The sequence below is a fragment of the Anolis carolinensis genome, chromosome 4 (genome assembly GCF_035594765.1).
Source record: "Anolis carolinensis isolate JA03-04 chromosome 4, rAnoCar3.1.pri, whole genome shotgun sequence".
In the NCBI taxonomy this organism is placed as follows: Eukaryota; Metazoa; Chordata; class Lepidosauria; order Squamata; family Dactyloidae; genus Anolis; species Anolis carolinensis.
The window spans coordinates 74,913,653-74,985,741 of NC_085844.1; the positions used below are offsets into that span (position 1 = coordinate 74,913,653).

A 72,089-nucleotide genomic window follows, 5' to 3' on the forward strand; every position below is an offset into this window, starting at 1 on the left:
CGTGTCCGACTCTGGGGGTTGGTGTTCATCTCCATTTCTAAGCCAAAGAGCCATAGACACCTCCAAGGTCATGTGGCTGGCATGACTGCATGGAACGCCGTTACCTTCCCGCCAGAGCGGTACCTATTGATCTACTCACATTGGCATGTTTTTGAACTGCTAGGTTGGCAGAAGCTGGAGCTAACACCGGGCGCTCACTCCGCTCCCCGGATTTGAACCTGGGACCTTTCGGTCTGCAAGTTCAGCAGCTCAGCACTTTAACACACTGAGCCACCAGAGGCTCCTTACTTATGAAGATGTATAATCTTGGTCTATATGCGTATAATCATAAACCGTGACTACTATGAAACCTTCATTTCCTGCTACCTATACTAAAATGTTCTTGGCCAGTATTTCCTAAAGCTGTTACCATTCAGTAATCTAGCTCATTGTGAGCACTCAGTAGAATTATTTCAAAAAGACAACCACACCAGATCTTAATAATTTTATTGTATCCACTAAAAAAGAGAGAGACAGACATTGGGCGCACGTCGTCAAAGAATACAAAGTTCACATTTCATTTTTTTACAGTTTTGTTTTAGAGTCATAGGCTAAAGAGTTAAGGTTAACTGTATCTTTTTGAGATAAAGACAACTTATACTTTTATTGAAAGAACAAATTTGTAGGTAAGCATTTACATAGCTATACTCTGGTTAAGGATAAGCTTTCTCTATTATCTAGAAAAAATAGAAGTGTAACATCTGATAATTTCTTTTAAGGTCAGGCAGCTGGGTTTAAGGAAGAATATTTTATATTTAAAAATAGACATGGTCTAACAGTGACTTTTCCAGTAATAGACCTATTACAGTAAATGGGGCAAGAATTAGGAGAGAGATGCCTTGTAGGGATATGCAGGGCCAGCCCTACCATCAGGCAGACTGAGGAAACCACCGCAGGTAGCAGATGCTGGTGGCAATGCCCTAACTTCCCCTGTCTTGGAGGGCAGAATAGTATGTATCTTATGTTCGGTCTTATGCTCATCAACTGTCCTGATTCAGCAAGGACCATTTATTTAATCTTCTGCAATCCCACTTTCTTAAATAGGTTTAAAAAGCCCAAGTTTCTCTCTCATCCTCCCACTTTCCCCATCATCTTTGGCTTACTTAAATTGTTGTAAACTGAGCTCAAAGTGCAAAAATAGTTTGTACTCAACACAACCGGAGGGAGATAATGCTTGCTGCTTTGTTGATTGGCCACAATCTGATATAAATAATTCCCAATCCAGAAATGTGTGGAAGATGATGAGGGCAGATCTGTGTGTGCATTTCTTTCCATTTGCTCCCATAATGGCCATGAACAGAGCAGTCGCTTGTCTGAGCCTAGGAGTGTTATGTACACTTCAATCAAGTCTGTACACACATCACAGTACACACGTGGCACAGGACAGGGTCCTTATCTTTACTAATACAAACATATTCCTTTGTGACAAAACAAAATCTAAAAAGAATTTGTGATTGGAACTGCAGCAGAGTTAATCTGATTTTAATTTCCTTCCAAAAATACACCACCATAATAAATTGGCACTTTTAAAATAGTACTGCCCACTATTTAAAAAAATAGAACCTCAGAAGTAAAATGGAAAATAAGGTTGTGTGGGCCAAAGGATTAAGTGTGAAGCTCACAACAGGTGATTTTTCATTACAGCCTAATACAGAGAAGATCATTTAGTGGTTATTACGGGACTAATATGCTCAGGGTGCTACAGGAATGTATGGAATTCTATTACTTAAAATCTAAAGGAAGTTTTGCACATATTCTCTCACTCTCCTCCTTTTTATGATGACAAGATAAGCTGGAGATAACTCATAACATGACTAAATTGATGATCTATCATTTAGATTTAACTAAACAGACGGCAATAAGAAAGCACTGGTTGTAATTGAATAAGGGTTTATGAGCATGAGGGAAAATCTTGTTCAGCTGGTGGTCTATTTTATTTTCCACCACACTCGCTTTTTGTTGATGAACTTGACACTGGCTTTTTAGTTTACAATGGAGTCTTCCTTAGTGGCAGGACACACAGTTGAAGTAGAAGTTTCAAAGATGTAAATTGCTACTCACATCCCTTTGTAGGGTTTGGCTACCAATACAATTATGTTTTGTATCAGAGCATGAATCATATTGTCTACAGTAAAAATATATAAATATGACACTGATCTGAAAACAATAAATTATCCCAGTTTACATATAATTTTAATTCAGAGCTCCATCAATACTCCGACTTTCATTTATAAGCAACATGCTGGTAACCAATAATTCTCACTGTGAATATGAATGGGAAAACAAACCACATGGCTTCAATTTGTGGTTTATTTATAATGGTATATGAATCAAAGACCCTGTTATGCTTCTCTCCCAATAAGCCAAATGTGTAAGCAAAGAACTAGGTATGGTTTATGACTCTACTTTATCAGGGGAAGAGAAAGGTTTTTGGATCATACCTTCCAGAGAGGTACTGTTTGGATATTTTTTTTCCAATCAAAGGACAAGCCAAACAGGAGTGATCAAGCAGCATACAAAACCACGCTGACTCATTCACAATAATTGGAAATAGAATTCTGATTACTATAACTAGTGAATTTGGCTAATGTTTGACACTAAAGCAGGGTGTGGGGAGATTTGCCCTGTGTTTTGCAAAGTCTTGTGGTTCAAAAGAGATCGATGGACTTTTAAACACACACGCACACACCTGATACTGGAATGCTCTATGCAAACCACTAATGGCTGAGCCTTCACCTTCTTGTCTTTACTATGCTCACATCAGGTTTCCCCCTAATCTGCTTCTTTTTTCCTACTGATGCTGCACTGCAAACACAGACTTGTTTGCTAGCCAAAGCCAAACGTGACAAAATTCACAAGATGGGAGAAAACATCAGGTTTCAGATAACGGCTGGACATTTTGAATTTTGGACAATGTAACAGGTATCTTGGATTCTCCCGGTGCTGGGGCTTTTGTGACTGGGTGTGCATGGGCTTTTATGTCAGCTATTCTCTCTTTAAATTTTTGCTGCAGATACTTTTCTTCTTTGGAGTAGCTTTTCGCGAATGCGGACATGAGCAAGCAGGCTGCCGTCATGGTTCCTCCAATGCAAAATAATACTGCTCCTGCCAACTTGCATACCTCGAGGGCTCTGTTAAACTGAACAGCACGTGTATCCACCACCACAAAATCTTCAACTCCGAGGGCTTCAATTTTAGGGGATACTATGAAACCTGCTGCAAGAACGATGATTCCTGTAAGCATAAACACTGTTCCTGAGATGAGTCCGACCTAGAAAACAAAAACAGTTTAGAAAAATCAGCTAAGCTGAATGTGATGGGTTTTGTGTGATTGCTTCAGTTTGAGCTACTAAATATATCTGACATGTCACAGACATCTGTCATCGCTCCTGTGGAACATGCCATGCTTGAGGTCCCCTGAGGCTGCTGTCATGTAGAATTTGAGGAGACAGATGATATCTGCAACATTAACCAAATCAATAAGCAGCGGAGGAACACAGTGGCAAGGAAGAGTCTGCAGAAATGTGCAAATATAGAAAGTGTGCATAGATACTTTTGATTTTCCAAATTCCCATTGATTCAATGGGCTTAACCCATCTGGAGCTAGCAATGGGGCTAGGCCAGGCATGGACAAACTTCAGCCTTGGGGTCACATTGTGGAAAGGGCTGGGCCAGGAGGGTCGGCCTGGGCGGGAGGTTGGGAATGTACTGGGTGGAATGGGCCTGGGATGGGGAGGGCCTGGAAAAGGGCAGGGCCAGAGGGATGGGGTAGGGCCTGGGTCATCCTCAGGTTGTCCTCCTGGCATAAGGATGGGGCTGCTCACCATATCCTTATGCCAGGAGCAAAACAAGACACATGGCGACTACCCTGATTCTCCTTCTCGATCATCCTCCCTTGATCTTTCAGATGTCCTCTCGGCATTATGCTGGGAGGAGGAAGAGACAGGTGATGGCCAAGAGCACTCTGGAGGGCTCTCAGCTGCTACATGCCATCCTTACACTGTCCTTATGCTGGGAGGAGGGTGAGACATGTGATGGCTGAGAGCACTCCAGAGGGCTCTCAGATACTGTGTAAGGATGCGGGCCACCACATCCTTATTCTGTGAGGACAGGGAAAATGAGGAGGGCCTGGGGTAAGCACTCAGGGGCCACATCCGGCCCCTGGGCCTTAGGTTGCCCATGCCTGCGCTAAGCCATAGATCTTCATGCTTCAAGGAGAAGAAGACATACAGTAGAGTCTCACTTATCCAAGCTTCACTTATTCAAGGTTCTGTATTATCCGAGGCAGTCTGCCTTTTAGCAGTCATTGTTTTTGTAGTAAATCTTGCAATGTTTTGGTGTTAAATTGGTAAATACAGTAATTACTACATAACATTACTGTGCATTGAACTGCTTTTTCTTGTAAAACATGATGTTTTGGTGCTTAATTTGTAAAATCATAATGTAATTTTATGTTTAATAGGCTTTTTTTCTTAATTCCTTCTTATTATCCAAGATTTTCGCTTATCCAAGGTTCTGCCATCCCATTTATCTTGGATAAGTGGGACTATTGTAATAAGAAAAAGAATAACAGTCAATTTCTGCTCATTAATATATTCAAGATGAAATTGTAACAAATCCAGCACTGGAAGAGATACTTTTAAAAACCTACAACTTATGAAATTTCCCAGCTAGCATGGCCTATTGTAGTATAAAAACCAGGAACTTTTCCAAGCTCTGAACAACTCAGTGTAATTCAAGACCATTGATTGCAGTTTTGGTTTTGTGCGTGTACCACAAAAACAGCATATAAAACAGCAGTGGTGAACCTTTGTTTTTCCAATGTTTTGGGCTTAACATTTCAGGCACACTAGCTAGCATCACAAATGATAAGGAATTGTAGTCTGAATCACCTGGAGAGACAAAGGTATGTCATCTATTTTTGGATACAAAGGCACAGAAAGGTCTGATCTTGCCAACATATTTATGGGAGTCTGTGGAGTCAACTCTAGTTTGACTATCTCTGTCAGTATTCGATAATAGTCAAAGGGCATTTAGGCACAGTCTGTCTCCCAGGCCACTGACTGGCTGTGATACATTTTTCAATGGATGATGAAAGGCTATTATGGGGTCTGATAGGAATGTCAAGGGGTTGGAAGCACTACAGGTGAAAAAAAAATCCTCATCCTTGTACTATAGCCATACTCAATACAAGCGGACTTGTCTTTGCTGTTTTTATAATTATAATAGTACCAAGGAAGGCAAAGTAAGTTGCTTGGAGTGTTGTGTGTGACCTTCCAAATAAATCAAGCTAGAATTCAGTCAATGGCCATTTCATAGGAAAATCTGATAAATGATACAATAGTCTTTAATGGTAGCCTGTTATTGTTTATCAATTGCCTTCTGGCTTGGATCCTTCTAGATGTGTTGGACTACAGCTCCTATCAACTCTAGACATGAGGCAAAATGGCCATGATAACTTAGATTAATGGGATTTGCCATCTTGACAGCTCTAGGGAAGATTGATGCACATGAATAGAGAGAAAATCTAAATCTTGATTTTTTTAGGTTTTTAAAATATGGTTCTCCCTTTGGGTTATTTTTCAGTCAAGATGAGGTAAGATGTAGAAGGGCCCTTTGGGTTAATTCATTCTGAAAAATCAGCATTATAATTAGATAATTTATAATTAGATTTGCTTGGAAAATCCGGGCCTTTTTCTTTGAAACTTTCTAACATTCAAAGTGTTTGAAGGTGTTTGGACTATAATTCCCAAAATTAAAAAGTGTTCAAGCTCACTGGGGAAATTTTAGGAGTTATAGTAAAACAACAAAACAAAAAGAAAGTACAGTAGAGTCTCACTTATCCAAGACTCGCTTATCCAATGTTCTGGATTATCCAATGCATTTTTGTAGTCAATGTTTTCAATATATCATGATATTTTGGTGCTAAATTTGTAAATACAGTAATTACAACATAACATTACTGCGTATTGAACTACTTTTTCGGTCAAATTTGTTGTATAACATGATGTTTTGGTGCTTAATTTGTAAAATCATAACCTAATTTGATGTTTAATAGGCTTTTCCTTAATCCCTCCTTATTATCCAAGATATTCACTTATTCAAGGTTCTGCTGGCCCATTTAGCTTGGATAAGTGAGACTCATCTGCGGAATACAGTGTTCCCTTCCTACTTTGCGGTTCGCTTTTCGCTCCCTCACTGCTTCACGGTTTTTTTCTGGTGCATGTGCAAAAGGTGCCAGTTTTCCTTTTGCATATGTGCTCTCCCTCTCGTCGGTGTCCATCCAGCCCACTCTGGATGCCAACAATAGGGACGCACATGCGCAAAAGGGAAACTGGCAGGCGCCGGAGGGGAAGCCACCAAGAAGAAGCGCAGGAAGAAGGCTAGCAAAGGGGAGAAAGGCCACCTAACTACTAATATAATGTGTAAATATTAAAATAAATATAGCACCCCTACTGTGGATTTTCACTTATTGTGGGTGGTCCTGGAATGTAAAAAGGTAAAGGTAGGTAAAGGTTTCCCCTGACGTTAAGTCCAGCCATGTCTGACTCTGGGGGTTGGTGCTCATCTCCATTTCTAAGCCGAAGAGCCCACGTTGTCCGAAGACACCTCCAAGGTCATATGGCTGGCATGACTGCATGGAGCGCTGTTACCTTCCCACCGGAGCGGTACCTATTGACCTACTCACATTGGCATGTTTTCGAACTGCTAGGTTGGCAGAAGCTGGAGCTAACAGTGGGTGCTCACTCTGCTCCTGGGATTTGAACCTTGGACCTTTTGGTCTGCAAGTTCAGCAGCTCAGCGCTTTGACAACTTTGCCACCAGGGCTCCTAACGTAAACCCCGCAATAAGTGAGGGAACACTGTACCCTATTTCAATTACAGTAAATGCTGTGCAGATCTGCAAAGCTTCTGAACATCACAGAAGGAGTTTACCTAGGATCCAAAACTTCCCCTTCTGCTAACTATCTAGCAAATGGAAAACCCAAACTTATATGTAGTTGAAAATGCAGGACAATGATAAATTATCTGTACCTTCCAGAATGCAGAGCTCCACCTGTTGGGTGACTTCTGGATCTGAAAATCATCCTCATACTCCCAGATGGATGCTGTGCAGTCCTCATAAAACTGATGCAGGTAAGACCGAACACCGTAGCGCTGGTAACCACTCTCCGGGGTCCCCTGTGGCCCTGGCTTGGATGCCGAGATGTCCGCATAAGCACTCATCTTTCTTCCCTGCAATGAGAGATGTGATAATGGGGATCCATCAGACTCTGATATCATTTTCAAAAGCAGAGGCAATTTATAAGAGAATTACCTTCATGATGTGCTGCATGCAGAGCCACAGTCCAAACATTAACCTTTCCAAGCAACAGACATGGCTTGCCTTAGACTTATCTAAGTCTTATATAGTCATAGTTTTTTATATTTATCAAGACCTGGCTCTGTGGGGATTTTTGGGAGTTGTAGCCGAAAGGGGAGTTTTGCCAAGGTCTGATTATTACAAATTCTGTCAATCAATCAGTTAATGAGTTTACATATATTACATCAGGTAGCATTTAGAAGCACTGCAATGCTAGTTAAATTTTATTATGCCCCAGAGCTATTGTAAATGGTTGTTTCTGCTCCATGACTTGACTGTTTCCCCTCTTAAGTATTTTGGCAAGTTTATGTGAATAGGAACTTATGAGTAAGGACGGCACCAGCAAAAAATAAATGTACCTTACAACCTAAGAATAGACCCCCATTTCTGTTTATAGACCTCATTGATTCATTCTGATGCAAAGCAAGGTTTCTGCTCTATAATTTGTTTCTAAATTTAATTTTTGTTATAGTGAGTTTAGCTTTTAAGTCACTTTCCCATTAAGCGATTCAAACAACTGCCAACAAACCCCCAGCTCTGCCTATCTTTCAGCATCAACCTTCCACTTTGAATTATATAGAAATCTGTAGGACATCACATAAAAATGGCAGGCACAGACAACTGCTAGTTTTATCACTATGACAACAGCCACCAAATCCTTCAGATTACATTCACCTAAGGTTTGGGGTTAAGATGCATTATTCGTTTCTCCTACCTGCGGTGAGTGGTATTTTTCCTATTGGCTTAGGAATGTCAATGCTTTCTAAAAATTTGTTTCTCTGCTGTCTGGTCCTCTTATGTTTTTCTCATTTCACATGCAATGCAGAAATACCAGCAGTCTGGATTCAGAACCACCCCCTTCCAGTGTATAACAATTTACAGATGAAAAATAAAGAATGCTTTATAGAGGCACCTTTAAAATATAATAACTATTCTTCCATTTTCAGGTGTTGGATGACAGCTTATCCTCCCTTAAGAACCCGCCCAGACCCTAAGATCTTCCAGGGAGGCCCTTCTTTCATTTTCACCTCCATCTCAAGCATGGTTGGTGGGGATGAGAGAGAGGGTCTTCTCAGTAGTGGCTCCCCGACTCTGGAACTTGCTCCCCAGGGAGATTAGATTGGCTCCTTCGTTGTCCACCTTCCGCTGGAGTCTAAAAACATGGATGTTCTGGTGAGCTTTTGAGTGAAGAGGCCACCAGCCATGTATCTTGCTTTCAAACTGTGTTGTACTTTAAGATTGACCCCCATTTTATAGGTTTTAGTGTTTTAATGCGATCAGTTCCTTGTCCTCCCCTGCCAGTCTCTATTTTACTCATGGACTTTACTCAGAGTTTTGAACTAATCACCCTCTGTACATAGCAATTGATGTCTTGGTTTTAATAATTACTATGTTATATTGTTTTATAACTATGTAATTATATTGTGTTTAAAATTTATGGACTATTTTCTTATGTAAGCCGCCTGAGTCCCTTCGGTGAGATGGAGGCGGAGTACAACAATAAAATTGTTGTTGTTGTTGTTGTTGTTGTTGTTGTTGTTGTTATTATTATTATTATTATTATTATTGTATGACACAGCAAACAAGATAGATAGATATATCCATTTTGCTGCTCTCCTTCAATATCTGTCCACCAGATTGCCCCACCACTCTATAACCCTGTTCTCTGTGGTTTTTACTCCTACTTCCTTTCTCACCCCGAGTTTTAACCTAGTGTTCATGTGGCCCGCCCTTGGTTTTATTGTTCTACTGTTCTTTTGATTTTGTTTACTGTAGTGTATATTTTCTTTTATTGTATTGTTTAATGCGTTATGATTTGTTGTTTTATATTGTATTGTTCTGGGCATGGCCCCATGTAAGCCACCCCGAGTCCCCGTTGGGGAGATGGTGGCGGGGTATAAATAAAATTTATTATTTATTATTATTATTATATGCTAGATTTCGTATCACAAAATCACAAGTCGAACACTTCCCAAGTGTCTAGGACTGTGTGATGTATTTTCGGATGATGCGTGCAGATCCCAGTAGGGTGGCCTTTTGCAGTTGGCAGATTGTAATTTTGTCAATGTCTATTGTTTCCAAATGCTGGCTGAGATCTTTTGGCACGGCACCCAGTGTACCTATCACCACCGGGACCATCTGCACTGGTTTCTGCCAGAGTCTTTAAAGTTCAATCTTGAGGTCCTGATAGCGACTGAGTTTTTCCTGTTGTTTTTCGTCAATGCGACTGTCACCTAGGATGGCAACATCAATGATCCAAACCTTTTTCTTTTCCACAACTGTGATGTCTGGTGTGTTGTGTTCCAGAACTTTGTCAGTCTGGATTCGGAAGTCCCACAGTGTCTTTGCGTGCTCATTTTCCAATACTTTTGCAGGTTTGTGATCCCACCAGTTCTTTACTTCTGGGAGGTGGTACTTGAGGCATAAGTTCCAATGAATCATTTGGGCCACATAGTTGTGCCTCTGTTTGTAGTCTGTGTGATTTTCTTGCAGCAGCTGAGGATATGATCAATGGTTTCGTCAGCCTCCTTGCAGAGTCTGCATTTTGGGTCATCAGCTGATTTTTCAATCTTGGCCTTAATTGCATTTGTTCTGATGGCTTGCTCCTGGGCTGCAAGGATCAGGCCTTCTGTCTCCTTCTTCAGGGTCCCATTCAAGAGCCAGAGCCAGGTCTTCTCCTTATCAGCTTTTCTTTCAATTTTGTCAAGGAACTTTCCGTGCAGTGTTTTGTTGTGTTGTTGTTGTTGTTGTTGTTGTTGTTGTTGTTGTTATTATTCTGCATTACCAATACGGTTTAAAATTGTAAAGAGTTATGTTTTTCAAACTACAGCTCCCAGATTCCAGCAATCAGCATGGCACTGGACATACTGGCTGGGATATGTACTTTGGGCTGGGATCATATATTGAGCAGTTGTAATGCTCGGCCTTCACAGGTCTATGCTCACCGCTCTGCCCCAGCAATTGTTAAATGCCAAGTAGGGTTCCTCCTGGCCCACTTACTGGTGGGAGTGGGCCAGGTGTGAGAGTACACACATCCTCCTTTTCCTCCCTTTGAGAGCCCAGACCAACTGCATCTTCATCATTTAAATTCGCTCCCACTTCCTCCCTTCCCAGGATCTGCCATTGCATCTGCCACCCTCCCCGAGTCCTGGCAGCTTCCTGGCACAAGGAATGTTTTAGATTTTTTTCCTGTGTCAGGAGCGACTTGAGAGACTGCAAGTCACTTCTGGTGTGAGAGAATTTGCAAGGACATTTCCCAGGGATTCCCGGATGTTTGATGTTTTACTATCCTTATGAGGGACTTCTCTCATGTCCCCACATGGGGAGCTGGAGCTGACACAGGGAGCTTACTTGCTCTTCCCGGATTTGAACCAGCAACCTTCAGGTCAGCAACCCAACTTTCAGATCAGCAGTCTTGTCGGCACAAGGGTTTAACCGACTGCGCCACCGGGGACTCCTATATTTTAGATCAGTGGTTCTCAACCTGGAGTCCCCAGATGTTTTTGGCTTTCAACTCTCAGAAATCCTAACAGCTGGTAAACTGGCTGGGATTTCTGGGAATTGTAGGCCAAAATAATCAGGAACCCCAGGTTGAGAACCACTGGTTTAGTTGGAACACAAAGTTAGAGAATCGCTTTCTGAACCATATTCAAAAAGAAACACCATGCACATGCAAGACACATGTGCCTATGTGTATGCCCCAAATATCATGCTGTCCCTGGTTTCCAAGAGCTTCCCCTCAGACTTTGCTATGGCTGTTTCATTACAGTGGAAGCCTTTTGCTCTCTTTTCTTCACTGTCAATAGCTAAAGCAGCTAATTATGAAAATTATGAAATCAATGAATTGAAAGTGGGTAGAATGTCGATCACTGAAGAGGAGAACTTGGAAAAATTATGCAAACACACAAATACACAATGCTCAGAATCCGCAAGCCAGCTGGGAGCCAGGGATGACATGTGCTTTCTTCCTTTTCTACTGTGTAGAACTGTATTGTGAATCAAAACTCAAACCTGCAGCAGCAAATTTAAAAATGGAAGCACAGTCGATACAATTCATAATTACAATTCATCATTGCAATTATTACAAGTTGATAGGAGATAAAACAGCAGACCTGCTCTGCTGGACTAACTCTCAATGGCACTGCAACTGTGAGCCAATTGCAAATCTTCCACTTGAGAGAAAAAGTATTATCTTTACCATCTGAAGGACAGTTGGAACATACTTGCAAGACAAAGCTATTTCCACTGAGGGAACAAGGAATTAATTCCAATTCCACATTGTCTTTCTTCCAATGTAATATCTAGCTTGTTCCCCTTCCTTTCTTCTTGGGGTTTTTAGACTTGCTAGATTATAGATTGTTTAATTCAATTTCCTCTCTGCCCAAAGAGGTGATGAAACCAATGCTGTTGGAGATAACAGCGTCATCTGTTTGGTACTGCATTCATTCCTAATTGAATGCTTGAAGAGATTACCAGTGCGGCAGAAGGGAGTTCAGTAACCATCACCATCAGTGAACAGCATCACACATTCTACCTATAAGGGATGAGGGGCATTTCTTGGAGGTTGCTGAAGCATGGCGTGCCTCACATACGATTGTGGAAGGGGCTATTGGTAAGGTAAAGGTAAAGGTTTCCCTTGACATTAAGTCTAGTCATGTCTGACTCTGCGGGGTGGAATCTCCATTTCTAAGCCGAAGAGCCGGGATTGTCCAAAGACACCTTCAAGGTCATGTGGCCGGCATGACTGCATGGAGCACCATTACCATCCCGCCAGAGTGGTACCTATTGATCTATTCACATTTGCATGTTTTGGAACTGCTAGATTGGCAGAAGTTGGGGCTAACAGTGGGAGCTCACCCCGCTCCCCAGATTCAAACTGCCAACCTTTCGGCAGCTCAGCAGTTTAACCCGCTGCGCCACAGGGGGATCTGTTATAAATTGATGACATCTTCAGTTGCTCATATGGGGTGATTCTGTCCATTCTGCAACAGAGATCAACTGGTTTGAAAGTGGTCAATGTCCCAAGCAGCAGTAGGCAGGTTTCAAAAGCCAAACAGTGTTTGCCAAAAAGGCTCTGAGTGTTTGGCTATTGCTCATGATCTGTGTCTATTTTTTTTCTTTTTCCTGAACAAGGCAGATTGTAGTAACAGAAGTATGCAAGCAGAAGATATACAGTCTGTTGGATGAAATACATTGGGATTTTTGCATGCCAACACTTTTGTGTGGTGCCCAGACTAACCAGAACATGAATGTAACAGCTCATTTTTGTATCCAGGTTGCTCTTATGGCATTGATGAATATACAGTGATTTTTAAATTCAGCTTTAAAATACCAGACCTATAATGCAATGTGTTTACAAGTGAGAACACTCTGTGAAAATATTCATGGCCTAGATCAATCTAAAAGTATTACAACTTCACACTATAGAGAATGGGATGACTCAGAAGCACCACTAATGCAAACCCAAGAAATGCTGAACCAAGACCCAGAACCTGAACCAAACTCATAGACTATCTTTTAGAAATCTCTTGAGCCAAAAACTCAAAGGTCACCAGAAAAAGCTTCATTAGAAAAACCAGTCCCATTTACACTAGAGCTCAAATGTCCCCAGGGATTGGCTGAGAAGACATTGAAAATTGGGCTCAAGGCCAGATGGCTACTCTTCCATGCCCTTCAAATGGAAGAAGGGCCTGAAAGGGAGTTCAAACCAAGAAGGAAAAAGCCTCTACTAAAATCCAGATTTTGGCCTGTTCATGCACTCATAGAGCAACAAGAAAGGGTGTAATGAAACCACATCCATTAGATGTGTGTCAGATAGCTCCTCAACCTCACATCAAAATGCATAACATGAAGATTCACAGAAACCTGGAATCCTGCACAATGTAAACGGCTGCCTAGGATATTTTCACACTAGCAATTAGGAAATACTTTGCACCCCAGAATGGAGAACAGGATGAGCTCAAACCCTTCTCCTGAGGATTAGATTTGGGAGGCTGAGCCCTCTGAAACTATCAGGAAAAATTGGACCACCAAGACTCCCATGTAGATGAGTCCACTCAGAAACTCTCAGGTAGAAGCAGAGTGTTTCAAAAAGATAGACCCAATTTGAAATCACTATAGCTCTCCAACCACAAACTGCCCTTTTACCTCCTCAAAGGGTGAGGCTTAAAGTTTCAAATGATTACTGCTAGATCTCTCTCCGAGCACACAAACAGCCCCTAGCCTCAGCTATTTGCAAAATGATGACCATGCAGCACAAAGCCTAATAAGACATTCTCCCATTTGCTGAGTTATTTTTTAGATTTGTTTCTGGCTCAAAATAGTTAATAAGACTTGATAACTCATTAAACCGCTTGTAACTTTTTGTGTGATTGTAACATGTTGTTATTGTGAAATATATTACTTTGAAATTGGGTCCATCATTTTGAAACACCTTCATATTAAATGATCACTATTTTGTTCTTGCTTTCATGAAACTCAGTTGGGTGATTGTGAAGATGATGATGATGGTGGTGATGATGATGGCTTTAATTCAGTATGTTGTGCTCTCATTACTTTGTAAAACAAATCTATCTGCAAAATTAATAATGACTTCACTGTCAGTATTGAGCTGTCTCTACCTTAAAGACAGTTCCAGAAGTCCCTGGAAGACACCGTACACTATTCCATCTTTTCACCTCCTTATTAGGTTTTCTGTACTATGGAAAAACACTGTTGTGGTGGTGGGGAGGAAGCTTAGGAGTGGAGAATGTTGCTGTTTGGTGTCTTAGTAAAACTACTGAATGAGACAGGATAAGGGTGAGATAAAAATGTAGTCTGGATTTGTCATAATTGCATGCTCAGAACTCTCCAAAATCTTGCAACTGTAGCCAGATGCTGCCTGTCTGTCTAAGCTAACCTCAGATGTCTATCAAGCCCCATACCCTTCTGCTTGAAGTCAGGGCAACACATAATGTTTTTAAGAAATCTAAGGAAATGAGGCATAATGCTACCAGGACAAGGGTGTTTATTGAATCATTAAGGGCACCCCAATTATGCAACAACTTTGCCAATAATGTTTGTCCTGTGGCCTTTTTAATGTCAAGTGAAGCCTTGCCTGTTTAGGTAAAGGTAAAGGTTTTCTCCAGACATTGTCTAGTCATGTCCGACTCTGGGGGTTGGTGCTCATCTCCATTTCTAAATCAAAGAACTGGCATTGTCCATAGACCCCTCCTAGGTCATGTGGCCGGCATGACTGCATGGAGCACCGTTACCTTCCTGTCGGAGCGGTATCTATTGATCTACTCACATTTGCATGTTTTTGAACTGCTAAGTTGGCGGAAGCTGGGGCTAACAACGGGAGTTCACTCCGCTCCCCGGGTTCGAACCACCGACCTTTAGGTCAGCAAGTTCAGCAGCTCAGCAGCTTAACCCACTGTGCTACCAGGAGCTCCCGGTGTTTATTCAGATCTTTTTAAATGCCATATATCAGTGGCTCTCAACCTGTGGATCTCCAGATGTTTTGGCTTTCAACTCCCAAAAATCCAAACAGCTGGTAAACTGGCTGGGATATCTGGGAGTTGTAGGCCAAAACATGAGGGGACTCACAGGTTGAGAGCCACTGCCATATGTAGTTTTGGCCTCTCAGATTTACAATCTGCGGTTATGATTCAGTGGTTGCTATGTGAGGGCTAAATTACTTACTTACATTTCTGATTTTATGACTCTATATTACATTTTGGTTTTGTGTATCAATGGTAAGACATGCAGAGAAGTTTTCTGGTAGGGGGTAGCACACAAATAGAAACAAACAAAGAGCATGGAATCAACACTTTGAAACTGAAAGTCGATTTTCTCTGAAAATTGATTAGTTGGGATAAGGGTTTCATTCACATTTTGTAAATTGTAACAAAAGTTCACATATGGAATACATCACTCTTTGTCAATGAGTCTATTTAAGGTTATTACCTTAAAATCCCATTCCCCTACTATCAGTAGCAACTATTTTTACAAAATAAATATCACACAAATGTTATTATTTGCTTGTATCTTCTTTATTAAAGAATGCAGTACAGATTTCAAAGCTCTTTTCAATGGAAACATCAGATTGGACTTTAATGTTAAGGTTTTATTTGCATAGAAAATTATTACTATTCCTGAACTTTTCACAGCAGTTCAGCTAGATTTGTATCATGAGTATAGTCATGAGGAAACAAAGAAAATGTACAGTCAGATCTCTGAAACATGCAGCTGCATAGTAGGTAATCCCTTAGCAACTTCTGTTGCCATGGGGAAGGTTGCCTTGCATGGTTTTTGAACATTATTATACTCCAATGGCACCTCGCAGCTGTGATCGGATTTGTGAATAGATGTATTAAATGTTCAGAATGGTGCCACAGAGAAGATTGAATGAAACTTTAATTCATTTAATGGTATTTTCATCAGCAATCGAGTCAATGTACTTTTGTGCTATGAACATTAAACTAAACAGAAGAAAAATAGAAGAGATCCTGGTCTCAGTCAGTTTAGGGACATATGAAAACTAAATAATTTTCATAGGATGCTTTTCTAATATCATGCATAATGCTTTTTCAGATCTAGGATTTTGGAGATATGAGTGTGTGTCTAGTGTGGTTATATTGCCAAACAAGGGGTACATCTAGATTGCTAAATTAATGCAGTGTCACATCACTTTAGTTGCTATGGCACAATGCCATGGAGTCATGGCAGGAGCTGTGGTGGTGCAATGGGTTGAACCCTTGTGCCGGCTGGACTGCTGACCTGAAGGTCAGGTTCCTGACCTGAAGATTTCCGGTTCCAATCCGTAAGATGGGATGAGCTCCCGTCTATTAGCTCTAGCTTGTGGGGACATGGGAGAAGCCTCCCAGCAGGATGGTAACACATCTTTGCATCCCATGGGCAATGTCTCTGTAGATGGCCAATTCTCTTACACCAGAAGCAACTTGCAGTATGTTCTCAAGTCACTTCTGACACAATAAAAAATGGAATCATGGCAGTTGTAGTTTTACAAGGTCTTGAGTCTTCTTTCTCTGCCAAAGAATTCTGGTGCCCCACCAAACAACAACTCCCAAGATTCCATAGCATTAAGCCAAAGTTCAAAAGGTGTCAAACTGCATTAATTCTACAATGTAGATCCACTCTAGAATTATAGCAACCTGTGTTTAAATGATCACTCATTTGAGTGATCTTGGGCTACCAAGCCTTACTTCTGGTAGGATGACCCTGAAGACGGGAGAAGAGACTTATACACATATTCAGCACCTTGAGCTCCTTGGAGAAATACATGATCTAAATGAAACCAGCCAACCAACTAGAATACACACTCAACTGATACACTTCAGTAGCTTGCAGCCTTTTATTCTAAGTAGAACAACGCATCTTTTGTTTGTAGCCTCAGCATAATAAAACAATACTGTTAAGTAAAGTTTAATGAATTTTGGATAAGATGTTCAGGACACACCGGAGCTGTTTTCTAAATAGATGATGATCTCTTACAATCATTTTATTCCAGTAAGATTGGGACAGGCAAGTGATCACTGATGTATCAGCCCAATGTTTAAAAGTTTATGGCTTTTGAGCTTACTACCAGCCTTGTTCATGAATACCTTTTGTTGTACTAATGTCTGCAGCTTTTCTAAAGAAGTCTCATATGCATGTTTTCTGATTATGACTGAGAAAAAGGTTATACTAAAATAATGTTTAGATTTACTCCCTGAGAGATCCATTAATTCTTATTTTATTCTAGTTTTGCATAATGTGGATACTATAATCACTTGTTCCCTTTACATGTTTATGCTGAAAAGAAGTGTGAAACTCATAATGTTAAACCACATGGCTACAACGGGCATGACAGTAACAGTAGTACCACAATCCAGGGGTTCAGATTCAAAGACATGGTGCTATTAGTCTGGAATATCAGTATACATTCACTCCATGCATCCGAGAAAGAACTTACACCTACAATGTAAAATTAATGCAGTTTGGCACCACTTTAACTGCTATGGCTCAAGGCTATGGAATCATGGGAGTTGTAGTTTGGTGAGGCATCAACACTCTTTGGCATGGAAGGCTAAAGACTTTGTAAAATGACAACTCCTGTGATTTCGTAACATTGAGCCGTGGCAGTTAAAGTAGTGTCAAACTGCATTAATTCTACAGTGTAAGTGCATGCTTAGTCTATGAAATCTCATGCTACCAATTTTGTTCTAGCAGTTAATTTCTAAGGCTACAGGATCCTTTTGCATACCACAATTCCCCCTTCCCTATCAAAAGGCTACTGTTGCTATGTCCACTACTGATTTAGAGTCATAGAATCATAGAGTTGAAAGAGACCCCAAAGGCATCTAGTCTAACCCCCTGCAATGTAGGAACACACAATCAAAGCACCTCCAACAGATGGCCATCCTGCCTCTGCTTAAAAATCTAGAATCATGGAATCGTAGAGTTGGAAGAGACCTCATGGGCCATCCAGTCCAACCCCCTGCAAGAAGCAGGAAAATCTCATTCAAAGCTCCTGACAGATGGCCATCCAGCCTCTGCTTAAAAGCCTCCAAAGAAGGAGCCACCACCACAGTCCGGGGCAGAGAGTTCCACTGCTGAACAGCTCTCACAGTGAGAAAGTTCTTCCTGATGTTCAAGTGGAATCTCCTTTCCTGTAGTTTGAAGGCATTGTTCCACTTCCTAGTCTCCAGGGCAGCAGAAAACAAGCTTGCTCCCTCCTCCCTATGACTTCCCCTCACATATTTGTATATGGCTATCATGTCTCCTCTCAGCCTTCTCTTCTGCAGGCTACACATGACCAGCTCTTTAAGCCGCTCCTCATAGGGTTTGTTCTCCAGACCCTTGATCATTTTAGTCGCCCTCCTCTGGATGCTTTCCAGCTTGTCAACATCTTCCCTCAACAGAATGAAGCTCCACATCCCTGCAAAATGGCATTGCCGAACAGCTCTTATTGTTTTGAATAAACTCATCTGAAGAGATGAGTTCTATATGCAAAAATGCCATATGGGTTGCATAAATGGAGAGATATATTTTTCTTAAGGGTTTTTTTAAAAACAAATAATGATAAGTTGTTTTTTCACCACTGGAAAGAACATGAACAGGATTTCCAAAAATGCATTTTTCCTGTTCAGACAGGTATCTTGATTAATATTCATGAGTTTGAGCGTTCCTCTGGATTTTAGTGTAACAGCAAGAAAAAGAGCTTGTCAACCAAAGTAAAACCAGCCCGAATCATAATGTGCATAGTACTCCAAGCCTATCCTGAAGCACTCTCTCATACTTTGTAGGAGCCTCTGTTCATATCTAATCTCATTACTAATTTCAAATAACCTTTTGTTTTACTGCAGCTTCAAAAATTCCAGAACAAGTATGGAAAAGAATTATAATATTTTCGAGCTCTGCTAATTGCCATTGGCAGCACCACATTCTAAATAGAGTTTGCCATCCCCATGGAAGTACCATTGGGGTATAGTCACATTTTTCTGGCATGATATGTTTTCCTGCTGGAAAATATGATTTTGAAGCACATCTAGATTCCCCTGCAGCTCTTAAGGATGTATGTGTGTGTGTGTGTGTATATGTATATCTATCTATCTATCTATCTATCTATCTATCTATCTATCTATCTATCTCCAGATATTGGTCCAAACAAGGCCTTAGTAGCTCATTGCCACTGATGCACATCATCTGTCTGCACATTTAGTTGAATGACAATAAGAGAGCTTAAAACCTCACATGCTCAGCTGTCAAGTGGAAGAATCTAAGCCCATGCCACAAATGCAATGCCATCCAATTGTATAACATGCACAGTTCTGTTAGGTAACATATCACTTTAACAGGCCAGCATGAGTTGATAATGGGGAAATATGTTCCTCTCCAACCCTGTTATGCTCCTTTAGAAAAGAGTGTCTAGAATTTAATTGCTGAATATGCCCTTGAAGGAATAGTGAAACTATAGCCTTTAAATTATAAGCAGAAGCCTTTCTAATTTTCTACAAAGGTTATCCAAACTCCTTCTTTTAAAAACAAGCCTTGAGTACATTTTAAGCAATTGAATACAGCTAGCCCTCCATATCCATAGTTCCCACTATTCACAGATTTATTTTTTTAAAAAAATAATCCTTCAAAGCAAAGTTTGATTTATATAAGGGATATTATTATTATATGTCATTACATATAATGGTACTTGAGATCCATGGATTTTGGTATCCACATATTTTGATAGCCACAGGGTTTTTGGAACAACCTCAGTGGATACCAAGGGCCTGCTATATACTTTTTCAAAAAAGTGCCAAGGTCTAAATTTCTTTCTGGGACTTTTCTGCTGAAGGAGAGTCTGCAGATACTGTGGATTATTCTGAAAAGACAAATAAATGGATCCAAGAGCAAGTAATGGCAGAGCCCTCACTAGAAGCCAGCATTGCTATACAGAGCAGTGGTTCCCAACCTGTGGTCCATGGACCACCAGTGATCCCCAAGAACTAAAATATGGTCTGCAGCCTCACTGTTACTACACCATTGCAACAAGAGCAACTGGTCTTGCGAAACCCTCTTATAGTGCCGAGGCAACGGGGATGTCGGAAGGGGAGAGCCTGACTATCCATCAACAACAAGCCTCCTGACTGCTGCTTCTCCTCCCCCCTCCCTCCCCATGAGCAGAGCCATTCCATGTGGCACCTGGAAGCAGGGGTGCCTTGGTATCTTCATTTTTAGGCCTGTTGCTAGGATTATTTGGGGCACTGGTTTAGAAAATTGCACTGGATAGACCACATCAGCTCTAGATTATGGGCTGTGGTGCAGGCTGGTGAGCAGCCAGCTGCAATAAATCACTCTGACCAAGAGTGATAAATCACTCTGACCAAGAGGTCATGAGTTCGAGGCCAGCCCATGGCGGGGTGAGCACCCAACAATAAAAAATAAAAAATAACCCCTGCTCATTGCTGACCTAGCAACCTGAAAGATAGTTGCATCTATCAAGTAGGAAATTAAGGTACCACTTATAAAGTGGGGAGGCTAATTTAACTAATTTACGACTCCATAAAAATCATCCAGCCGCTACTGGAATGAGGAAGTGCCATCACAGTGGATGATGAAGCAGCTGCTCCCCCTGTGGCCAGAATCGAACATCCCCTCAGGAGAAGGTTAAATTGCCTCTGCGTCTGTTTCTTTGTTCTATGTCTATATGGCATTGAATGTTTGTCACATGTTTGTCACATGTATATGTATATACATGTGATCTGCCCCGAGTCCCCTTTGGGGTGAGAAGGGCGGAATATAAACACTGTAAATAAATAAATAAATGTGGTTTTCTGTGGGCGAGCAGATGGCAACTAATGGCATATGTTCTGAATCAGAAACTAGAGCTCACGTGGTCTATCCATTGCAATTTTCTGAATCAGCACCCCAAATAACTAAAACGAATTTAAAGTTGACCAAAAACTGATTTGTAATCCTTTTGGTATTAATGTTGGAGAGTGGCCCCTGGTCAAGTGGTTCCTGGTCAGAAAAAGGCTGGGAACCACTGATATAGAGGCTATTATACTTGGGACTTATCATGAGACAAAACGGTGCATTAGAAATGACTATAATGCTTGGGATGTGGAAGGAAGTAGAAAAAGAGGACACCTTCACAGGTCGGTTGATTCCATCAAAAAAGCCCTGACCCTGAGTTTGCAAGACCTGAGCAGGCAACTGATTTCTGGGACTCTCAGATGTCTGGGTTGTTGTATGTTTTCCGGGCTGTATGGCCATGTTCCAGAAGTATTCTCTCCTGACATTTTGCCCACATCTATGGCAGGCAACTTCTGAGGATGCCTGCCATAGATGTGGGCGAAATGTCAGGAGAGAATACTTCTGGAACATGGCCATACAGCCCGGAAAACATACAACACCCCTGTGATCCCGGCTACGAAAGCCTTCGACAACACATCTCAGATGTCTGTTATTGGGAGGGTTACCATACATTGAAGCCTATTGAAAGATTTAAAAAGGTAAAGGTTTCCCCTGACGTTAAGTCCAGTCATGTCTGACTCTGGGGGTTGGTGCTCATCTCCATTTCTAAGCCGAAGAGCCGGCGTTGTCCGTAGACACCTCCAAGGTCATGTGGCTGGCATGACTGCATGGAGCACCGTTACCTTCCCGCTGGAACGATACCTATTGATCTACTCACATTAGCATGTTTTTGAACTGCTAGGTTGGCAGAAGCTGGAGATAATAGCGGGCGCTCACTCCACTCTCAGGATTTGAACCTGGGACCTTTCAGTCTGCAAGTTCAGCAGCTCAGTGCTTTATCACACTTCGCCATTGGGGCTCCAGCTGAAAGGTAGCTAACAACAATAACTTGTCTGGTGGGAAATCATGGGATGGGAGGGAATGGGGTTTGGAAGACAAGGGCTGCGATAACCCATGATCTCCATGACCCTGGAGGAGAAGAAAGGAAGGAGACTGGGAATGGGATTTCTATTGCTGGCCTCTACTTGCAGGAGGTCGCTCTCCAAGGTGCTGAACGCCAGAGCCGGCAGCGTCCAAAGACTCGCGCTCTCTGCCCCATAAACTCATTTCTCTTTCTCTGTTAGTGTTTGAAAATCATGTTTGAAGAGCAGCACAATCTTTTCTACCGTTTTCCCTTCTGAAAAGAACTATCTGCCTTCCCCTCCACGCCTAGAGAAAGAAGGAGACGCCAGATCTGCTTCCTATGGAAACTAGTTCCAATGACAGAGACGTCTCTCTTTCTCCTTCTATTCATTATTCTTTTCGGCAGGACTGTAATTGAGGAAGGACTACTTGGTTACCTGATCCCAATTCGCCGCCTCTTCCTCTTCCTCTTCCCCTTCTTCCTCCTCCTTCTCCTCCTCCTCTGCCTGGCCGGGTGAGCAAATGCAGCCGGGTTAGCTGCAGATCTCTCGCTCGGTGCCCATCTCCGCTCTGAGCGGCTCCAGCCTCAGACGCCACGTATTATTTACCAACCGTGCCTGCGCACTGAGAGCCACGGAGCCGCTGGGCTCTGCAAAGGAAGGCGGGGGTTGAGGAGGAGCCTCCAAGGCTTCATTGTCCATCTGCTCTCCTTGCCCAGGCCTGGCTTGAGGGACGGGGAGGAAGGCAGCACTGGGAAAGAGACCTGGGAACCCCCCTGCCCACCCTGTCTTTTGTTTTTGGCCTGTTAGTTTCAGCCAAAGCATAGATAAGGAGAACTTGGCACCACCAGTCCTTGCACACAGTAGCAAAGGGCACCTCTGACCAGGGCCATAGCCAGAAAAAAAAATGGGCGGGGGGATTTGAAACTTTTAAAATTGAACCATAAAGAGCAGTTCCATATGTTACGGACTGATTATGATAAATGGAAACTCTTACATGTGTCAGAGATTGCCCGCAGAACAATAACATGCCACTCGGGTTCGCAGAACAAAAATATTAACTGATTCCAAGAGATCAAAAACAGTAGTACAGTAGAGTCTCACTTAATAAAGGTAAAGGTTTCCCCTGACGTTAACTCCAGTCATGTCTGACTCTGGGGGTTGGTGCTCATCTCCATTTCTAAGCCAAAGAGCCGGCGTTGTCCGTAGACACCTCCAAGGTCATATGGCCGGCATGACTGCATGGACCGCCGTTACCTTCCCGCCAGAGCGGTGCCTATTGATCTACTCACATTGGCATGTTTTCAAACTGCTAGGTTGGCAGAAGCTGGAGCTAATAGCGGGCGTTCACTCCGCTCCCGGGATTTGAACCTGCAACCTTTTGGTCTGCAAGTTCAGCAGCTCAGTGCTTTAACACACTTCACCACCGGGGCTCTTAGAGTCTCACTTCTCCAACATAAATGGGCCGGTACAACGTTGGATAATACATAACTTTATTACGGTCCATGGACCCACAGCTGTTAAGTGAATAACATACAAGAGTTTACAGAATGTTGGATAAGTGAATATGTTGGATAATAACAAGGGATTAAGGAAAAGCCTATTAAACATCAAATTAGGTTATGATTTTACAAATTAAGCAGCAAAACATCATGTCATTGACAGAAAAAGTAGTTCAATACACAGTAATGCTATGTAGTAATTACTGCATTTATGACTTCAGCACCAAAATATCACAATGTATTGAAAACATTGACTACAAAAACATTGACTACTAAAAGGCAGACTGCGTTGGATAATCCAGAACATTGGATAAGTGAATGTTGGATAAGTGAGACTCTACTGTATTTACAATCGTCCCTCTGATCACTTACAGAAGTCCACAGTCATAAATGTATTTATTTATTCATTTATTTACAGTATTTATATTCCGCCCTTCTCACCCCGAAGGGGACTCAGGGTGGATCACAATGTACATATACAAAGTAAACATTCAGTGCCATATGACATACAGACAAAGACAGAGACGAAGGCACAGAGGCAATTCAACATTTTCCAGCTTCTGGCTTCATGAGGGTATGCTTGATTCCGGCCACAGGGGGAGCTGCTGCTTCATCATCCACTGTGACACCGAATCCTTGATGGATACTTCCTCATTCCTTTCCGCACACTGTTGGACGATTTTTATAATGTTGTAAATTAGTTAAATTAGCCTCCTGCATAGGCGGTTCCTAAATTCCCTACTTGACAGATGCAACTATCTTTTGAGTTGCTTAGGTCAACAATGAGCTAGGCTATTTTTAATGGTCAGGCACTCAATCCAACATGGGCTGGCTTCGAACTCATGACCTCTTGTTCAGTAGTGATTTATTGCAGCTGGCTACTAACCAGCTGCGCCACAGCCTGGCCTTTCTCAGTCCGGCCTTTCTCAGAAATGGTCCTTTCTCAGTCCACTAATCTGCTTCAGAGAAGAATACAGTCCTGGATCTTCTCCCTCTTTACTCAGCAGCAAACAGGCCTTAAAATAGCAAGACCTCTCTCTGAGTACACTGGTCTCTTCACAACAGTACTCCGAAAGCACTGAAACTTATCCAAACTGGTTCTACAGCAGCAGAACAGAAACAGTATCAAATCAATCCCCGGATTTTTGCAGGCTTCAGCCAATCGGCTTCATGCACTTCATTTTCCAGTTAACACATACATAGCAGAGTGCCTTTGCAAACCATGACACCATAATGCAAAAATAATTTAGAAATCAGGTTTCATTCATAAACTTCAGTGGACACTCAAGACAGATAAACTTCAATGGATACTCATGGGGATTTGGTTAACCAGTTAAAATTCATGAGTAAACCAGGTTTCTTTTTAAATCTGAAAAATTTTGGGAGGGGGGGGAAGGTTGAACCCCTAACCCCCCCCCCCCCCTGGCTACAGTCCTGCCTCTGGCCATCGTCGGCAAGGTGCCTAGTAGAGTGGTCCCAGACCCCTGTAAGGATCAAAATCTCTGGATGCTCAAGTCACATTATCTTGTGGGCCCTTTGGATCTGCTGCAGCTTGGTATAAGACACTCTCCTGCACAAATTGTTGATGTTCATTGTTCAAATCCCATAAAGGGTTTGCTTGTGTAAAGAGCTGTGTTTAAGTAGCCCAATATAGTTTCTTGCTGCCACCTAACACACAGCACGCAAAACTGTTAGAACAGAACTAATCTTTAACTACAGGCAAATAGTTTGTGTTAGCACCAGATGTGCAGGTTTGCAGAAATTGGTTGATATTTATCTGTCAGTCAGGATTTGTAAAACTCATCCATACCAGAGAGGAAGCAGGTCATCTTGAACAGCTGCGTACCTGATCGTAAAACAATGTTATGGCTCAAGAAATCTGTTCCCTCTGTGCGTTAAGCTTGTCTGTTAAATCAGAGTTGCTGGGTTTTTTAAAAAAATTATGTAGTGTGAAACAGTTGAGTGTGTATTTTGTTCCTGATATTGGCGAATAAAATAAAACTTGAAATACATATGCATCAGTCTTAATATATAACTCCAGTGAACAAACACAAGCATTGGATAATCAGGTATCTGAAAAATCTTATCAGCTTTGTCACAGACAGAAGTTCCTGCATTAACATGCAAATCATGTAGCCCACCTTCCACTTCTACTTCCCAAATGGTTTAGCCTACCATTCTCATCATCTGTAACCACTAGCTGGGGCTGAAGGGCATCGTAGTACAAAAAATCTGGAAAGCACTATGCATTCCCAGCATGATTTTGAGGTGGAAGCAGAGTCCATGATTTGCATATCACTTTAGTAATTGCAGTTACTGGTTGTGATTACCCTAAATCCTCTCTTCTGTATTTTAGATAGGGAGGACTTGGCACCACCAGTCCTTGCACACAGCAGCAAAGGGCACACCATCCTCAACAAGGTGCCTAGTGTGGGTGCTTGGCATCTGCTGGAGTTTGGCTCCCAGACCCCCGTGGATATCAAAATCTCTGGATGCTCAAGTCACATTATCCTATGAGCCTTTAGGATCTGTCGGAGCTTGCTATAAGACACTCCCTCCCAAAAATTGTGGATGTTCGTTGCTCAAGTCCCATTATATAGTGGGATCCTGATATACACTGTAGTTTGGTTCCTGGATCCATTCTCACCCCACAATGCCAAAATCCATGGATGCTACAGTGGATCCCTGGTATCTAATGGAATTTGGTATTGGACACACACACATAGCATACAAAAAAATTTGGATGCTCATGTCCTATTACATTATATAACACAATTTTTGTGTCTGGGTTATAAAAGTCATTTCCTAATTTCATAAAAACAGCCAACAATGAAAGGACCAAGGCAGTGACATCTCCTGCCCATTCCCTGTTCAGATAAATTTCCTACTTGACAGATGCAATTATCTTTCAGGTTTATTTTATTTATTTATTTCCAACATTTATATGCCGCCCTTCTCACCCAAAGGGACTCAGGGCGGCTTACAACTTAGGTCAACAACGAGTTGGGCTATTTTTAATGGCCGGGCGCTCAATCCAACATGGGCTGGCTTCGAACTCATGACCTTTTGGTCAGTAGTTCAGATATCAGCCAGCACACCAATGCCTTAAATCAAGAAATAGTTTTCTAAGATCTACAGAAATACTCACAGGAAAGCCTCAGCAAGCAAGAGTCCAAAAGTGGCAGGCTAAAACCTGGAATCTCAATCCATGGCTGAGACTGGATGAGAAACTCCCTCCTGGGCACACAGAAGACTGGGTGACTTGGAAGGCACTGAACAGACTGCGCTCTGGCACCACGAGATGCAAAGCCAACCTTAAGAAATGGGGCCACAAAGTGGAGTCCACAACAAGTGTGGAGAAGAGCAAATCACAGACCACCTATTACAATGCAGCCTGAGCCCTGCCACATGAACAATGGAGGATCTTCTTATACAACACCAGAGGCACTCCAAGTGCCAGATACTGGTCAAAGGACATTTAGTATAATGCCAAGTTTTTAACTTTGTGTTTTTAAATACACTTCAACTGTACCCTCGGTTTCCTTCTGACATGATAAATAAATAAATCATAAAAACATGGAACTTTTTTTTATTATTAAACTACCAAAACTTTGTTTTTGTGGGACCTCCTGCAGTACATTTTGATATAGTTTTTCAATGAATGTCTCATGGAGTCACAATCAATTCAACATAGTTTATGGCAGCCACAAAAATGAAGTTTCTGGAGTATGACTACTTTCAAAGTAAATGATACACAATTAAACAGGAAATACCACTTTCAAACCAAGAACAGATTTTTTTCAAATTTTGTTACATAGTGTTATATAGTGGAATTTGGTTCCAGGAATCCGATACCGATTTCCATGACTGCTCAAGTCTCAATATACTGTGGGCCTTTGATATCTGCTGAGGTTACTTCCAGGAAAACTGTCCCTCTCCTATTACCACCAACAATAATATTTATTGGCATACACTAACAAAATCACAGCACAGACTTGTATAGCACAAGGATGTCACAGATTACTAATCTCAAGAATAATGCTTTTAACAGTCTCGCAAAAGAATGCATCAGAATTGTTCAGGAGGTATGGAGTTTTATAACATTCTTGCCATTGAGAGCACTGCAAAAAAAAAAAGAAAGAAAGAAAAAAAAAAAAAAGCAATTCCCCTTTTGTGCCAAAAGCCATGGATGCTCAAGTCCCATTATATGATGGACCCCTGGTATCCACTGGGGTCCCAATACCAAAATCTGTGGGTGCTCAAGTCTCATTATATTATGTGCCAACATTTGTGGATGCCTAAGGTAAAGGTTTTCCTTTGACATTAAGTCTAGTCGTGTCCAACCCTGGGGATTGGTGCTGATCTCCAAGTCCGTAGACACCTCCAAGGCCACGTGGCCGGCATGACTGCATGGAGTGCTGTTACTTTCCCACCAGAGTGGTACCTATTTATCTACTCACATTTGCGTGTTTTCGAACTGCTAGATTGGCAGAAGCTGGGGCTAACAGTGGGAGCTCACCCCACTACTCCGATTTGAATTGCTGACCTCTTGGTCAGCAAGTTCAGCAGCTCAGCGGTTTAACCCACTGTGCCACCATTCCATTATATAGTGGGCTCTTGGAATCTGCTGGAATTGGTTCCTGGATCACCCCTGCCCTGTCCCCTTAAGGGTAACAAAATCCACTGAAATTTTAAGCAACCAGCAAAAAATAATAATGAAGAAATAATATTTTAAATCAAAAATAGCTGTTTTTATAAACCAGTAAAACTGAGTTGCATTAGGTTTACAGTAGACTCTCACTTACCTAACATAAATGGGCGGCAGAATGCTGGCTAAATGAACATGTTGGATAATAAGGAGGTATTAAGGAAAGGCCTATTAGACATCAAATTATGTTATGATTTTACAAATTAAGCACCAAAATATCATAACGGTAACGTTATGTAGTAATTGCTGCATTTATGAATTTAGCACCAAAACATCGCAATGTATTGAAAACATTGACTACAAAAACATTGGCTACTAACAAATTGACTACAAATAAAGATAGAATTGCATAAATTGAACTTACAGTAACAACATTGTTGGAAATTAAATGCGTAAAAAGTTCAGTCATTGCTGCCCAGAGAAACAGCTGTGGATCTGGGGGGAGGCAGACTGCGTTGGATAATCCAGAATGTTGGAAAAGCGAATGTTGGGTAAGTGAGACTCTACTGTACTTGCTTTTTATTACTGTATTTCAGTATTAATATCACATCAACACAAAGTTTATGGTATAGTATAGAATATAGCAGGAGGCCTCTTTTTATAGTAACTCCCAAGCAACCAGAAACTACATTTATGCAGCATCAACCAATGGGTGCCAGTCAAGTGAGAATCTATTGTGTTCTGCTGGTTTTTCAACTGCTCAGAAAATAACCCAGTTTTCAGATTGTTTCCAGGTATCAGAGTAATAGAGTAAAGCCAACACATCTATATTCATAGCAGATCGTTTTGTAAAGATGCTTTAAAACATCCGCCTCTGGGCTCTCATGCTGTTTCTTGGAAGGTGGTTTTAATAAAAACTTAAGCAATATTTCTTCACTGTCGATCCACGTGCATAATATATTGGCGCTCTTTTAGCAGAGGAATAGTGAAGATTAATGGATTGATGAAAGGTGTATTTGGTTCCAAATAAAATCTTATTCTACATTGTTCACTCAATAGACTAAATTATCCAAATCCAGCTCAGTGGGCAGGTAGCCCTCCAGGTGTTGTTGGCTGCAACTCCTAGTAGCCTTAGCTGATGAAGAGAAATACTGGGAGCTGCAATCCAACACCTGGAGTGTTAAATGATTCTTACCCTCATCTTAGATGCAAAATGTTTAAATTTGATTCAATTGGACTACTAACTGGTACGGTCATGATTAACTGCTTTTGAAAAATACCACTCCTTAGATTGTTTGTGTGTGTGTGTGACATCTACAATGAACACATTGATCTATACCACTCTTTTTATCTTCTTCATTACTCAGCGGGATAAGTGGAGCCGAGAGAGAATTACTACACAAAGAACACCCTTCTGGAGAATAAAGGTGGGCAGCAGATATTAGACAGTTTTATCTCTTTAATGGTTGTGTTTGAAGAGGGAATTTCATCAGGAATGGATAGCATGAAAAACAGTATTATTATTATTAGCGACATTTATATCCCGCTCTTCTCACTCAGGGGACTCAGGGCGGCTTACAAGTTATATATACATACAATATATTATATTATTAGTATAGCACAATATAAGCATTACATATTACTATATTGTATTATACCACTATATTGCAATATTATTAGTAATATTACATGTAATGTAAATATACTATAATAATGTATCATTATATTGCATTACATTATAATGTTATTATCAATATTATATGTATATACAATATATTATATTATTAGAGGAGCCCTGGTGGTGAAGTGTGTTAAAGCATTGAGCTGCTGAACTTGCAGACTGAAAGGTCCCAGATTCAAATCCCAGGAGCGGAGTGAGTGCCCACTGTAAGCTCCAGTTTCTGCCAACCTAGCCGTTTGAAAACATACCAATGTAAGTAGATCAATAGATATCACTCTGGTAGGAAGGTAACGGTGCTCCATGCAGTCATGCCGGCCACATGACCTTGGAGGTGTCTATGGACAACGCCAGCTCTTCGGCTTAGAAATGGAGATGACCACCAACCCCCAGAGTCAGACATGACTGGACTTAACGTCAGGGGAATCCTTTACCTTTACATATATTATTAGTATAGCATAATATGAGTATTATATATTATTATAGTTATATTGCCACAGGAGACATGGTGGAATGATGTCTTCCTGGCCCCCTTCTTCATATTGGCTGTGTGTTCTGTTTCTCAGCCATATAAAAACACTCATCTTCTACACAACCAGTCAGTTCCATCTTCTACACAACCATTTCACCTCACAACCCTAACGTGAAGCGAAGTTATTTTTATTGGGAACATAGCAAGGGGGGAAATGTTAGCTGCTTTTTGATAAAACAAGGTTTATTGACGAATGTATGGTTCTTGATGAGAGTTTTTGCAAATTCCAGAACTCACAGTGGAGAATGCTTGTTTGCAGTTGATCTTCCACTTTTGTGGGAGTTAGGGGGATAGGACCCCTGCAAAAGTGGAAAAACATGAATAAAATCTACTATTTTATTTACTTGAGAGGACTCTGGAGTATCTACAGACATTGACCATAGAATCACACTGGAGGACCTAATGATTCTCAGACAGGTGTTCTTCTTAGGAATCTCTAAACTGGTGGTTCCCAACCTTTGGTCCTCCAGGTATTTTTGATTTCAACTCCCAGAAATCCCAGCTAACTTACCAGTTAGGAATTTTGGGAGTTGAAGTCCAAAACACCTGGAGGACAAAGGGTCGGCAGATCCCCCAGCATGGAAAAATATGACTAAAACCTGCTATTTTTTCCCCAAGAGAATGCTGGAGGCTCTAGAGATGTTGACCATAGAGTCATATTGGAGAAATTAGAGGTTCCTAGAGAGAACATATTAATCAAATCTACCAAAGTTAAATTAGCAAAAATAAAGGCGAGAAAACAGGTCCCCTGGAGCTTAGCGGGATTTCTAAGTGAATGTTTTTAGAAGTGGATTATCATAGTGTAGTCCTATGCATGTCTGCTGAAAAATAAGTGTTAAAGGCTCTTAACCGAGATGAATGAGCATTTAGAATGAGGCTACGCAACTCAGTGGGACTTCGTAAAAGCAATACACGGCATTACAGTTTTGATGGCATTAATTTAAGAATCCCAGTTGGGAAGCTGTTTTACTGGGTCAGTTAACGTCAGTGCCAAAAATGGTCTTATTAACTGCCCCTTTGAGGAAACTCAAGCAGAGACCTAGGCTTTCTTTTTTTAGTGAAGCCCTATTATTCTAAAAATAGTTTGTTTTAGAACAGTAGCATTTCCACGTCACTCGCTGATGCTATCTTGATGCCAAGTGAGGCAACTAGATGAAAGAAACTCAGGGTTTCTTTGTGTCTCCGGTTGAATTACTCATGAGGAGCTAAATCATTTCTGGATAATATAAAGACGTTTCTGGCATTGATAGAAATATCATGGGATATATGATGGACATGAAATGGCAAATTAAATAGGATTATATCATATGAGATTCTTCCACTCACCATAATTCTGCACACTTGGCAATGCTGACCGTGGTTAATGAGAGTTGTATTCCAAGCCAACTGGAGGTTGTGAAAAGCTGAACTATTGAATTATTTCCCTTAAATCTGGAGCACCAAAGAATATAATTTGAAGAGCGAAAAATGTGCGACTCCATATTTTGTTGGATTGTAATCCCCATGATTTATACCATGCCACTGGCTGTGATAGCAAAAAGCTGATGGAGGCTCCAACATCATCTGGAAATTAAATGTTCCCTATTCTTGAGTCTGATATAGTACACAGGTATCTTTCAATGTGTTGATGGTGACTCAGGTATAGCTATTTGACTTCCTTGCATTTCCAAGATGGTGTTGCCTTGCTTGACATCATCTATATTTGCATAACCTCCAGCTGCCTTGTTTTAACAGGGAAAATTCCAGTTAAACTTCTGAAGTTCTACCTTTCAGCTGATTTTAAAAGTCTCTGTTTCTCTCTGTCTCTCTCTCTTTCACTTCCAACTTTTGCTTTCTTAAATTATTATAAACTGATTTCAAAATGTAAAACAGTTTTCTTTCAGTTAGATCATAAAGGGAAAGAGGAGAAGAGGCTGAGTCCCCTTCCCTATATACTCAGGCAAAGGCAAACTGCTGTAGTGTCGTACGTCTTCCTGATAACTTTTGTCATCTAGAGCTCATCCTGATGTTGCTTTGTCCCAGTTTTTGTCTGTGAAACCTTGGAGGTTATATATTCATAAGTCATCTTTCCACCATGACTCCAACTCCGCTGGACTGGCCACGTTGGCCGAATGCCTGATCATTGTCTCTTAAAGCAGTTACTATACTCCCAACTCAAGAATGGAAAATGGAATATTGGTGGACAGGAAAAGAGATTTAAAGATGGGCTTAAAGCTAACTTTAAAAACTGTGGCATAGACACCGAAAACTGGGAAGCCCTGGCCCTTGAGCGCTCTAGCTGGAAGTCAGTTGTAACCAGTAGTGCTGTGGAATTTGATGAGGCACAAATGGAGGGTGAAAGGGAGAAACGTTCCAGGAAATTGCATGAAACCAACCCTGATTGGGACCGCCTTCCACCTGGAAACCAATGTCCTCACTGTGGAAGAACATGCGGGTCAAGAATAGGGCTCCACAGTCACATACCCGCCACCAGGACACTACACATGGAAGACAATCATACTCGGACAACGAGGGATTGCCAAATTGAATGGAATTGATGCCTGGAATGATCTTTTATTCATTTCAAGAATTTGGCCCTTTAGATGCTGTTGGACTACAACACCCATCATCCTTGATCAGTAATCACAGCTGGGGTTGATTGGAAATAAAATACCAACAACATCTGGAAGGCCATCGTTTCCGCATCCTTGCTTCATTTATTTGGACATTTATATATTCTGTCTGCACTGAAAGAATCAAGCGCATAGAGCTTAGAAATAACAAGTAAACCCCAAAATTTACCTGAGAAACAACAAATAAACAGCATGTATTTGTTTAAAATAGGACATTGCACAAGGGAAGCCAGCTTAGCAGAGAATGCAATTAAATCCTACTGCTTGAAGAACTTTTATTTATAATTGGGACAAAATAAAGTTGGTACGTAGCATGGTTCTGGATGACGGCAAAACTTATGGCTGGGCAATTTATATCTTGAGCAATTTTCACAAAGTCCCTCAAACTGTTTAATTTAAACAGCCATGAGGCACTAGCACATTTATATAAAAGGGCTATTTTCTGCTTCCTTAGCATTGTAGAATTAATGCAATTTGACACCCCTTTAACTGCTATGATTTCATGCTTCCTTTTTCCTTTCATTTTCCCCAGCATGATGATCTTTTCCAAGCTTTCCTGTCTTCTCACGATGTAGCCAAAATACCTTGCCTCTAGTATCCTTCTCTCCAGTGAGCAGCTGGGCATTATTTCCTGGAGGATGAACTGGTTGGATCTTCTTGTGGTCCAAGGCACTCTCAGGATTTTCTTCCAGCACCAAAGTTCAAAGGCATCTATCTTCCTTCGCTCAGCCTTCCTTATGGTCCAGCTCTCGCATCCATAGGTTACTATGGGAAATACCATTGCTTTAACTATGTGGACGTTTGTTGCCAGTGTGATGTCTCTACTTTTCACTATTTTATCGAGGTTGGCCATTGCTCTCCTCCCAAGAAGTAAACGTCTTCTGATTTCCTGGCTGCAGTCTGCATCTGCAGTGATCTTCACGCCTAGAAATATAAAGTCTGTCACTGCCTCCACATTTTCTCCCTCTATTTGCCAGTTATCAATCAGTCTGGTTGATATAATCTTGGTTTTCTTGATGTTTAACTGCAGCCCGGCTTTTGCACTTTCTTCTTTCACCTTGGTGATAAGGCTCCTCGGCTCCTCCTTACTTTTGGCCATCAGAGTGGTATCATCTGCATATCTAAGGTTGTTACTGTTTCTTCCAGCAATTTTAACTCTGGCCTTGGATTCCTCAAGCCCCGCACGTCGCATGATGTGTTCTGCATACAAGTTGAATACGTAGGGTGAAAGTATACAGCCCTACCGTATTCCTTTCTCAATCTTGAACCATTTTGTTGTTCCGTGGTCTGTTCTTACTGTGGCTACTTGGTCTTTATAGAGCCTTCTCTACCAAACTATAAATTTCTGGATTGCATAAGATTGAGCCATGACAGTTAAAGCAGCGTCAAACTGCATTAATTCTACACCATAGATACATCCCTAGAGTAAGATCGTGATAACCCAAACTTGTTAAAACTGCTTCATTTCATTAGTTTCTCATCTTGTACTTTTTTCTCCCCAGCAAAAGGTGTTAAATGGGTATAAGGAACTTAGCCTAATTGATTTATGTTTCACAATTTCTCCTTAATTGCCTCATTTTTTAAAAAATGACGAATTGCGCAGGAGAAGCAGGTTCCATAGAGAATGCAATTAAATCCTCTAGCTTGAGGGTTCTTAATGTTGGGAAGGGGAAAATTCACAGTTTCTTTGGCTTGGTTAATGAGCATTTACTGTGTTGTTGAAGGCTTTCATGGCTGGAATCACTGGGTTGCTGTGAGTTTTCTGGCCTGTATGGCCATGTTCCAGAAGCATTCTCTCCTAATGTTTCACTCATATCTATGGCAGGCATCCTCAGATGTTGTGAGGTCTGTTGCTAACCACTTGCCTAGTTTCCAACAGAGCTCACAGCTTTTGAGGATGCCTGCCATAGATGTGGGCGAAACGTCAGGAGAAAATGCTTCTGGAACATGGCCATACAGCTGGAAAACTCACAGCAACCCAGCATTTACTGTGCTTGTATGGATGTTCTTGGGGACAAAATTAGTTTGAACAAAATTATGTGAAACGGTGGCTTATAAATAAAAAAACCCAATAGAACAGATAAAGTACATTCAGCCCTCTAAGTTAGGGGCATAGGACACCTGCAAAAGCAGAAAAACTAGGAATAAAAATGCATTTTTAACTTATGAAAACATATCTCAGATCTCCCAGTGCAATTTTATGGTTAACATCTGCCAGAAGAGAACCATATTAATGAATGCTGCAAAGGTAAAACCTGCAAAACATAATGTACAATAAGAGAATGTTGATATGAATGATAGTGTATTGTAGACTATTATTGAAAGAATAAGATATACAGAGAAAGCTCACATCCTCTGAGGATGCCTGCCATAGATGTGGGTGAAATGTCAGGAGAGAATACTACTAGAACATGGCCATACAGCCTGGAAAACATACAACAACCAAGTATATGAATAGTCATACAAAACAAGACTGGTATAGGAAATGGTCTATTATCTAACCAACAAAACAGATGGAAATAATATATATAGAATTTTGAACCAGGCTTTCCACGCGGTTAAATTGATGCAATGACATCATTGGAATCACTGTTTCAAGAGGGAGGGGGGAAATGGGGGAGAAGGCACGGGTAACAAGTCATACACATCTAAGGAATATATAAAGCATCATTTAAGATAAAGTGACTTTTGGAAAAATGTATATTGAGTTAAGACTTGTATGGCAACAGTTTGTTAACTGAATGGATGTAACAATAAAATATTTACTTTTTTAAAACAACAACAACAACAAAAACTTGAGTAAAAAGGAATCTTGGGGAGCTGAGAACTCATATTTCCTAAATGTCCAATTTTCCTAATATCAATATGTGGTTGACTTGCATTGGCATAATAAATATTCAGGGGTTCAAATTCCAACAATGATATTTTCAGGCTCAATGTTTCTTGTAGCTTTGCTCCAATAAGATCTCTGCTAATAATATTATATTGAGCTCAGAGAAGCGAAGAGGGCATCCACCCCCTTCCCAACCACTCCCTCAAAAACCCTTTAAAATTAATTAAACATTTACCAGGTTGCCATAAGGCTGCTCCAGCAGCCCTCTTGGCGTGTAAAGATGATGCGCTGGGGAGGGGAGTCGGGAAGCAAATTTCTCTATCATTTCTATGCACCAGGAGACCTCATGGTGCCTGGTAAGTTTTTATTTTAAAGGCCTTGAGGGGGTTGACATGGGGAAAACCCCTGGGAAAGCTTGGTTCTTTTGGGTGCCTGTGGGGATTAGCAATGAAGGTGAAAATGGGTTACTTTAACTGTCTGGAAGTGCCCTAAGATAAAACCACATTTAAATACTTTGGCAGCCATAATGACCTTGTGATAATTATCATTGTTCTTTCTGGCATAAGAAGAAAACACAGAGAAAGATGCTACAGTAGAGTCTCGCTTATCCAACGCTCGCTTATCCAACGTTCTGGATTATCCAACGCATTTTTGTAGTCGATGTTTTCAATAAATTGTGATATTTTGGTGCTAAATTCGTAAATACAGTAATTACTGCATAGCATTACTGCATATTGAACTACTTTTTCTGTCAAATTTGTTGTATAACATGATGTTTGGGTGCTTAATTTGTAAAATCATAATTTAATTTGACGCCTAATAGGCTTTTCCTTAATCCCTCCTTATTATCCAACATATTCACTTATCCAACATTCTGCTGGCCCGTTTCTGTTGGATAAGTGAGACTCTACTGTACTTGCAACTTGGAGGAATAATAATCATATCCCTTTTTGTTAAATAATGTTACTACATTTTTCAGTTACCGCCTGATATAAGCATTATATTTTTGTATGAACTATAAGAATTCTGTCAATAGGATCATGAAGACATCTACTTCTCTTTTCACGCTCTATCATGTATTGAGGGTTTTTTTGTATGTGTGTCAGGAGCGACTTGAGAAACTGCAAGTTGCTTCTGGTGTGAGAGAATTGGCTGTCTACAAGGATGTTGCCCAGGGGACGCCCGGATGTTTTGATGTTTTTACCATTCTTGTGGGAGGCTTCTCTCATTCCCCACATGGAGCTGGAGTTGATAGAGGGAGCTCATCCACGTTCTCCCCTGGTTGGATTCGAACTGACAACTTTTAGGTCAGCAACCCAACCTTCAAGTCATCAGTTCTGCCAACACAAGGGTTTAACCCACTGCGCCACCAGAGGCTCCATGTGTTGTGCAGTAGTAGGAAAAGTTACTCTTCTGGACTGCTCCTCTTCAAGCTTGCAGAGTTACTAGCCATACTATCAGGAGATTCTGAGAGCTGTGCTCCACAAAATCAACTTTTTCAAGCTCCGTTTTTTGTCCTCAATGAGGTTGGTTGGATTTCAGAATGCAACTTAGAAGAGGTGAAGAATCAATATAAAAGGGTCTATTATTAGCAGCCTGTCTTGACCAGTGACATTAAAGAAATCTTTGTAGGAAAGAGTGTACAGAATGATCCAGGAAACAACATGGAATAGAAGCTCAAGCAAAATTTAATTTCTTTTGGCAAGGTAGTGCAGCTAACATACTGTAGGACTGTTTGTTCTTGAATAGAAACAAATAAACTGTTTCAGAGAGCAGAATATATCATATTTGGCAGTGGGCTCACTTGCACTACATACTTATAGCATTATATGCCATTTTAATTGCCATGGTAATATCCAATAGATGTTTAGGGAAAGACATTAGAATTCTCAGCTTTTGGGTCTTGTCATGGCAGTTAAAGTGGAATATACAGTTGGTCATCTGTATCCACAGTTACAATCAACTACAATTTGAAAAAAACAAAACAAAAAATAAACTTGGATTTATCATGTACTAAGCACTATGCCAATGTCTAGGCATTCTCTGCTGCACCTTCTCACCATTTTATAGTTTCTCAGGCTCTTTCTGGCACTTGTTTGAGATGTATTGTTGAAGGCTTTCATGGCCGGAATCACTGGGTTGCTGTGAGTTTTTCGGGCTGTATGGCCATGTTCCAGAAGTTTTCTCTCCTGAAGTCAGTAGAGAAAGCTTCTGGAACACGGCCATACAGTCCGAAAGACTTACAGCAACCTAGTGATTCCAGCCATGAAAGCCTTCGACAATACATTGAACATCTCTATGGGGAGAAACTGTTCCAAGATACAAGGAAATTGGAAAAAGTAAGGACCAGGAAAACACATCTACTGTGTTCCCTGACTGATGCCTGCGACAGATGTGGGTGAAACATCAGGAAAAAAACGCTTCTGGAACATGACCATACAGCCCGAAAGACTCACAGCAACCCTTGTTTGAGATGTTCATCATTTTATATACAGGGCACCATTTTACTGTATCTAATGGGACTTGAGTTCCCACAGATTTTTGTATACATTGTGTGTGTGTGTGTATGCGCATCCTACTGTGCTGGTAATGGAATGCTATGCCCAAGAGCCAGTGTAGTGTAGTGGTTGAGACATTGGGTTATAACTTTGGAGACCAGGGTTTGGATCCCTCCTCAGCCATGGAATCTTATTGGGTGACCGAGGATAAGTCACACTCTCTAGTCTCAGAAGAAGTCAAAGGCAAATCCTGTGTGTGTCCAGTGTTGGGAGTCACAACCCAACAATCTCTGAATAGCTACATGATTCCCACTCCTGTTCTTTTCTGTGTATGACTACCACCATTCACTAGGTCAGTAGTTCCCAAACTTTGGTTTTTCAAATGTTTTGGACTTCAGCTCCTAGAAACTCCAGCCAATTTGCTCAATGATCGGGAATTCTGGGAGCTGAAGTCCAAAACATGCATAGAACCAAAGTTTGGGAACCACTGACCTAGGTAATGATAGTGCACTCCATTTTGACCCACTCAATTAAGCAAGCAAGCAATCCAAATCAATAAATCATCCTACTTTTTAGTGCCATACTTACTGGGCCAAGGGCCAGCTGAACTGATGTTAGGTCATTCTGGGATTGTGGCTAAATTTGTGCTAGACATTTTCCTGAGTTGGAGATTGGATCTGGCATAGCTCAGCTCCTCCTTTGGTTTACTCCAGCTCCTTTTTGGCTCTTTTCCTGGTGGATCTTAGCCAAGAAGTTCTCCTGAGAGAGACTTCTTTTGGCACATCTCTGTGGGCAAAGGCTCTGGCACTTGAACTTATCCTCTCAAGGCCAGCGCTTCTTTATTCCATGCATCTGGAGAACAGCCACGGCTAAATCCATTCAGTGACTCACTAACAGCAAAAGCACAATCTTACTCTTGCCTGATGTTTGTGTGTGTCTTTAAATCATTTCTGATTTACAGCAATCACAATGTGAACCTATCATGGGATTTTCTTGGCAAGATTTGTTCAGAGCAGGTTTGCTCATGCCTTCTGCTGAGGCAATGTGACATACCCAAGGTCACTCAGTAGTCTCTAGAGTTGTAGTACATCACCCTTGTGCTGGTAGGACTGCTGACTGATAAGTCAGCGGTTCAAATCCGGGGAGAGTGGGTGAGCTCCCCCTGTCAGCTCCAGCTCCCCATGTGGGGGGTCATGAGAGAAGCCTCCCACAAGGATGGTAAAACATCTATCATAGAATCATAGAATAGTAGAGTTGGAAGAGACCTCACGGGCCATCCAGTCCAACCCCCTGCCAAGAAGCAGGAAATCACATTCAAAGCATCCCCAACAGATGGCCATCCAGCCTCTGCTTAAAAGCCTCCTTGTACAATGTGAGTAATAAATGGGACTACAGAACATTTCTTAGCTGTAAGGTCATGTCTCAACAACAATCATTTCTCCCTTTTCCAGTCTCCTAACCCTGACTACTCAATTACTCACCCTCTTGTTAGTGTTGAGTTACAGCTCCCAATGTCTCCAGCCAAAGTGGCTGCCTGCTACAGTGAAGGTGCTATGAAATCCATTCAGAATTGCTTTATGATGGATAGTTTTTCTTGCATCCCAGAGGCTATAATTGGGTCTCATCTCTTGCTTGCTGACTCATCCCAGTTCAAAATACCAGTATTTTCGAGACCAATGAAACTTACAATAATTCTTCTTCCCTCCCTTTTTTTTCCAGAAAAGCTAGTGCCATTCCACAGAACCAGGATTCACATTTATCATTGGCTCCACAAACCACATTATAGCATAAATTGCAGCTTTCAAAATGAGTCTTTTCCAGTAAATCATTCAATTAATCCACACAGCAAGCACGTTAAGCCATAATCTCCTGAAATGGTGGGTATTACATTTTATAGCTGGATCCTGTGTGTTTTTACTTCTAAGTTGAAGCAGGCCTACTTTGCGGTAAAGTTATAATGGATTCTAGTCTTGTAATTATTTCATATACAGTAGAGCAAGGGTCCCCAAACTTTTGAAGCAGAGGGCCGGTCCACAATCCTTCAGACTGTTGAGGGGCCGAATTGTCATTTGAAATAAACAAAACAAATTCCTATGCATACTGCACATGTCTTATTTGTAGTGCAACAACAACAACAATGAAAAAACAATACAATATTTAAAAATGAAAACAATTTTAACCAACATAAACCTATCAGGATTTCAATGGAAAGTGTGGGCCTGCTACTGGCCAATGAGATAGTCAAGTTAATTAGGATTGTTGTTGTTGTGTGCCTTCAAGTCATTTCAGACTTTGGCTGAGCCTAAGTCTAAAATTAATTATTTATTTACTGCATTTATTTACTACATTTATATCCCGCCCTTCTCACCCCGAAGGGGACTCAGAGCAGCTGTATGTACATACAATATATTATATTATTAGCATAACACAATATTAGCATTATATATTACTATATTGAACTATACCTCTATACTATTATATACTATGTAATATATAACATATAATTAATATTATTATATGGTATTACTATTAGTATTATATTGTATAACAATATTATCAATATTATATGTATATACAATATCTTATATTATTAAAACTGATATAAAAATATTATATTATAAAACTGAGGGCGGGGGCCAGGTAAATGAACTTGGAGGGCCGCATCCGGCCCCCGGGCCTTAGTTTGGGGACCCTTGCAGTAGAGTCTCGCTTATCCAACGTTCCAGATTATTCAACGCAGTCTGCTTCCCGCCCGGAATCACAGCTGTTTCTCTAGGCAGCAAGGACTGAACTTTTTACAGATTTAACTTCCGACAATGTTGTTACTGTAAGTTCCTTTTATGCAATTCTATCTTTATTTGTAGTCAATTTGTTAGTGGCCGATGTTTTTGTAATCAATGTTTTCAACACATTACAATGTTTTGATGCTAAATTTGTAAATACAGTAATTACTACATAACGTTACCGTGTATTGAATGTTTTTTCTGTTGATTTGTTGTAAAACAAGATGTTTTGATGCTTAATTTGTAAAATCATAACATATTTTAACGTTTAATAGGCTTTTCCTTAATCCCTCCTTATTATCCAACATTTTCACATATCCAACATTCTGCCAGCCCTTTTGTGTTGGATAAGTGAGCCTCTACTGTATATTTGTTTCTGACATGGAATTGGTTACACAGAGTTTGAGTCAGGGATTAGACTTAATGACTGGCTTGACAGTAAAATACATTTCATTTATTTTAATAATAAATTAAATGCAGTACAAATGCATAAATAAAAGCCTTTCCTTACTATTGGCACTAATCTCTTTGTACAGGATTGATGATACCATTCATGCAAGGAAACACCCTTCTAGATATGTTTCAATCTTCGACATGCTATTTTAGAAATTACTGTCAGACTACATGAGTTGGATCCAGACTATTCACGCATAGTTGGAAATAATTTGCTAAAATTAACTAGTTTTGTTGTTGTTTTTGCACTAATTTAAACATTACAGTTATAGTTGAATGTAAATGAGGGGTAACATCCCTTCTTTAATGGAATATAACACTAATTTTTAAAGTTACTTTTCTATTACATAGTATTTTTGGCCTCTGTAGGAATGCATGGTTTATTTTAATTGCCTCGGCTGGCTTGTAGCAGTATGTTTGTTTAAAAATACCATGTGGGAATTGTGTTGCTCCACAGGCAGTTTACAAACACCCACAGTGTAGGACCTCTTAGTGCTACCAGGTTTTGCAAGCCGATACTACTCTGTTTCCCCAAAAATAAGACATCCCCTGAAAATAAGACCTAGTAGAGGTTTTGCTGAATTGCTAAACAGAAGGCCTCCCCCAAAAGTAAGACCTAGCAGAGTTTTTATTTGGAAGCATGCCCACACCCGCCAAACAGAACACCATAGCATGCATGATTGGTAAATGTACATACCAGTTGTACATGGAAATAATGGTAGTAACAAGAAATTCTTGATAGGATTCACAGTTTGTCTGGTTTGATTATGTTGGTTTGTGATGACAACTACTGTACAGTATATAATAAATGTTCATTTTTTTGTTCAACAATAAATGTAAATTCTTCTTCATGGAAAAATAAGACATCCCCTGAAAATAAGACCTAGAGCATCTTTGGGAGCAAACATTAATATAAGACACTCAGGGAAACATGGTAATGGTTAGCTTGCATGTTGACTTCTTCCTTCCTTCCTTTTTGATACCCACTCTTTCTACATCAACTTAACATGCAACTGTTGCTTATTTCTTCCATTAGATTGGATATTTGACTATACACAAATAATTTTATATGGCTTGAAATAAAGTTTTTCTCTACTAGACACTGTGCGTGTATGGGTGGACATGGGACTGATGGTTATTTAGCTTCAGATGTGCTAACAGATTATTCTGTTAGAGAGATCTACTGCTACTTCTCTTACTGTCCAACAGTTCCCATCCCCTATGAGTCCCTTGAGTGACCTTTCACTGAAAATCATTTTTCTTAGGATCTTATCCTACACCTGCTACGCCCCCCTGTTTTAAAACAGTTCCAAGCCATTGAAGAAATGGAAAGAGACGGAGCCCATTCCATGACACAAGGGGACTTCTTGTCTGCACGCATCATGATTTAGTAGTCAAATGTCAGAAACAGTCATAAAAAGAGAGCAGGGAGAAAAGGTAAAGGTTTTCCCTTGACATTAAGTCTAGTCATGTCCGATTCTGGGGGTTGGTGCTTATCTCCATTTCTATACCGAAGAGCCAGTGTTGTCTGTAGACACCTCCAAGGTCATGTGGCTGGCATGACTGCAGAGAGCACTGTTACCTTCCCACTGGAGTGGTACCTATTGATCTACTCACATTTGCATGTTTTCGAACTGCTAGGCTGGCAGAAGCTGGGGCTAACAGCAGGAGCATAAAAAGGGAGGGAGAAAATTATTCTGTAACCTGTCTTGATCCACAAGGAGAGGCAGGTAAGATATAAAATTATTATTATTGTTGTTGTTATTATTATTATTATTATTATTATTATTATTATTATTATTGTCTGAAGTTGTCTTCTGAACTCAGGAACCAGGACATTCTATTTCAAACATACAAAACCATGTGGGATAAAAGCTGTCAGAATTGCCCACATTGAATTGAATCTATGACATAAGCAAATGGACTGTCCTGTGGGCAATCTCCTAACCAGCAGGGAGTCCCTGGTACTTTGCCATAATGCAGCTCCTCACCTTTTTTGGAAATTTTTTTACATTTAAAACTAAGAAATATCACTACTTTAGTAGATTGCTATTTTATTTTGCCTTTAATAACGCAAATCTCGAACCAGCAAGAGTTTCAACTCTTGCGATGTCGAAGATTGTTGTCAAAGGCTTTCATGGCTGGAATCACTGGGTTGCTGTGAGTTAAATCAACCTGGACACAGCATATTATTTGAGAATACAGAAATGCTGGACTACTCTAACAACTACCATGTCAGACTACACAGAGAAGCCATTGAAATCCACAAGCATGTGGACAATTTCAACAGAAAGGAGGAAACCATGAAAATGAACAAATTTGGCTACCAATATATATATATTTAATAACAGTGAATAAAGAACAATACTCAGAAGACAGGAATTCCAGACATGAATCAATCAAGGCCAGCTAAAACCTCCCAACAAAGAATGCCCCCAGGAAGGAACAAGCCAGGCTTTAAAGCTGCAAGGCTATTTAATGCTAATCAAGTTGGCTAATTACAACATTCATACTTGCCTCTAGCAAACATGAGTTCTTTCTCCCACCCTGGACATTCCACAGATATATAAATCCCCCTTGCCTAGTTTCCAACAGACCTCTCAACCTCTGAGGATGCCTGCTATAGATATGGGCAAAACATCAGGAGAGAATGCTTTTGGAACATGTCCATACAGCCTGGAAAACTCACAGCAACCCACTAAGACCCAATTTTTTAAAAAGGGGGGAGAGGGCGGAAAATCCACTCACTCATGGGATAAGGATGAAAATAGTAATGGAGAAACCAGCAAATTCAGACGACATGTGACAAGTAATGAATAATGGAATATAGTGATTTGCAATGCTACAGGGCTGGTATCCAGTCCAATCAAAGCACTCCCAACAGATGCAACAGATGGCTCTGCCATGGCTCTACTCTAGTTTGGACTAACTGGGATTTAGGCCATAATCATAACTCATGGCTGAAATTATGTTGTTGATTTCAGGTCCTAGCTTGATTGACCAAGTATGTGCTGGTGAAGGCATTTGAGAGGTCCATGAAGGGGCTGGGCTTAGCACAGTGGGCTAAACTGCTAGCTGCAGAAAACCTTGCTGATCAAAAGGTCGGCAGTTTGAGCCCATATTGCGGTGAGCACCCAGCGTCAGCCCCAGCTCCCTTCCTACCTAGCAGATCAAAAGCAGAAATGTGAGTAGATAAATAGGTACTGCTTTTAGTGGAGAGGTTATAAAAGGCGCCCTTAAGGACATAGATTGGGAAGACGTGTAAAGATGACAAAGCTCTTCAGCATGGAAGATGGACCAACAGCACCTCCCCCCCTCGTGGCTGGAGTCATGCACAGCCTCCAAGATGCTGGAAATAATACAGGAAATGCCTTTATATCTGTTGCATATTGTCTGTCTTTGTTAATTGTATAATGGCATTGAAAGCTTGCTGTATGTGTATTCTGTAATCCACCCTGAGTCCCCTTGGGGAGATAGAACAGAATATAAATGAAGTATATATATTATTTGGAGCCCCGGTGGCAAAGTGTGTTAAAGCACTGAGCTGCAGACCGAAAGGTCCCAGGTTCAAATCCCGGGAGCGGTGTGAGTGGCTGCTGTTAGCTCCAGCTTCGGCCAACCTAGCAGTTCGAAAACATGCCAATGTGAGTAGATCAATAGGTACCGCTCCGGCGGGAAGGTAACAATGCTCCATGCAGTCATGCCGGCCACATGACCTTGGAGGTGTCTACGGACAACGCCGGCTCTTCAACTTAGAAATGGAGATGAACACCACACCCCAGAGTCAGACATGACTGGACTTAACGTCAGGGGAAACCTTTACCTTATATATATTATTATTATTAGTGACACAAAGATATACTATGACACAGCAAACGAGATCTAAATGCTGGATTTCGTACCACAAAATCACAAGTCAAACACTTCCCAAGCGTTTAGGACTGTGTGATGTATTTTCGGATTATGTGTGAAGATCCCAGTAAGGTGGCCTTTTGCAGTTGACAGATCATAATTTTGTCAATGTCTATTGTTTCCAAATGCTGGCTGAGATCTTTTGGCATGGCACCCAGTGTGCCAATCACCACCGGGACTACCTGTATTGGTTTATGCCAGAGCCTTTGCAGTTCGATTTTGAGGTCCTGATAATCGCTGAGTTTTTCCTGTTGTTTTTTGTCAATCCAACTGACACCTGGTATGGCAACATCCATAATCCAAACTTTTTCCTTTTCTGCAACTGTGAGGTCTAGTGTGTTGTGTTCCAAAACTTTATCAATCTGGATTCGAAAGTCCTACAGTATCTTTTTGTGCTCATTTTCCACTACCTTTGAAGGTTTGTGATCCCACCAGTTCTTTACTGCTGGGAGGTGGTACTTGTGACATACGTTCCAATGAATCATTTGGGCCACATAGTTGTGTCTCTGTTTGTAGTCTGTCTGTGCAATTTTCTTGCAGCAGGTGAGGATATGATCAATAGTTTTGCCAGCTTTTGTGCACAGTCTGCATTTTGGGTCACTAGCTGACTTTTCATTATTATAATCTGGAGGACCACCTGATTATCAAATGCCATCCTCAAACAGTGATCATACCAAAATACAGAATATTCAGTGGGCAATCTTTAGCCTAGTTAGAACACTGAAATGTTTCCTGCTCCTAGGTTGTTCTTCCAACCTAAGATTTTCAGTGCTGCTTAAAGAAGAGGGCTTTTTATCTGCTGAAACTTCAGAGGAACCTTGAATTGCTTTAACGATCTAATTTGGACTCTGCTGTGAACTGATAATTAAGTCCTTCGTGGTAATTGGATTAGGAAAGGTAATTTTCTACCAGTCTTTTAGCATCTCATCAGGTGTCAAAAGAATGCTCTGGAGGCACTGCTGAGTAACAGAGAGGTGTTCTTGCGGGAAATCAGGGATCATTTGTAAAAGCAGACCTGAAGTTAGCAGCAGGAGTTTATGGAATAATGCTGAGAATCTATTCAGCTTCACATAATGAACCTTTAATTTTTTCAAAGTAAATTCACTTTTAAGAAGGAGGATTGTTTTGAAATTTTCCGTTCCCTTCAGTGAATACTGAAGAAGATGTGGGGAAACAAAATAATGACCTGGAATGTCTAAGTGGCCAAAGGATGAATTGTGAGAGACAGGTCATGTGAAATATCTGGAGACATATCAAAGTAGATTTCTGTACAATGAAGATGCTCCTTGAACTCTTTCCTCATAATAGAAGGCAATAGACTGTCAATTAAATACAGTAGGACCTCAATATCTATGTAGGATAGATTCCAGACTGACCACAGAAACTTGAAAGTACAGATAGCATGCTATAGAATTGGGCTGGAGAACCAAAATGCCTAAGGAGAACATAACTGAAATTATGGTTCTAAGTTGAAGTAAAAAAAAAAAAAAGGTAGATGGGAAGGGAAGGAAGATACAGTCAACCCCAGTAATGTGAATTGCATCTGATTTCACACTTTCTGACTTAATGAGTGTATCCTTTCAACTTGTTTCGGGATACACTCCAATACTGACAAATCAGAATACATTGGGAAGCTATTTTATCTTTCAGAGTGTCTCCAATTAATAGAAAAAGTTGGGAGAAGTATTATTTATTTATTTATTTATTTATTTATAATTTATAATTTATTCCTATGCCGCCCTTCTCACCCAAAGGGACTCAGGGCGGCTCACAATCTGGCAAATTCAATGCTGGTATACAGTACAAAAATAAAACATAACAATTAAAACAATCAATTTAAAATAATCCAATAAATACATTTAAAACAGTACAATAAAAATACTTAATCCATTCGTCCACATAAACCTTGCACGTAAACCTTAATCCGGACCGAGTTAAAGCCATCATAATTCATTCATTAAACGCTTGTTCGCAAAGCCAGGGCTTCACCTTTTTTCTAAAACTCAGAAGGGATGGAGCCTACCAGATGTCACTGGGGAGGGAGTTCCACAGCCGAGAAGCCACCACCGAGAAGGCCCTATCTCTCGTTCCCACCAGCCACACTTGTGAGGCAGGTGGGACCGAGAGCAGGGCCTCCCCAGACGATCTTAAAGTTCTCATGGGCTCATAGGAGGAGATACGTTCGGATAGGTGAGTTGGACCGGAACCGTTTAGGGCTTTGTAGGCCAAAACCAGCACTTTGAATTGGGCTCGGTAGCATATTGGCAGCCAGTGGAGCTGACGCAACAGAGGAGTGGTGTGCTCCTTGTACGCCGCTCCAGTTATAAGCCTGGCTGCCGCTTGTTGTACTAATTGAAGCTTCCGGGCCGTCTTCAAAGGCAGCCCCACGTAGAGCGCGTTGCAGTAATCCAAACGGGATGTAACCAGAGCGTGGACCACCGTGGCCAAGTCAGACCTCCCAAGGTACGGGCGCAGCTGGCGCACAAGGCGGAGTTGTGCAAATGCTCCCCTGGCCACTGCCGGGACCTGGGGGTCCAGGCTCAGCGATGAGTCCAGGATCACCCCCAGACTGCGAACCTGTGTCTTCAGGGGGAGTGTGACCCCATCCAACACAGGCTGTAACCCTATTCCCTGTTCAGCCTTACGACTGACCAGGAGGACCTCTGTCTTGTCTGGATTCAATTTCAATTTGTTAGCCCTCATCCAGTCCGACACAGCAGCCAGACACCGGTTCAGGACCTGAACAGCCTCCTTAGTGACAGGTGGGAAGGAGTGACAGAGCTGGACATCATCTGCGTATAGATGATACCGCACCCCGAAACTCCAGATGATCTCTCCCAGCGGCTTCATGTATATGTTGAACAACACGGGGGACAGTACTGACCTCCCCAGTTTTGAGCTCAATCCACATTCTGCATTAGTTTTGATTGTGGCTTTCTAGACTGAGCTGAAACTGATTTCCAGATCTTATGTTTTTGACCGGTTAGTAGCCAGCTGCAATAAATCACTACTGACCAAGAGGTCATGAGTTCGAAGCCAGCCCAGGTCAGGGTAACCTCCTTACCATTAATAGTCCAGCTTGCTGTTGAGCTATGCAGCCAAAAGATAGTTGCATCTGCCAAGTAGGAATTTAGGTACCGCTTATGCGGGGAGGCTAATTTAACTAATTTATGACACCATAAAAAAATCTCCAGCAGCATGCAGAAGATGAGGAAGTACTCCCATCAAGGACTCGGTGTCACAGTGGATGATGAAGCCACAGCTCTCCCTGTGGCCAGAATCGAGCATACCCTCATGAAGCCAGAAGCTGGAATGTTAAATTGCCTCTGTGTCTGTGGTTGTCTATATATGTTGTTTGTCTATGGCAGGGGTCCCCAAACTAAGGCCCGGGGGCCGGATGCGGCCCATCGAAGCCATTTATCCGGCCCCCACGGCACAAGGGCAGAAGGGGGTTGGGCTAAATGACCCAAGGGGTCTCTTCTTCTCTTACAACCATTATTATTATTATTATTATTATTATTATTATTATTATTATTATTATTATTTATTTGAAACACAACAAGATGAGTCCACAGCAGATACTCTGCTGGCTGTTGTATTGGATCACACGTCGGAGACTTCCCAAGTGTCTAGGACTGTGTGATGTATCAGTGAATAATGCACGCAGATCCCAGTAAGGTGGCCTTCTGCAGCTGGCAGGTGGGGATTGTGTCAGCGCCGATTGTGTTTAAGGGCAGGCCAAGGTCTTTAGGCACTGCACCCAGTGTGCCAATCACTGCTGGGACCACCTTGACTGGCTTGTGCCAGAGTCTTTGTAATTCGATCTTTAAATCCTCATATCGTGTCAGCTTTTCCAGTTGTTTTTCCTCAATCCTGCCGTCACCTGGGATTGCAACATCGACAATCCATACTTTGTTTTTTAACACGATTGTGAGGTCAGGAGTATTGTGTTCCAAAACCCTGTATTATTATTATTATTATTATTATTATTATTATTATTATTATTATTATTATCATTGAGGCTGGGTGGCTATCTGTTAGGGGTGCTGTGCTTTTGCTTTCGGTGCACAAAGGCAGAAGGGGATTGGACTCAATGGCCCAAAGGGCCTCCGCCAATCCTCTTTATTATTATTATTATTATTATTATTATTATTATTATTATTATTATTAACATTGAGGCTGGGTGGCTATCTGTTAGGGGTGCTGTGCTTTTGCTTTCGGTGCACAAAGGCAGAAGGGGATTGGACTCAATGGCCCAAAGGATCTCCGCCAATCCTCTTTATTATTATTATTATTATTATTATTATTATTATTATTATTTATTGCTCGGTGGCCAACTATAGTCCGGCCCTCCAACGGTCCGAAGGATTGTGAACTGGCCCCCCGTTTAAAAAGTTTGGGGACCCCTGGTCTATGGCATTGAATGTTTGCCATATATATGTACATTCTGGGACTTGTAGTTTAGGAAGGGATCTTTAAACTGTTCAGCCAGACAGGTCCTGGGCCTCACTGAACTACAATCTCCAAAATTCTGCAGGAGCCAGAAACTGGATTTAAAGTGGATCCATGCTGTGGTGTGATGAGGCCATAGAATCCTATTGTCAGTCCCTGATGCAAATTCCACTGTGCTCAATAGATCCCCAGGATAACTAGGAGAATCACTGGTCCATCTAGCCAGTACGGTCAAACACTACCTATATATAGTGTTTCTAGCTGGTGTTTCAAGCTGAGGGTCATTCCTGTCTCATCTGGAGATGCCAGGAATTGAACCTCAGGCTTTCTGCATGCAAAACGTGTGCTTTGTTTCCGAGCTAGGGCCCTCCTGGTGAGGGGGTGGCAGACACAAATCTTAGCTATTCCTTCTTCTGCAGCCATTCAAGGATCCCACGCAGACTTTTGCTGCTCAGCTTTTTATAGAACATTGTCAACATTGGTTCCTTTCATAAAGCATAGGCTGCATCTTCCAGAAAGAGAAGAGACATTAATTTCACTTCGGATGATACTTCAGTGGCCTTTTCCCGTAATTTTTATGTCATGTTTTTGGCATAATGTCAACATCCCACAAAGTCTGTCTTTTCTATGTATCCAATTCATGGTTGGGAATTGTGCAGTCTTTCAGATGTTGAACTGTAAATGTTACATTTTATGTTATCCAGTTAGCTCTCAGTATCCAGTGGAGTTTAACTCCATAAATACATCACTAGATCAATAGATGCTCAAATCCCATTATATGCATAGATGCTCAAATCCTATTATATACAATGGCATCATTCAGTTATGTCCCTTATATAAAACGGCAAAATCAACACTTTTTAGAAAAAAATGGGAATATATTCGAGCTCTATGTATTGTCGAAGGCTTTCATGGCCAGAATCACTGGGTTGCTGTGAGTTTTTTGGCCTGTATGGCCATGTTCCAGAAGGTTTCTCTCCTGATGTTTTGCCCACATCTGTGGCAGGCATACTCAGAGGTTGTGAGGTATGTTGGAAACTAGGCAAGGGTGGCTGATATATCTATGTAAGCTCCACAGAAAGAACTTCTGTCTCTTAGAGGCAGGTGTGGATGTTGTAATTAATCACCTTGATTAGCATTTGATGGCCCTGTGGCCACAAGGCCTGGCTTCTTCCTGTCTGGAAAAGTCCTTTGTTTGGAGGTGTTAGCTGTCCCTGATTGTTTCATATCTGGAATTTCTCTGTTTTCAAAGTGTTGTTCTTTATTTACTGTTCTGATTTTGGACTTTTTAAAAATAGTGGTAGCCAGATTTTGTTCATTTTCAAGCTCTGAATCTATAGATTCTGAATCTGTGGATATAGAGTGCAGATTGTATATGATCATGAATATGTTATATATGACCGATAGGCTTGAGCGATCCATGAAAAAATTGATTCTAAACTCGTTTCAAAAGTAGGGGGCGCTAGCGTTTCGTTTCTGATGTCATTTCCGAATTTTGACCCCAAAAATTTTCGAAATTTAATGAAAATTCGTTAGTTTCAAAAGTAATTCGTTAATGGCAGACACACATGCGCACTAGCAAAAAAAATAGCACGAGGGGAGACTTTACAGGACTCTCCCGCCCTCATTTTTTGAGCGATCTTCTTCAAACTTGGTACAGTGGTAGAACACATTTAACACTGATAGCTCACCAAAATTCAGAACGTTCCCCTTATCCTCTGATTTTTGACGAATTTTCATAGCTTTTATAATAAACCATTTTTTAATAATTGCAGAAATCTGTTCCTGGTTTGAAAGTCTTATTTCCTGTTTCATTGAGTTGTCTTTACTGTGAAAGTCATTGTTCTACAGTAGAGTCTCACTTATCCAACATAAACGGGCCGGCAGAACGTTGGATAAGCGAATATGTTGGATAATAAGGAGAGATTAAGGAAAAGCCTATTAAACATCAAATTAGGTTATGATTTTACAAATTAAGCACCAAAACATCATGTTATACAACAAATTTGACAGAAAAAGTAGTTCAATATGCAGTAATGCTATGTAGTAATTACTGTATTTACGAATTTAGCACCAAAATATCACAATGTATTGAAAACATTGACTACAAAAATGCGTTGGATAATCCAGAACGTTGGATAAGCGAGTGTTGGATAAGTGAGACTCTACTGTACTTGAGAAACTTTGTTTTTGTGGCTGAAACTTTGTTAAATTGGTGGACCAAACCATAATATGTTCCATCCATGTCGTTCAGGCAGTGTCATAGATTTTGCCATGTTTCTATGACAGAACCAATTAGGAAATGACATTTATCACCCAGGAACAGAAATCATAGTACACCATCAAATCATTCCTGACAGATGGCTATCAGCCTCTGAATAAGGAAATCAGTTCCTGGTTTGAAAGTGCTATTTCCTGAGAGTCATCTCTGGTTGTTTGAGAGTTTGTATTAATGCTATGACAGTCGACTCTCATTTAACCGGCACCCATGGAGAGCGGTCAATGTCGGATAACCGAGAGTCGTCTCTGGTTGCTTGAGAGTATGTATTAATGCTATGACAGTCGACTCTCATTTAACTGGCACCCGAGGAGAGTGGTTGATGCTATGACAGTTGACTCTCATTTAACTGGCACCCGAGGGGAGTGGTTGATGCTGAATAACGCAAAGTCATCTCTGGTTGCTTGAGAGTTTGTATTAATGCTATGACAGTCGACTCTCATTTAACCGGCACCCATGGAGAGCAGTCAATGTCGGATAACCGAGAGTCATCTCTGGTTGTTTGAGAGTATGTATTAATGCTATGACAGTCGACTCTCATTTAACCGGCACCCGAGGGGAGTGGTTGATGCTATGACAGTTGACTCTCATTTAACCGGCACCCGAGGGGAGTGGTTGATGCTGAATAACGCAGAGTCATCTCTGGTTGCTTGAGAGTTTGTATTAATGCTATGACAGTCGACTCTCATTTAACCGGCACCCATGGAGAGCGGTCAATGTCGGATAACTGAGAGTCATCTCTGGTTGCTTGAGAGTATGTATTAATGCTATGACAGTCGACTCTCATTTAACCGACACCCGAGGGGAGTGGTTGATGCTGAATAACGCAGAGTCATCTCTGGTTGCTTGAGAGTTTGTATTAATGCTATGACAGTTAATGCTATGACAATGTTTGACCCATCCACTGATTTTTGGGGATTTTTGAAGCAACTTTTAAAAAAATGTTAGCAGATCTATGGCCACGCCTCCCTGTCCTTCTTCCTTCCACTTTGATTGGCTTGCTAAGGCTTCTGGGAAATGGAGTTTTTTGCTCATAATGGCGACTTGCTTCATTTCCACTTAAAAGAATGGTCAAAATTCAGAGGCTTCGTTCTCCTGCATTTTGAAAGCTATTATGATGAAATTTGCCAGAATGGAAGCAGAAATTAAGTACTCTTTGCCTATCAAGTTTCATAATGTTTGACCCATCCACTGATTTTTGGGGATTTTTAAAGCAACGTTTTTTTAAAAATGCTAGCAGATCGATGGCCATGCCTCTCCCTCCCTCTCTCTTCCGCTCTGATTGGCTGAGAGGCATGCCAACATGGCTTCTCCTCTCAGAGGGGCTACAGCTACATCTGAAGACATCAGAAACAAATGAAAAAAGGTACTTTTTTGATTCAAATTCGTAATATTTGTAAGGCAGTGAGCAGATGTTTCAAATGTCAATTCAAAAGTACTTGCGAAACGAATTTTTAACGAATTTAATGAACTAACGAAAAATTTGCTCAAGCCTAATGACCGATATACCTTGTCTAATTTAACTTCTCCAGACTGTGCACCAAAACTTTGCAATCAATGCTCTGATAATTTTGCAGGCAAAATACAGTGCCAACTCCAATAGCAATGTTCTATTTGTTGCTTTCTGTCTATATTCCTGATATTGCTGTGCAGAATCACTCAGGCTTGTTATCTATCCTATTAGCAATTTGTTTTCACATTTTCTAGTGGGATAAAACCTCTGCAGCAGGACCTGATGCACTTGTTCTTTGTGAAATCCTAATTTATTTGAATTACTACTCAGTTGGGAATATGCCAGTTCTCCACTATGTTTGGATGAGAATTGTAGTCAAACAACACTGCACTTTGCAATGGGCTGCCTTTTGCCCACATTGATTTACAGACTGTTTTCTGTTGTTTATGTGACTCTTAAACTTTTTACCCATTAGCAGGTTTAGGCTCATATTTAGTTACTCTCCTAATATATTTAATATAGTTACAGTTTGGATTTTTTGCACTCATAGTTTAGCCAGTAAATATTAATGGATATATGGGAGCCCCCAGTGGCGCAGTGGAGTAAACTGCTGAGCTGCTGAATTTGCTGACCGAAAGGTCGGCAGTTAGAATCCAGGGAGTGGGGTGAACTCCCACTGTTAGCCCCAGCTTCTGCCAACCTAGCAGTTCAAAAACATGCAAATATGAGTAGATCAATAGGTACTGCTCCGGTGGGAAGGTAGCAGTGCTCCATGCAGTCATGCCGGCCACATGACCTTGGAGGCATCTACGGACAACGCCGGCTCTTCGGGTTAGAAATGGAGATGAGCACCAACCCTCAGAGTTGGACATGACTACAGTTAATGTTAGGGGAAAACCTTTACCTTTATTAATGGCTATAGTGCTGGAGAAATTGTGGAGAATCAATTTCTCTTCAGCCATAAACGGGTTTGCAAGATCTGAACTGTGTCTATGAGACCTGAGTCAGGCGGTTGATGACTAGGGAATTTGGAGATCTGGCATTCATCCTTGTCGTGTGTCTTCAAGTCATTTAGGAGCCCCCAGTGGCGCAGTGGGTTAAACCCTTGTGCTGGCAGGACTGATGACTTGAAGGCTGGGTTGCTGACCTGAAGGTTGCCGGTTCGAATCCAACCCGGGGAGAGTGCGGATGAGTTCCCTCTATCAGCTCCAGCTCCAGCTCCATGTGGGGACATGAGAGAAGCCTCCCACAAGGATGGTAAAAAAAAAAATCTGGGCATCCCCTGGGCAACGTCCTTGCAGACAGCCAATTCTCTCACATCAGAAGCCACTTGCAGTTTCTCAAGTTGCTCCTGATACAGAAAAAAAGGTCATTTATGACATATGGCAACCTGTTAGGTTTATCTCTCATGGAGTTTTCTTGGCAAGATTTGTCCAGAGGAGGCTTGCCATTGCATTCCTTGGAAGCTGAGAGAGAGAGACCTCAACTAGTAAGTTTCCATGGCTGAGCAAGGACTTGAACCCTGGTCTCCAGAGCTACAGATCAAATTACTAAACCACATGAATGACTTTCCTCTCATTCATAAATTTCCCATAAATCAAAGTCAACTTCATAGCAAATAGCAGCAGCAACATAAAACTATCTGTAGAGTTTTGAATATGTATTTTGTGATATAATTTTTAGTAGGAACTCTACAGAACTTTATTATAAGTACACATGTACAGAGTTAGGCCATGTGTCTTGAATTCTCATCTTTAAAATGGAGATATCAAGGTGACTGTGAGGCTGCATTGGATAACTGCTGAAAGGCACTAGGAATGCTAAAGCTTCTTACTGGAATGCTATATAAGAATACGTTTCTTGTTTGTAATCTTCTCTGACACATGTTTTCTTCTCTGACACATGTTAAGGTGGATTTCTTCTGGCAAAATGCAGAAATGCCAAAGATCAGTTCACGAGGGACATTCTTCCTACTTTTCCTTCTCAGTTGGTGGAAAATGGGAAACAATGATGTTTTGTTTTTCTGAAACATGCCATTATATATAATTTATGGTACAAATAACTCTTCACGCTGGCAGAATTTTATGTCAGGAGACATTTGCAAACCAATGCCAAGCTGTGTCGCTTTCTCCCTGAGTGTTACCATGGGCACTGATGGAGAAATAAGTACCAAAGAGGAGGAACAATCATCTTGATAATGCCATCTGCGGCTGTATTTTTGTGACAAAAGGAACACTGATGGGTACATCCTTTGAAGAAAAGACATTTGTCTTTAGAGAAGGATGGGTGTATTTTATGAATTGGAGAACTTGTTTTATGGGACTGAGAACACAGGATATTGCAGCCAGACTGGAACTTATGAAAGCACTTTTAGAAAAAACTATAGTTGTGGCAATTGCTGTATTTTTCCTACTAGGTGCTGAAATAAGACCAGCATTAGGCACTCTATATCTTGACTTTCATTATTTCTGTGTGTCCCTCTGGTAGCAAACTTCTTGTCAGAAGCACCCAAATGTAATTGCAAAACATGTTTTCTGACTTAGTGGGTTCATGGCCTGCCTGAAGGGATCCTGGGCAAAAATGTTTTCTGGTAGGTTCCTTCCTCTGTTACTGTTTGTTACTTCCTCTGTTACTTTTTCAGCTGCTTTTAAAGTGTCCCATTTTTTTCTCCTCTTTTGCACTTTCCCCCTTTGCTCACACAGGGATGTCTTAAATGAACAAGTCATACTTACTAGAATCAACGTCTTCATGCAATGCATAGATTACCTGTCAAAGACAGAACGCCACCAAATAAGGTTCAACACAGTTTATTAAAGTTACAGAACCAAAAAATGCCCGTAAGAAACAAAGGGCTAGGCAAACACTTGCCTTCAATGTGAAAAGATACTAAAAACGGTTCAAAAGATAAACCGGATTAAACAGGAGTTTAATCCGGGTTAAATCAAAAATGCTTACTTCAGCCTGGCACTTTAAACAAACAAAGGTTGGTAAACAAAGATTCAATGAAACACAAATAACTGGCAGCAGATTCTTCTCTGCTACTCAAAAGCTACGATTGAGTAACTAAGTTGTTACTCCTCCGTGCAACGAGCGAACTCCGGGTCCAAACACATCAATCAGGGTAGCAGCGGTCAGCAGGGTCCCAATCCGGTCCAAGGTCGAAAGCCAGGTACAGACATCTTTAGTTCACCAGTTCCACCGATAGCCACAGAAGGGATAGTCCGAGGTCGTAGTCAGTCAGTCAGTCCAGCGTCAATCCAGAGTAGGCAATTAATGTCCGTCAAAAAGACGACGGAGGTCCAAGCTATCAAGATTAAACACAAGTTGCACAGGAAAAGCCCACACAGTTCCTCCCGCCGTCTATGCCCAGTGTCCTTGGTAACTTACGTATTCAGCAAACGAATCACACCCGTCTTCAGGAAGTTCCCCAACAAGAGCCCAAGCGTTCGTCCAGATTATCTTGCCCAACGCAATTAGCCATTGATCCTAAACCCCATTTTATGCCAGTTCATAACTCCTCATCACTATCAGCTGCTATCCTAATTCCAGGTGCCTCATCATCCTCATCCTCATCAGAGCTAAAACACCTTTGACTACGCCCCACAGCATCCCCAGCTGTGGATCCCGTTCCATCCCTCCAGCCCGTCCACGGGTCCGATCCTGCAACCCGCCAGTCGCCTCCCATGCTATCATTGCCGGTGACACCCAAATCCTCCCTCACACAAGTCCATTCCATGTCATCCTCCTCTGAGCTAACCATCTCTTCCTCCATTCCCTCGGTAAAACCCTCAAAGGAGTCTTCGTCCGTTGGTTCTGCAAATAAGTCTTGGAGCCGTTTCCTTTCGCGCTCCTCAAGAGAGTCTGACTCTCGAGGAGTCTTACGACCTCGTCTCCCAGTATCGGAGCCATAAGGCTCAACCATAACATTACCCATATCTTTAGGGAGAGGTAGTTGTATGCCTTTGCTACTAGAGGTTAGGTTGGTCTCATAAGTGGTAAATAATATGTTATTGACTTTGTTATTCTATTATTTTACTACTAGGAAAGGAGAGAAATGATTGTAGGAGCTCCTTCTTCAGGTGTTTCCTTCCCTCAGAGCGATGGGAGATAGATATACAGTGTTCCCTCACTACTTCGCGGTTCACTTTTCACGGATTCGCTATTTTGCGGTTTTTCAATAGACTCTAAAAGAGTATTATAAATCATAGAAAAATACAATGTACAGCCTAAGGAAGGGAGCGATGAGAAGCCAAAGGGAGAGAAAAGAAGCCCAAGTGGCAACCGGAGGGGAAGGAGGTGATTTATCAGCACACAATTGGTTGATAAAGACTTAAAATAGTGTATAACTACTAAAATAATGTAGTAAAAAGGTAAAGGTTTCCCTTGACGTTAAGTCCAGTCATAACTGACTCTGGGGGTTGGTGCTCATCTCCATTTCTAAGCCGAAGAGCTGGCATTGTCCATAGACACCTCCAAGGTCATGTGGCCAGCATAACTGCATGGGGCACCATTACCTTCCTGCCAGAGACCTATTGATCTAATCAATCTAATCAATTGATCTAATCAATAGACCTATTGATCTAATCACATTTGCATGTTTTCAAACTGCTAGGTTGGCAGAAGCTGGAGCAACAGCAGGCGCTCACTCCGCTCCTGGGATTTGAACCTGGGACCTTTCGGTCTGCAAGTTTCGCCGCCCTGAGTCCCTTCGAGTGAGAAGGGCGGGATAGAAATATTGGAATAAGTTCAGCAGCTCAGTGCTTTAACACACTTTGCCATCGGGGCTCCTAAAATAATGTATAAATATTAAAATAAATATAGTGTCCCTACTTTGCGGATTTTCACTTATTGCGGGTGGTCCTGGAACCTAACCCCAGTAATAAGTGAGGGAACACTGTATAGAGAAATCCTTCAAGTAGCAAGGACATGTTAGAGTGGGAAGAGATTCCAAGAGCCTTCCAATCCAACCCCATTCTGCCACACAGGAATATACAACCAAAGCACTCCCAACAGATGGCCATCCATTTTCTGTTGAAAAACTCACAGAGAAGGAGATTTCACTGGGCAATATATTCCACTGTCAAAAAGCCCTTACTATTAGGAAGTTGGGTTGTTGTGAGATTTTTGGGCTGTGTGGCTATATTCTAGCAACCTTCTCTATTAGGAAGTTCTCAATGTTTAGGTGAAATCTCATTTTCTGTATTGTTTTCCAGGCTGTTGTTGTTCCTTTCTCTTCCCTTGAGCTGGTCTAAAATCAGTTGCTCCTGCTCCTAGGTTTATCCTTCAGAAACCTCACTCTTCACTACGGATCTTAACTCGTTACAGAATAAGTTTGCCCAGGTAAAAATGCTTGTACCAAATCATGATGTTTTGCTGGTCTGGGCCCTTGCCAAGAGAAGGCCACTGGGGAAAAGCATAGCAGGAGGCTTATAGATTTCCTCCCCACGTTGCAATCAAAGCCGGCATGTACAAATCATTTAGTTCTCATTCTGATGGATCATGTAAAATGCTTTGCAGAACTCATTTGGCCGAGACCCAGGTGTTTTAAAGCCTCATTAGGTAGCTCATTTTTTAAGACTAGTAGCAACTTAGAAAACTGTTGGGCTCCATTAGTTGCTGAGGGATGGAGCATGGGATTAGCTAAAGTGATCTCCTCAACTAATTGTCCACTTATGACTCTGAAACCAATGCCAGGCTAACGTGTATAGGGGGTCTATCTAATGACTGAAATGTGTTGCATTGCTGTAAGAAATGAGAGAATGAGATTCCAAACACATCAATTGAGCCTCCCAAGATAAGGGTCGCCAAATTAAATATACCTAGGGAATAATGGTTAATTGGATGGCTTATTAGTTGAAATATTTTTAATTTTAAATGTCAGTGTATTCCTCAGAGAGGACAGCTGAAGTCATAATTGGACAAGGCCACTTTTACTGATAGGAAAAATGCATGATGTTTCCTAGGCTATAGAGAAATATTTGCTACATTGCTAGAGACCAGGAAGAAAGCTACTGCTGGAATGTCACCAGGATAAATAGGCATTTATCTGTCTTTAGCTGGATTTATCCTGGTGCATGAAATGAGTTATGTATTAGTTATTTTATGCTTAGTCTTTTTATGATATTGTATGTGTTTTTGTGCTTCCACAAACATTTAAAGAGGTTTTGGAATTGGAGGTGAAATAATTGAACTACATTATCCTGTAATTGTGCTTAATGGGAGTATTTTCACACTCTTTCTTCATCTGCTCAGCCATGGTAATTGATCAGATGTCCTCAGGCAAGTCACATTCTCTCAGCCTCAGAGGAAGGCAAGGCCAACCTTTCTTTAAACAAATTTTGTCAAGAAACTCCACGAGAGGTTTGCTTTAGGGTCACCATAATTCAGAAACCACTTGGGGCCCTTCCAGACAGGTCTTATATCCAAGGTTTGATCCCAGGTTTTCTGTTTATCCCAGATTATCTGATAGTGGGGACTCACATAATCCAGTTTAATGCAGAAAGCCTGGGATTGGATCCTGGGATATAGGGCCTGTCTGGAAGGGCCCTAAAAGGCACATAACAACAAGTTCAGTTTTACAAGGCCTTCTGCCTTCTCTGACAAAGAATGCTGGTTCCAGAGCACACCAGATCACAACTCCCAGCATTGAGCCATGGCAGTTAAAGTGGCGTCAAAGTGTATTAATCCTACAGTGTAGGTGCACCCGAGGACTTGATTCCTGTTGCACCCCTAGACTGCAGAGACACCTCAAAACCACACTGGAGCCCCAGACTATAAGCAAAGCAAGTTGTATATTGTATATGTAAGCAATAGCAAATCAAAGTTCAAGGTCAATGAAACAAAGTTTTAGTCCACCAGGAACAAGATACTTAAAAGTCTTGAAGCAAGGGTCCATGAAAATCAAACACAAAAATAAACTTCAACAAGGTATCAAAATTAGTCCAAGGAACAGGAACAAAACTGGAACAAAGAACAGGATCTTTGACTGGAACAGGGGATCCAAACTGCAAAACTTTCAGGAACAATGACTGGATAATCCAAAATTCTCCAAGAGCAAGAACAAGAACTGGAACAAAACTCAAGATACAAGGCTACATGAACTTGGCATGAAAGTCCACAGGAACATGAAACAGGATTCTATGAAGTATGAAACATGAGTCTATAAACAGGAACAACACTCTTAGTGAGCAAAGTTACCACCTCTGAAAATCTCTCTCAGAAGCAGTTCCTCTTAAAACTGAAATTAAGGCCTCTTTCTGTGGGAAGTTTGCTCAAAATCTTTTCTCATTAGCAACCGTCTGCTCCTTCTCAGAACCTCCCTTTCTTGTCGCTGTTGACATATTGCTTTCTTTCTGTCAACCTCATTACTCTTATCACCACTGGAATGCCCATCAGCCAAGGGATAGTTTGATCTTGACTCTCCCAAGGAATGTGGTTCAAGTTGCCTGCTTGAAACCATTGTATGCTTGCTCCCAGAATCCTCAGGAACAAACTCTGGCTGTCCAGGAACAGCAGCTTCATCCAACTCTGGCTGCATGGGAATCCTAGGCCCCAGCCCAGATTCATCTGACAGGTCAGGTGCAGGTACAATCACAGGCTGAACAGGCCCAATCTCAGGCTCACCTGACAGCTCAGGTGCAGGCTGGGATACAACACTTACCCACTCCATCATGAAAACCACTGGGTGACCTTTGGCAGGTCACATACTTTCAGCACCAGAATGTATGATAGATTCACCTAAAAAAAGGTGTAACAATGCAGATATTTTGACTCATCAAGCAGCTACTGATTTAGTGCATCAATTCTGATTCTAATTGCTTATAGAATTGAGATCTTTGTGTCAAATTGTCTTCTGAATCCCAACCACCCTAATATTACATTCAGAATATTAATCACATCCGTGATATTTGGTCAGTTGTATGCCAGTTTGATGTCAAATGTACTTTGGATTTAAATATAGTCTTTAAAGTAGGCAGAATGTGCATCTCAGGCAAGGTTCAGGACCTTGGATAGCTCCTCACATGTTTAGACGAAAGCCTGGAGTGGACTCATTGAAATGGATGCCATTACTAACTACAGCTGCTCCCTAGAATATTATTTATTTTTTGCATTTCCTGGGCCACATATTAAAGATATAACATTATTCTTAGACGGTGAAAGATCTCCTGTGCATGAATATAGCAATGACCGCCACAGACTCTTAAACAAATCATTGAAACATGGTGTAGCATGCTATCAATAGACACAAAAAGGCCTCTTAGATAAGAATTGTCAAGGTAAGAATGAAAAGGACAATTTCCCCCAGTTTTCTGCTTCAGGATCCAGATGCCATGTTGCTGTTTGTCAACTTTCATTGCAATCTGACAAAGAGGATTTCATGTCAGCCAATTTTATGCAGCTTTTCACAATGTGTCCTAAGTAGCATCTATTAGACTCTTCCCAGCAGTTTCCATAGCAACCAGTGCCCTGCTGGTTCAGTCACTGGTTTAAAGAGATTGAAAATGTATTAACAGACAGAGTCTATCGGAGGATGCTTAAGGTGCGCCTCTATTTCTCTGTGTGACAAATTGGTTTTTGCAGTAGTTCTTTTAAATCTCATACAAGTTACGAAGGAATGGGCTTAATGTGAATTCCTAGACAATAATACTATGGTTGTCTGCTCTCTTCTTGTAAGAGCTAGTTCAATGTTATCCTACTTTGCTCATTTTACTTCCTACTTCAGTTTTGCTGTTGAGATTTGACAGCATGAAAACCACTAGGGGGAAAAAACCAACATGGAAAAACGCATTTTGTACACATAGTTTTATTTATGGAATCGACCAGCTTGCTGGTGTGGTATTTTAAAGCAAGAAAACATATGAAAACTAAGAACAACAAGGAAGATATCATCCCTCCAGCTAGATCCTATTGCTCACAACAATGAAGATATCTGCTCTTCATTACTTGCTCCACTGAGTACAGTCAGTCCTTGATATCCATGGATTCTATATTCATGCATTCAACCATATACAGCTGGAAATGTTCAAAATAGGAACCTCCCAACCCTTTCACTATTTGTTTATTAATGTAGATATTTGCTAACCTATATTCTATGTGTATGTTGATTGCCAGTTTGGCTGCACCTCTTTGGAGTGGGAGGAGTTATAGGCATGTGATTATACTGAGCATGTTCAGACTCAGAACTCCATTTTGTTTTCAGTTTGCATCAGACCCCAGTGGAGGTGGATGCATGTGTGATTTTGGACTTCAATGGAGAAGTATGTGTCCAGACCTCAGTGGAGATGGATGCATGTTGCGGTTTAGAAACTTCAATTGATGCATGTATGCTTATGGACTTTAGTGAATACAATTATACTTAAAGACTATGGACTATTGATTAAAAATGATACCCTGTGTACTCAACACAAAGAGAAGCTACATCCTATCCATAACTGAACCTTTAATAAGAAATGTGCCTATATGGTGAATTAATACAAAATGTTTATGAGTAAACAAGATATGTTACTTTTCAACTAAAGAAGACTTTGTTTTTTAATCTCTGCATGCATATTTTTAAATTAAGAGGTTTCAAGGGAGTGTATATGTTTTGGGCAATCACAACTGCAATCACAATTGCAACTGCAACTTCAACTTAAAAGAAACAACCATCCTCTGCTAACCAAATATATTTCTGTAGTGGCATGCCTTTGTCCTTGGCAGTCCAAAGACGTGGTTCTTCAGTTTAACAGCTGAGTTACCTGTGTGCCATTACATGAATGCTTGTGAATATCACTTGTTCAAAGAGTTGACTTCTAACAAGGTCATCCTTTTCTTGACTAGTGGTTTTCAAAAGGTGGTCTCCACGTGTTCATTGGGATTTACATTTGCCAAATGGATGTGACATCATGTTTACTTTTCAATGAGGTTATGATTGCCATTTATTTCCAAAAGGTTATTGTCCCAAAGAGTGGGTGCAGTAAATTCCAAGAGAGAATTTTTTAAAATTTAAAAAGTTCAAAAAGTAAACCTTGATAATGCCATTTAATATAAGGTATACCAATTTATTATGCCATTGTATATAATGGGACTAGAGCTTCCATAGATTTTGGTGTCTAAGTGGGGTCTGGAATCAAACCCAAGCAGATATCAGAGCCCCTAGATTCTTACTAGCGGTGGCTATAGCATAGTGGGTTAAACCGCCAGCTACAAAAGATCTTGCCGACCAGAAGGTTGAAAGTTCAAACCGTGGGAGGGGTGAGCTTCCGTCATCAGCCTAGCTTCTGCCTACCTAGCAGTTCAAAAACAGCAATGTGAGTAAATAAATAGGCACTGCTTTAGCAGGGAGGTAAAAGGCATCCTTGAAAGACAAGCTGGCAGTTTGATCTACAGGCTCCTCAGTGTGGAAGAATGGAACAACAGCACCTCCCCATGGCTGAGTTAGCACAGCCTCCAGATGCAGGAAATGAGAGAGGGAAACCTGCCTCTGCTTATGTATTGTCTGTCTCTATCTATTGTATAATGACATTGAATGTTTGCCATATATATGTATCTGTAATCCACTCTGAGTCTCCTCGGGGAGATAGAGCGGAATATAATAAAGTATATTATATATTATTATTACTTACAGACAACTATGTATAAGTCTGCAATCATTATCGTCCTTCTAAAATGTCTGAAATGCTCAAGACATTTTTCCCAACCCCGGACTGGAAACAATATTATAAATAGTATAAGTCTAGTATAGCAGATTGGCAGCAACACTAAGCTATGTGAACTGAATTTTAAGCCAATAGTTTTAAATTCGTACTCAGGATGGCCAAACAGAAAAGAAGGCAATGCTAATGTGCCTTTAATGGCTATGCAGAAAAGGCAATTTCAGCAAGTTTGGCTTGCTGGACTAACATTGAAATTCCTTTGAAACATACAGAAGCGCTGGATACTTTTTTTCACTGGGAATCTTATCCATACTCCTGACCATTATGTCATGGGGTTGTTGTATGTTTTCCGGGCTGTATTGCCATGTTCTAGAAATATTCTCTCTCCTGAACACTTCTAGCACATGGCCATACAGCCCGGAAAACATACAACAACCCTGTAATCCTGGCCATGAAAGCCTTTGACAACACATTATGTCATGCCTGCAATACTTTTTGTTGGTACAAGTTGTCGTTCTGTTTTCCTGTAAAAATGCCCAGTGGCTCAACTGGATTCTCTTGCTGCAATTTAGAAAATAATGAGACTATTGTCCTTGCACTTCCTACCTGACTAACTGTCCCAATGTACGAGGGTTGAATGAAAAGTAATGCCTCTACCTTCGTAACTCCTCAACAGATGGCAGTACTGGTATGCGGCAGGTATTGGCTTATTCAGTAGACTCTCCTCTAAGGTTCCATTTGGTGGGAAGCCTTAGCATTGAACAGTTGTGTTCTTAAAGTATGGAACCCTGCGCAGATGGTTGGTCAGTGTGACTTAAGCAATGTCCAGTCATTGAATTCTTGACAGCAGAAGGTGTCATCCCAACAGAGATTCATCAGAGAATGCAAGCTGTTTATGGTGATTGTGTTGATGTGAGTACTGTGTGTCGTTGGGCGAGTAAGTTTAAAGATGTTGAGGTGGGAACATCTGACTTGTGTAACAAACAAAGAGTTGGACATTCTGTGACAGCAACCACCGAGTTTCACAAGCAAAAGGTTGACAGATTGATTCAGGACGATCGTCGTATCTCTCAGAGAGAATTTTCAAGCATAATCAGCATTTCACAAGAATGTGTGGGTCAAATTATTGTTTTGCTTGGCTATCAGAAGATCTGTGCACAATGGGTACTGTGAGACGCTGGTTGCGGAAACAGAGTGTTGACTTCTTCCATGACGGCTTCAGAAAACTTGTTCATCATTGACAGAAATATATCCAATTGTCTGGTGATTATGTGGAAAAGTGAATAGTGGTAGTTAAAGAGCACATTCTAAGGATTATTTCTGCATTCGATTTATCAAAATATTTCCATCCAAACCCAAGTAACAAAGGTGGAGGCATTACTTTTCATTCAACCCTCGTAGAATAGATGTAGCTGCCTTTTCATTTACAACTGTCTGCGTTGCCTTTAATATTTTATTTGGTATAGTAGAGTCTCGCTTATCCAACGTAAACGGGCTGGCAGAACGTTGGATAAGTGAATATGTTGGATAATAAGGAGAGATTAAGGAAAAGCCTATTAAACATCAAATTAGGTCATGATTTTACAAATTAAGCACCAAAACATTATGTTATACAACAAATTTGACAGAAAATGTAGTTCAATACACAGTAATGCTATGTAGTAATTACTGTATTTACCAATTTAGCACCAAAATATCACAATGTATTGAAAACATTGACTACAAAAATGCATTGGATAATCCAGAACGTTGGATAAGTGAGACTCTACTGTATGTTTAAAAATTTGTGGGGATGATACAGATAGAATCGTTAAACTTCAGGCTAAAATCTAACAATTATTCACCCCGCCCCCAAATTGGCATTGAAACTATCACTGGGAAGAATTCATTACTTGTGAAATAAATAGCAAAATAGGTACCAGCTGGCTTAAAAACTAGTACTGTAATAGCTTCCTTCAGATCAGTTGAGAGTTTCAGCTGTGCTACATTTCTAAAGGCTGAATTGCATTTGAAATACACAGTGTGGCGCTGTGTGTGTTTTGTAAACCTTACACAGTATGTAGTGGAAGGATCTTGCATTGTGGCCTTTATGATAATAGAACTCCAAGGTTATCATTTGGTTGATAGGAAAATTGCTATTGGAATCAAGGGGTAGATATTGGTGTGTGTGTAATTTTTTTTCAGGACACAAAAAAGTAAATCCTATATCCCTTGACACAGTTCCCAACCTGATCTCTCCCCATGGTTATAGTTAAAGCTTTAGTCATGTAGTGCCAAGGACAGTATTAAACTTAATGTGCTGTATGGCATGAATGCTTTGTTGTTTCTTCTTAGTTAACCTTTCAAAATGTTCTCTTCCCAGAGAGTGCATTTGGCTTCAAGCAGGGTGTTAAAAGGTTTGCACCAACCACTTCATTATGACTACTGTATTAAAACAATATTGCCATAAGTGGTCTGGATGATGAAACTTTTCAGAAAAGGGCTTGTTAAGGATACCGTCCAATGTGATGTTTAGAAATGAGCAGCTTAGAACGGAAAGTAATTTAGTTTCCAGGGATCCAATCTGGGCCTAGGATGAACTCAGCTTGAGCTTTCTATTGTGAAACGTTACCATTATCTCCAGCTTCTCCAACCTTTCAGAGTTCATATTTTAACAGAGTCCTGCTGGGAAACAGCAGCCATTAGTCGAGCAGTGATCTTACACACAGCTTTCCTGTAAGTAGTCTCTCATGCTGGTTTCCAAAATTTGAACAAAAGGTAAGAATAGCAGGGGGAAGCTTTTATCCCCTTTTCAAGTTGTTGGCTTGTAAAATAGCATTACTGGATTTTCGTTGAAAAACACATTTAAATGTGCATGACTGCTGAGAGGATAAACTGCCCTGATACATGGTAGACAAAATGTGACTGTTGTTGTGCACTCCAGAGGACCATCTGTTGTAGAAACCTGTTTTTGTTTTGTGACATTATCTTCTTGTATATTTTAACTTTTATTCCCCTACTTCTTTAATCAGCTAAAACAACAGGATACAAGAATCTGAAGGTGTAATGCAAATCATAAACAAGTATGTTTTGCATGAAATACTCTTAAACAAGTATTTCATGACTGAACTTACTTTTGAGTTGCTGTATCATCAATGAATAAGCTGTTGTGGACTCAAACACTCTCACCACTGGCATTTCTTAAGTCTTCTGAAGCTGCTAAAACTCATTTCTCATTTGTTTAATTTTTTTTACCTTATATATTTATTCATTTTAATTCATTCAAATATACATATATTTGCGATTGTTTGTGCATACAGTGCAATACTTTTCATCTATTAGTCTTTCATAATCATTTCTCAGATAATATATTTTCAATAAGGGGTCACAGTCTTCTATTTGAATAGTACATATAAAGATATTATAGGCTCCAAATTAATATCTGTTTCCTCCTTGCCTTCAGTCTATTAACTATGTACATTTTAAAGTTAATTTTACATTGAGATATTGGATCATTGGTTGCCATTCATTAACAAAGTTTTCCAATATCTAGCGTATACTATTCGAGCTGCCACTGTCACGTAAAACAATTTTTTTCTGAATTTCCTTTCCAGTTCTTTGGGCACGTTCAAAAGGTATATTTGTGGTGTCATTTTAAAATTTGTATTTAATATCTTTTCTAGATGTACATGAATCTGTTTCCAGTAGTTGTTTACTTTGTTGCATGACCACCACAGGTGGTAAAATGTGCCCTTTTCATTCCCACATTTCCAACATTTGTCGGTGCTTAGATTTTAAACCCACTGTCTCATTGAAATGAGGCAATTTTTAAAACTAATTTCATTTTATTTCTGTTATACTTTATTAATCAAATACCTGGATCATAGCTGTAAATTTATTATTTTTCTTCAAATTGACTCTGACATATGAGGGGTTTTTTGGCATAATGTATTAAAAGTAGGTTTATCATTGCCTTCCTTTAAGGCCCAGAGAAGTGAATGATCCAAGGTCACCCACTGAGTTTCCAAAGATGAGTGTGGATTTGAATGCTGTCCTGTTAGAGACCATTATACTTATAATATGATATGGGTTCTGAATATTTAAAGCTGTTTAAAACAGTAATTTAGTAAAGCAAGCTAGTTTTTATAATTATAAATATTCACCGAGCAGTGAAGAAGTATCAGAAAGACCTTATTAATAATGGCTGGTATCGGTCAAAGTCTGTGTGTTAACGTGTAGCTTGCCTGCTGTGGTTATTTATAATGAAAATGTCTTTGTAATTTAATGTTGCAGCTCACCGAAGATATGTGTGGCATTTAATAAGTGACTGAAGAAATGAACACCCCAAGAGAATACCATTTCCTATAGTTTTGTCAGTTAATACTTGGAAGTTTTGTATTCCTTGTTTACTTGTTAGCAAATACTTTGAGACCTTGGTTTTGAAAGATAATTAAGATGGGTAAATAATCACAATGTAAGCTTCTTACATACTCGTACTTTGAAGAAGTCTTTCTTTTCGCCATATTGTTATTAACTGCCATTTAGTCAGGTGTGACTTATGGCTACCCTATGAATGAGAGACACCAAAAGTCCTCCTATCTTAACAGCTCTGCTGAGATTTTATAAACCCAGAACCCTAATTTCCTTGATTGAATCTATTCATTCAGTCTTCTTTAAACTTTTTGAGTTTTATCCTTGTGTCCATGTGGCCTGCCCTTGTTTAACTGTTTGTTTGTTTGTTTGTTTTTTGGATTTTTTGATGTAATGTCTATTATCATCTATTGTATTGCTTTTAATTGTGTTATGATATGTTGTTTTTATATGTTATTATATTGTATTGCTCTGGGCGTGGCCCCATGTTAGCCGCCCCGAGTCCCCGTTGGGGAGATGGTGGCGGGGTATAAATAAAGTTTTATTATTATTATTATTTTTCCTTACCAGGCATCATTGTCTTTTCAAGTGAGTTATGTCTTCTCATGATAAGGACACAGTCCTATACTCTCGGTTTACAATGTTCCCTCACTACTTCGCGGTTCACTTTTTGTGGATTTGCTGTTTCGTGGTTTTTCAATAAACTCTAAAAGACTATTATAAATCATAAAAATTACAATATACAGCCTAAGGAAGAGAGGAAGGAGAAGCCGAAGGGAGAGAAAAGGAGCCCAAGTGGCAACGGGAGGAGAAGGAGGCGATTTATCAACACATGATTGGTTGATAAAGACTTTAAATAGTGTATAACTACTAAAATAATTTATAAATATTAAAATAAATATGGTGTCCCTACTTTGCGGATTTTCACTTATTACGGGTGGTCCTGGAACCTAACCCCAGCGATAAGTGAGGGAACACTATAGTCATTTTGGCTTGTAGGGATTGTTCAGGATTGATTTACTCTAGGACTTATTTAATTGCCTTTTTTGGCAGTCCATGACCAAAATTCTCCTACATTTCTTCCTTAAATTCCTTGTATTTCACTAATCCTAAGGAAAGATATTCAGGTGCTTCTCTTATCCTATGTTCCTACAGCCAGACATGAAATGATGGCATCAGTCCTGAGGTCCTTGGTGTGGAGGTTTGTAAAAGACACCATTATGGATGGGTTAACTGGAGAAGAAGCTGATTGGCTGAGCCTGTGAACAGCTAGAAATCTGATTGGTCGATTTCTCTGCCATGCTATTGAGGAACTTTTTCAGCAGGTTTTTACCTCATAGTGAGTGTGTATATGCTGACTGGAAATAGCCAGGAGAGGAGATGGCTGCTGGCTCTCTGAGGCCCTATTATTTCTAAGGCACTGAGGCAATTCTATGGACTTTAAAAGGACTATTTGTTCCTATTGTTCTCTGTAAGCAATCAGAGAGACTACTGTAAATATTATTGCTCTGTTTGACCATTCTGAAGTCAGTATAGTTCCTGTTAATTGTTCTACAAAGTTGAGTGGCACATCATTATTCTGCAGGTTGACTTTTGTTTACAGGTGGACATAAGAGCTTCTATTTAACATCATCTACAATCCTTAACACTTGGGAGGTCTTAATGCTGCAATAATTACTACTAATAATATTGCAGTATAGTGGTGTAGTACATTATCTATATATATAAAAGGGTAATGAAATTTCAGCCTAGGACAATACAACAACACTACACATCCCAGAAACACTAAACTTGGCAGCACAACCCCTCATCCATGCCTCTACGTTCATACAACAAAAAGAAAAGAAAAATAAAGTCCTAATTAGAAGGAGAGAAGTAATTGTTTTTAGCCAATTGCTGCCAGTTGAAAGGCTAAGCTCCGCCCACTTGGTCTCCTAGCAACCCACTCAGCCCAGGGGACAGGCAGAGTTAGGCCTCACTTAGGCCTCTTCCACACTGCCTATAAAATACAGAATATCAGATTTGAACTGGATTATATGGCAGTGCAGACTCAAGGCCCTTCCACATAGCTATATAACCCATTTATAATCTTGTATTATCTGCTTTGCACTGGATTATCTTGACTCCACACTGCCATATAATCGACTTCAGTGTGCATTTTATACAGCTGTGTAGAAGGGACCTCATATAATCCAGTTCTAAGCAGATAATATAAGATACTTTATTTCCCATACCACCATACTTCACCACAGCAACGCGTGGCTGGGCACAGCTAGTAATAATATATAATATGAATATTATGCTATGATAATAATATAATATATTGTATGTACATATAACTTTGGGGTGAGAAGGGCGAGATATAAATGTCATAAATAAATAAATAAACAAACAAACAAAACTATTTCACATATATCTGCAAGGATCCTGCCCACTCCCAATGAATCATGGATTGGCCATGTGATAGAGGGGGGTTTCAGAAGGTGTACAATAAATATAGTGATTCAGTTTAGTGTTGATCTTTATGTATAGTCAGATGCTTCTTTGATCCTGCCCACTCCTCATGAAGCATGAAATGAGCATCTGGTGGAAGAGGGCTTTAGAAGCTGTGCAATAAATGCAGGAATGTGTCTCAGCCTAGTGTCAATCTGTATGTGGAACTATTATGCAACACTGAACCATACAGGATTGGAACCATAGACCGTCATTCTTCTATTTAATTTCAGAGGAAAGTGAGCAAAACCCTTCTGAAGCAAATTTTGGTTGAGACCAGATGAAATTACTTGAGAATTCAAGCAAATGCTGACAGTTAAGGTAATTCTTGACTTAAATCAAAGTCTTCTTATTTGACTTCAAATCAAGCCACAACTTTCCCAGAACAGTGGATTTTTATTTCATTTCTGTTTTGCTTTATGCCTCAGATTTTGAATGCAAGTCAAGTAAAGATTATTCAAGGTTTGGAGATGTCGGAAATCAGTTACCTAAATTAATATTCTTAACATTAATTTTTAAAAGTCTTTGAAGAATGGGTATAATATTGTCACTGAAGAATGAGTCGAGTTATTTATTGTACTGGGTAATTCTTCTTGTCCCCTCCTCCCCAAATATGCCAGATGACTAAGCTCATTAAAATGTGCATAATCAAGAACTTCAAATGAATCATCAAATGCCATGAAATGTCTTTGCAAAAATATTGCTCACAGGACAGAGTCACAGGAAACATTTTATGTAGTGATTTGCAGTTTGACATCTTCGGCATAGTAGCAAGAAAAGAATGAGAAATAATGGGAGGGAATCATAAAATGGTTCCTTCAAGTGGAACTCTCTGAAGTGTGGTGGATGCTCCTTTTTGGGAGGGTTTTAAGCAGAGGCTGAATGGCCATCTGTCGGGGGTGCTTTGAATGCGATTTTCCTGCTTCTTGGCAGGGGGTTGGACTGGATGGCCCATGAGGTCTCTTCCAACTCTATGATTATAAGTAATCTTAATGTCTTCCTTTGATCACTATATAAATTGTCAAATTTCTTACTCCTAGCATGATCCCTACCAAGGATATAGTTATTAGGGAGGAAATGAAGTTACTGCCCTCCCCCAAATAAAGATTTTGTTCACCCAAAAATTCCAGTTTCAAAGAAGTAACCACTGAAAAAGTGTTTACCTTTTTGGAATATGAATTAGTGCATAATGAACATGCAGGGGTTCATCATGACAGCTGTCT

The 72,089-nt window shown here is 40.6% G+C and overlaps 1 protein-coding gene across 1 annotated transcript; it reads right to left on the reverse strand.

Annotated features, from left to right (window-relative positions):
* Positions 1-469: 469 nt before the first annotated feature.
* Positions 470-22,389, reverse strand: nrsn1 (neurensin 1). The gene is made up of 3 exons (XM_003219746.4): positions 22,194-22,389; positions 7,074-7,274; positions 470-3,310 (listed from the first exon to the last, which is right to left on the reverse strand). Exons 2-3 carry the CDS (start codon positions 7,263-7,265, stop codon positions 2,912-2,914), a joined length of 591 nt encoding a protein of 196 aa, XP_003219794.1. The 5' UTR covers positions 7,266-7,274; positions 22,194-22,389; the 3' UTR covers positions 470-2,911.
* Positions 22,390-72,089: the final 49,700 nt, after the last annotated feature.

What these genes read in the sequence shown, in the direction of transcription:
- nrsn1 (XM_003219746.4), bottom strand. Translation starts at nt 7,265, where the DNA reads ATGAGTGCTTATGCGGACATCTCGGCATCCAAGCCAGGGCCACAGGGG. An exon ending in GGAGCTCTGCATTCTGGAAG is followed by an intron (nt 3,311 to 7,073) that starts GTACAGATAATT and finishes TTTGTTTTCTAG; the next exon opens with GTCGGACTCATCTCAGGAAC.